The following is a 53658-nucleotide window of genomic DNA, read 5'->3' on the forward strand; positions in this document are numbered from 1 at the left end:
TATACTTCACCACACCGCGTTAGATCACCATCGCATCACCATCCGGTTTGGTAATTAAAACGATTAATTTATCTTACATATTTAATTTAGTTTAGTGCACATCGGTAATCAATACAAGGTTTTTCTTTGGCACATACAATACAAAGCCTTGTTCTACTTAATGTTTGTCATAGATGTGTTACCCTTAAGGCCTACGTGCATATCAGTGCGAGACACAATATAGTTTAGTAGATGTATTGATAGTACCGTCGCAATCAAACAAGCTAAGAAGAGTTTCAGAATATTTTTGCATATGGTACAACTATCGCGCATTATGTTAAAAGACTTGTTTACTAGGCTTCTATATTTAGCTTTTATTCGTAGCTCCAGGACCTAAACGAGGGCCAACCCCCCTCATTAGGGGCACTAGACTATCAACTGTGGACTTATTGAACTGTTCTTCCCTTATTCAGACTACCCCACAGTATTTAAGTGTAAAATACAGTAGCATTAGCTCTGTTCTGTTTCTATGGTGTGCACAACTACATTCATTAATTCATTTTATATAATTATTCATTAATTTCATGTAATTTATGAAATATTAACCAAAATTTAAATTTAAAGGATTGTCTTTTGTTTTAAAATTGAATTATTTAAAATAGAATAATCATTGTCAGTTAGTCGTAAATCTTAAAAGACGAACAAATTTTATAAATAAAATATTAAAAATTGACAAATATATTTTGATTATTTCCGTATAATATTTCATACATACTTCATACGTTCACACTTCATACGTTTTAAACACAATTTAAGCCAAAATAAATCCTATAATAATTTATGTCTCGTATTTTCATACAAAACAAACTTCTCCAACTCATTTTCTTTTATTGTAAAACGTATTAGGGGACCTACATCAATCTGACTGTCTCATACATCGTGGATGTATTGTATGAGTACATTAAAGGCAAAAGCACTCAAAGCCTAGATTTCCCAGTCCATTCAAATCGAAAAGCTTAAATAAATAATCAGGCAACTTTTCAATGTTAAAAATTCTCTCTTCCTCCCTATTATTTTTATCGCCCTAACTCGATAACGCTTTTATGTTACCCCTCGATGAAAACTGGCTAAGTGTGAGTCGGGCTCAAATAGTAAACCGTATTTTTAGAACCTTGTGAAAGATAATAGGTATGTTACTTGATTGACAAATCACTAAGACGACTAATATACTTTCTAAATATGATATTATTTTATCAAAGATAGGCGTCTAACCATTTTTATAAATACCTAAACGTAATTAGTTCCTAATTAAACTAAAATTAGTTATATTTAATATTATGCATTTGAAGAACTGTTATTTTTTTAACTTTGTGTCGTAATCTTAAACATTACACAATAACTTAAAACTTCTCCATAATTTCATAAAACTTTTTAATTTCCACTACAAAACATATCTAGTCCTAACATGTTCCGTTTTTCCAAATGTCTTAGGGAACACTAAAAAATGAAATAAAGAGTAAATTTAAACTTGAAATTGACTTTGACGGATGACATGTTGGAATTGGTGACCCTCGGCCGTCTTGTGCTTAAAAATTCAGGATGTATCAACACTCGGCTTTAAGATCGATTCACACTTCACTGCCAAGGATATGGGGTTCGCCAGGGTACGTATTTTGCACCGCTGTTTCTTCTTGTTGATTTTACTATACGTTATATGTGTTACTATGCAAATTTCACTTAGAAATATATAAATTAAGGTATTGTAGGATATTGTGTAATATTCAAAAGTATTTAAATCCTGAATTCAACAATGTAAAGTATTGTAGCTGTAGTAAAAAGTATTTTAATGTGATATTTGCACAGTCAAACGCTGATATAAGATTTCTATTAACTATTTCCTAAAAACTATCTCATTTCACCTACTTCAATATATAAATCGTGTATGTTAACATCACAAACAATATTTAATAATATTACTGAAATTATTAGAAATTGTTAAACTACATAATCAACATTAACATTAACAAATTATAATTTAGCGTTTGACCCACGTTTATTTTATCACTGGATTACATCAGTTTCATAATAATCCTACAAACATATCTACAATAAAATCTAATACCCGTGCGAAATACTCTTAACACAAAACAAATTTACAATGACCCCGTTATGTTACTGACTTTATATTAAAGTAATGAGGTATAGTAAAGGGAGCGAGCTCAAGTTATACTGGTTATGGACCCTAGGAAGGTTATTCTCCTGAGACAAATTATGAGTGGGTAAATCATCACACGAAACTATTTGATGAACTCCCACGCTTCTCTGCACTCAATGATTATCTTGTAACGGCTAGAATTAAATATATACTCATATGTATAAATATGTATTTACGAGTTTTGAAACAAAGATTGTACTACTGAATACCTAAGGAGTCACTGCGGTCCATGAACATACCATAATGAACCAAACTAGGATTAGTTATTGATTGGCGTCTCACTCAAAGTCGACTAGAGATGCGTTGCTATTCCTGAGAACTAAGTTACTCCAGAAACTAAGTTAGTCCCAACTGCCTCTACTTTATCATACCATATCGTTAAGTATTCGCCAACTAGCAATTTCATGCCGCCAAATTTTGCGCATGAAATTAAAAATCTAGAAACATTGCTCTAAACATCTCGACAATATTTCCCAATAAAGTCATCTCAATATTCATATCAATAAATCTCCCATTTAACACACATTAAACGGATCCCTCTAGTTTTTATTAACACGTAAAATCTCCCGCCTGCCCAATACAAAACAATAACAGTTTTTGTAACCCCTAACAAGTGCGTTCATAAACTTTCCGTACCCCACAAAGCTTTGGGTTTCAACCCCTGGGATTACGTTCTCATATTGATTCGATACACGAGCGAATCAAAACATATTGTATCACGAAATAAGCTTCAGAATCGAATAACGAAGTAACTGTACTTACTACTTTGTTCTGTCCAATAACGAAATTGTACACACGTTAGGATCGAGTAGAAATGGCCTTTAATTTTTGGTATCAGGATATAGTTTTGGTTGGATTGTATGAGCAGATGTTCTTTTCTAAAACTGAAACGTAGATTTGATTCACATAATCCGATTCGTTGGTTAGGGATGTGTCGACTCGATTTGATATCGAGTTGGCTGGATAAAATTGAGTAAATGTATGTTACAATTTATTCGTACTTCTCTTTTTCGTATTTTTCATTCATCTTATTTATCATTACTAAACTTATACAATACCGTAATAGCTATCGTAGTACCTACCTATTAAAAACGAAACAATACAAACAGTTTGAACGAAAGTAATATTAATCAATTTTATGACGTAGATACTTATTTTAATATCAGGTGATGAGAAAAAGATAAAATCGAATAAAACGACAGCCCAAAAATTAAAATATATTAGTGAGACTACCTCCAGTTTACTCGAGCTAAGCACAACTCGATTATTCGAGTAAATAACTCACGTAACATCTCTAACTGGTGCAAATTCGCACTTGACTGTTTTAGCTCAATGAGCAACATCTTGTTTGAAAGAGATAAATTAGAAGGGGTGACGCCTATTCGATATGGCGAGTTCCCTGTGGAATCAATTGTGATGTCTGTATTCCGTTTCTCACGCTCAGTTTCACAGCATTAGGAGGCAGTGTGATGGAAACTTGTGATGGTTTTGCCAATTGGTCACAGTTTTTATTGACCAATTGGGAATCATTTAATGATCTTATAAATAAGTATTCAAATGTATGTATACAGATAAATTAATTCAATCAATTAATGTGATTTTAGAATTGCTGTCATTTCATCCATTTATATGAAAATTAAAGTACTTAAAAATCTGTAAGTTTTTGAGGTAGTTGTAGACTCAGAGTAATAGTCAGATTAACACTGAGGAGAAATAAATCCGTCTTGGAATGTCTCATGCATAATGTTAGAGGAAGATAATAATTCCATTGGCATTATATCACCTTAAAATGACCAATTCGTGCCTTAACAGAATTAAACCTACACCTGAAGAGGTTAGAACCCTCTGTGGTTCGACTCCGGCAGCACCACCGCCATGCCAATTTCTGACTAATACCTAACTCTCTGACCTCTCTGACTCTTCTGACCTCAGGTAGGAATCTTACCTTATCTGGAGTCGATTGAGTTGTAGACACTTACTGAATGCCGGTGGACTGCATGCTCATTTGCTACTCCTATATTATAAAAAAGAAATCATTAAATATAGGCAATACCTATTAAGGATCAAGCTTCCGCCTTGATTTATTCAACATAATATCCCATATTCCCAACTAATAATCAAATAAAGAGTAGTTACTTACACAATCTATTGTATACTTACTGTATTATTTATGAAATAACAAAAGAAATATTACAGCAATAACAATCTTGATCACCGAACACAGTAAGTCCATAGCGAAATAGATTAATAATTAAATTCGCATCCCCTGCATCGGCAGCATCGGCACCAAACGATGATATCAGATGCGCGTATAATATTAAAGTATAATTGGATCACCCCTCTTCTTTTTATTGTTCTCTGTGCGGTATCACCCCATCGGTTGTCTAGGGTTGGCACGAATTGAAATTTCAGATGGGCCTTTTTTCAATGTTTCTTTGGGCAATTTAAATTATTTGTACGTTTATCGCAAATGATTATAGTCATTTCTGTGTCACTGTTTTAGCTAGAATTTTAAGTCCGGTAATTTCTGTTAGTAAAAAAGACGCTTTCTTCACACAAGGATTCCTTGTGTCGTGGGTGCTATGGACACACATACAAAGACAAATACAGAGTCACCCGGATCCAGAAACTGAAAACTTAATTAATTATTTACATATCTGTTTAGCTGTTGTTAATAAATAACATATTACAGTCGGCATAATACACACAAGATATAATTTTAATAAATTTAAAAAAATATTATCTATAAAACACAACGAAATCAATTAAACCATCTCTCACTATCGTTCAAAAAGTTTACAATCAAAATATTTCCAGACTTTATATATTTTTAAATGTCATCTTAAATCAAAATCCATGAATAACTTTATAATACATAAATATTAAAAAAAAACTAATAAATTTTTTTTTTGGGAAAATTGACAACCCTACGATAAATTTTTTAACACTGTCACAACCAGACACGACACTACAGGCAAGTGTTTTGTTTGTTTGGACAACAGATTGTTTTATTTGAAGTGCATTCGTTGTAGTTAACAGTTGTTTGTTCACTTGTACTCCTGCCCACTTTGCTTTGTTGGGGGTATTATAGGCCCATTCATAAATTTATAAGCCGTGAAATTGATATAATTTAAAATAATATATGAATAGGCTATAGCAAATATACGAAGTCAAGTAAAAATATAATACAGATTAGACAAAAATCCGACACCATTCTTTAGTCGAATATACATAGATGCGATATACTTTCTAGAAAGTTGATTATCATCAATCCATTACTGTCCCACTGCTGAACACGGGTCTCTGAATGATAAGGATTCGGCCATAGTCCACCGCGCTAGCCAAGTGCGTATTGGTAGACTTCACATGCCTTTGAGATTTTTTTTATAAATCTCTTAGTATGCAGGTTTCCTCAAGATGTTTTCCTTCACCGTTTAGCAAGTGATAATTAATTTCTAATACGCACATAACTTTGAAAAATCAGAGATGCCTGCCTAGGATTTGAACCTCGGACCGCTCGATTGAGAGGCGGCTAACCACGGCTATCACTGCCTTATCTACAAAGTTACAAATGCAGACATACAAAGTATATACAATTATGAAATCTAAAAAGAACATAGGTAGTAATAGTCTATGTGTATTAAAATGTGTCTTTCAATACGCTCTTGACCAGCGCGGTACTCGGACGAGGGTTTATCAGACCTCAAATCCTTCTTTCTATAAGGAGACCGGTGCCGAGCAGTGGGACAGTAATTGGTTAAAAATCATCAGGAGAAATACACAACTATAATTGTCAGACATTGTAATACGTAGACATACAAATTCATTTATATTTATGGATAAAAATAAACCTATCTTAATTCTGATTTAGAAATATACAATTAACTTATTGTTAATTAAACAGTATTGCTGTGTTCGTACGATTATCTTAATTTAATCACATAAGATTTATAGTAGTTTTCTATTAACTTTTACCGCACAATTACTTAACAATAAACCTAGTATTGTGAGGACTATCGCAAGCATCGATTATATGTAACTCGATTACAAACAAATAAATTTTATTACATCTCCAATGTATTTTGAGCTATATTTCTTTTGTACGATCAAACGTAAGTTTCAACTGCAGAGCTCAACTTAAAGTGGACACTTTTCTTAACCCACAAAAGCGCGTTAAAACTCAATATAGCAGGGTCCAATGGCGAACAAATAAAGAGCTTAGAAAAAATAGACGTGGCGTGTTGTTATGGAACAATAAAATCGGAGTTTCTTATAAAAACAAAGTACGCAAGTATAGTCCGCCGAAATGCGTCCCCATAGCAAATTGTATGACTACCCCTGCTCGCAACAACTTCACAGCGTACTAGAAGTTTGGCGAGGAATATACCTATAATACGATATAAAGTATACCTATTAAAAATGAGTTAAGCATTAAAAATCATTATTCAAACAATAATCAATCGTACATACTGTAGTTAATGCCATGAAGGTTCGGAGTTCGACTCCCGAACAGTCACCAGGACAAAAAATAAATAATTAATTCATATTTTTTGTACTAGAACTTGTATTTTTGCGTGTTTTATAATAAGTCTAAGTCTCGACACGACTATACCAAATTAATGTAAAAAACATGTGTAGTTAATAACAATAAAATACTTGAATCCTATAGTGCCACTTCTAACTGTACATTAGTCTTTGGCAAACCCCCCAATCGCTGCAATAAGTTAATTGTTTGCAGGCCGGGGTTATGCTCCGTTATGTCCGTTATATCGTTATTGGGATGTCGTTAAGGATGGTTTTGTTTTAGTGTCCCACTTATTATGATTATGGCGGGATGGGTTTGACATAAGCATTATGGGCAAAGCGTAACGAAACCTTTGTTCTTTTTTACACTTTTATCATTTTGGAATATTGATCGAAATAATTAAAATATTTATTTTATCGAGAAAAAGTAGGTAATAAAATCATTTAAAAATAGAACAAAGAAATGGAATTATCCCTTAAACTAAGATTCTTTGTTATTTTACCTTGTCAAAAGTAAAAATAAAAAACATACTAAGTAGTTATATAGGTACACATTATTATTGGTTATTTAAAATGCCTATATCAAAATTTACACATGCGATTTTATTGAAAAATAATGTCTCAGTGCCTCAATTGTTATAATAACAGTCACAACACACAAAGGTTTCCGGGTTCCATCCCTGGCTAAGCAAACACCTTAAAAAGAAGTAATAATAACCACATTTTAAAATTTGTTTTAACGTTATTTTCTAAGTTAATTTATAGTTAATTTTAATGGCTATCAGAAGAATGAAATCCAGGACTTCTTTTTAAAAAGGAGTGCATGGTCACTACATGAATCAACTCTTGTATTAATTTTTCTAGTCTTTCCTTCTTATTTATATCTGTGTTATATATATCTTTTAGAACCTTACGTCACTTTAGCTGTTCCTTCTCGTATTTCTTCTTTCTCTTGTGTGTGTGTCTTATGCTATTAGATATTTTATAATATTTTTTTTTCTCTTTTCTTTTATGTTTGTACCGCTTTTATTATTTTCTGCACAGCCCAAAGGTTGGCTGGGAGATAATGCTTTAATCATTAAGCCCGCCTTTTGTTCCATAATTATGTTTTGGTTCAATAAAATATAAAAAAAAATATATGTATTCTGGACACCAGTGACAATAAGCAGTACAAATACGTTATTGCGATATAATCGAGTTATTGCAGCGTGGGGTTCATAAGCGCACTTGTTTGACGAATTAAAAAGGGGCGCTTGTGGTTATGAGAGGGATGTTCTGCAATTTGATTAGGGGTGGATTGGTTCGCGTGACTTTGCTAGTAAATCTTCTATCAGCTCTTTGAACATAGGTCTCTTTTGTATCTAGTAATCTGATTGTTTCGACTCCTCTGTAATAAATTCGATAAAAAGTACCTGCATACAATGCTAGAATTAAAAGTTCATAGTAAACTACAAAAAAACTTCCTCTTCCTAGAACTAAATATGGGTCAAAAAAATAATGCCCAAAGGGGCCAAATTATACAATACTTTACCTAAATCCGTAAAAAACATAAAAATATAAATAAGTTTAAAAAGGAAGCAGTAGCGCACGTATAAAAATATTCAAATTTAATTTCAGTAACTCATTATGTATTGAATTGATTGTATGAAGGTGGTAGAATATGGTGGTGGTAGGTTCGACTCCGGCGGCACCACCGCCACAGCTATTTCTACCTAATAACAGCAGTGTTAGGCGCTGCTGTGTTCCGGTTTGAAGGGCGTGGTAAGGGAGATATACTTTTCCGAGGCGTTCCAGCTTAGTCCTCAGGGGTAGCGGCGCATCTGTGGCCGACCTCAGGTAGGAATATCTAATCCTATCTGGGGTTGATTATAGATGTCCATGGGCGGCAGTAGCCACTTACCATCAGGTGGACTGCATGCTCGTCTGCTACTCTTATATTAAGAAAAAAAAATTATAACTCTAGCACTTACTGAACTTATTTTACTGTATTAACCTAAGTTTTATTTTCATCATCATCATCAACCCATTACTGTCCCACAGCTGGGCTTCCTCTCAGAATGATAAGGATTAGGCCATATTCCACTGCGCTGGCCAAGTGCGTATAGGTAGACTCCTCAAGAAGATTTAAGATTTCTCAGGTATGCAGATTGCGGGTTTCCTATGCCGTTTAAGCAAATGATAATTAATTTCTAATACGCACATAACTTTGAAAAATCGGAGGCGCGTGCCTGGGATTTGAATCTCGGACCCCTTGATCATGAGGCCGAGTTTCATAACCACTAGGCTATCACTGTTTTAAATGCCCAATATGCTACAAAGCTTTAAATAATAAAGCTTCTTACACATTACATAATTCCCTTCATATTTACAGGAATCAATTATAACCGGATAATTTATGCAGTGAACAGCAAATATTAATTATTCAAACCGAGTAACGACAGTTAATTACCGTTTATCGTGAAATTAATATGAATACGAAAACGAACAATAATTGAAACGTGTGTCATATTATCTTTCGGTGAGGTATCATGACAGATCCACAATGGAAATAACTTATAAGTACATACATACGAATATTGTGTATATGTAAGGGTATACGATAATAAGGAACAGATAATAAATGTGTTTGCAATTATAGATCAGATATAAAGAATAATAATAATTACAGAAATACGGTAAAAACAAAAAACTCGCCTGCTTAAAAATGTATCCTTTTTATTTTTATAATATAGGAGTAGTAGACGAACATGCAGTCCACCTGATGGTAAGTGGCTACTGCTGCCTATGGACATCAGTAATCAACCCCAGATATGATTAAATATTCCTACCTGAGGTCGGCCACAGATGCGCCGCTACCCCTGAGGACTAAGCTGGAACGCCTCGGAATAGTATGTCTCCCTTACCACACCCTTCAAAACGGAACACAGCAACGCCTAAAACTGCTGCTATTAGGCAGAAATAGGTGTGGCGGTGGAGCCGCCGGAGACGACCCACAAAGGGTTCTACCACCTTAAAAAGCCTGTTACTCTCACAATTTAGAAGAATCCAACGACACCTCATATGCTAAAATTTGTCAATCCGTTTGAGCTGTAAGGCATGCCAAAAAATGAGACATACATACGTACAAACATACGATCGAAAACAGTAGCATATATTTGTATTTCTTGCATCTGCACGCAGCCTTTGTGGGAGGAAGAGTTGTACTCGTACACACTGCATGGTTTAAAATATATACCATCATATACATTGGTCGCGGATTGTTGCGAAGTAGTTTTAATCCTAACTTAGTACTTGACATTTAGGAACAATAAGTATGATACCACTTTTAAAAATCATCACCCCTGATGACATTGCCTTTCATATTTTCGTAACGCAATAAGAATTTCAACCCCGTCACTTGGGCAGCTTATAGCACTATGAATTTTTAAAACATCCAAGAAAGCTCTCGGAAGTCGGAACTAACCGAACGTGTCCCTCGGGGAAATCCATCATCGGATGTCCACATCCTTACATGGGTTGCCGGATATGTATGTAGATATGTATTTATATGTATGTGTTTCCGATATGTTATAATTTTTTACAATATAAGATTAGCGGACGAGCATGTAGTCCACCAGATGGTGAGTAGCTACTGCCGCCCATGTACATATGTTATCAACTCCAGATAAAATTAGATGCGCCGCTATGCCTGAGGACTAAGCTGGAATGCCTCAGATAAATATGTTTCCCTTCAAACCAGAACACAGCAGCGCGTAACACTGCTGTTATTAGGCTGGAATAGGTGTGGCGGTTGTGCCGCCGGAATCGAACCACAGAGGGTTCTACCACCTTGAAGATACTTTTACCTACATAGCCAATATCCCCAATACAAGCCATCTCTATCAGGGAGAATGAATGTAAAATACGTAGTATTATTTATTTTAATTAATAAAGATCAGAAATATAAAACTTAATTTAAAATTAATGTGAAACTGAAATATACTAAACATATAAACATAAAGCGAGACATACCTTTTTCTGTTTTGAACACATCTATTCAATCAACCACTGATGTATTCCAATTCGAAATTAGGGCATATAAGAACCATTAACATTTCTTGTTGCAACTGAATCCTTGGGGTACCATATCTGTAGTTGATCTGAGGTGAGGTTCGAATTCTTCTTAGAACAATTTGGGTGTATTACACAATATTAACAGATGGATAGCATGCTCATTTACTATTTTAAGTTCTTAAAAAAATGTTTTAAATTATACGAAAATAACAAAACAAACAAAATAAAAACACAGAACGAATAACAAAATAAAATAAATCAATAGTCATCCTTTCCAAAACAATCAAATTACAAAAGGCAATGAAATGAGCGTAACATTTTAACGGCACGCGCCAAAATTACGTTAATTACATTTGGGAGATCCGACACTGTTAGATGAATGAATGGGTGTATTCATCGGTCATTCTATGCTACGTCTAATCAAGAAATTAAATTAAAATAAAAAAAATAATCTATCTTCTTAATTTGAGAGGTAAGTCTTCAAAGTTTGATAGACGACGCCACGGCTACAGATAGGTGTAAAACAGTAATAATTATTACCTTATACGTAACAATTAAGTACCACAATAATAACTTAAAATAATAAAACCCCACTATTTCAAAATCACACCATAAACTAGAAAATTATTTTCTAAAATTACGTCACTTTCTAAATTTACACGAATCGAATGACACCTCATGTAATAAAATCCGTCAAGCTGTTTGGGCTGCAGACATACATACATACATACATACATACATACATAGGTACATATGTATGTATGTAGGTATGCTCGGAAATCATTACGTATCGTCCCCAGTCTGGGACAAATGAAATTGACTTTTTTATTACATGAGAATAGCAGAGAAGCATGTAGTTCACATGTATCTCCCTTACCACACCCTCCCGCTTAACACTGATATTCCGAGGTAGAAATAGTTGCGACATTAGTGCCGCCGGAGTCGAACTAGAAAGGGTTCTACCACCTTTGAACCTTTCTAACGTAGGTATAATAATCATTTTCATAGAATGTATGGCTGTACGTAATTTGATATTGTATATATGGACGTTATATTGTAATATTACGTACGAAAATAACTACCAAAGTTATTTGTATAGGGAATTGCATCTCAATTTGTGTTTCTTGAACTTGCGCCCACTGACGACTTCATTCACAAATTATTACTGGGAGATTGGCGATGCGTTTTATGTGAAACACGTTTTATTTTATGTCACACAAAATGATATCGGGGTATTCAATTGTCTGACGTTTTAATATATGACGTTTTTTTTATATTGCAATGCAAAATGAAAATTTTGTAGTTAGGTATAACCTTTTAAAACACTTCTATATTGATGGTTCTTAAACCTTTAAGATATCTTGTACCTACTTAACCGAATGAGTTGTAATGAAATTAATAAGGTGCAAATATTAAACTTGTAAGTACCTACTTAGGTTGTGTCTGTCAAGATTTACCTATATCAGTCTTTTTATATTAGTCTTAAAACACTCTCTATCGACGGGTCCAAGGTTTAAAACCGAAGTGAAGTTATGTGTGTATTAGAAATGAGTAATCATTTCTAATTTCGTATTATCCTAATCCTAATCCTAAGTTATTAATAAATTAATAGTTATAAGTTATTAATTAATTAATAATAATTAATTTCTAATACACACATAACTTCACTTCTTGGAAGTAATTCCAAGAAGAGAGATCTTAAAATAAAATTCACAGAGGCATATGAGTTCTACCAATTGGAATTTGGCCAGTGCGGTTCACTATGGCCTATAACTACGCCTCTTATTCCGAGAAGACACCCGTACCCACCAATGAAACTATAATAGGTTGACGACGACAACGGCAACACATCACTAGACTCAGACTCATTCATAGCAGTGAATATTTACTATTTGACCGACTACATAGTAATTACATCTCAGTCCCATGAAAACTCCTAATCCTTACTATTTACTATAATATTATAAATCCGAAAGTAACTCTGTCTGTCTGTCTGTCTGGTTGTCTCTTCTTTACGCCGAAACCACTGAACCGATTTTAATGAAATTTTGTACAAAGATATTCTGAGACCCGAGAAAGGACATAGGATAGTTTTTAACCCGGAAATCCCACGGGAACTAGGGATGGTGATCTAAGATCGATTAATCGGAGAATCGATCTTTTGGACCCAAAACATCGATTATTATAATCGATATTAGTAGGGATTGAATCGTCAACTATGCATTTGACCCAGTGATGATCTTTAGCAAAGTTAAGGTATGAATTTTCAGTTTTATGTATGTTAGTATGTTATATTATTTTCTTTTAAACGCGGGCGAAGCCGCGGGCAAAAACTAGTAATTCCCTAGAATTAACGCTTCCACACATGAAACTATGAAGGCAAGTACCTTTCCAATCAGTAGAGAATAAGACGCAACAACACAAAGTAGTTTCAAGTCTCAAGTAACAAAACATTCGAGGCGAGCACGGAAAGCGACAGGGTGTCCACCGCCGATCTTGACTACATAAACCAACTGTGTTCACACTTTATTTGTACGATAGCGCGCTGAACTTGCTACACTGATAACTTTATTCAGAGAGCATTGTTGTAAGGTGGGTACACACTACACAGATGAGAAAACATTGTCATTTCGGATCAATACATCAACGTTACGAAATTTTTCAATCAGATGACGTTTTTGAGGTTGCTACACTGATAACTTCATTCAGAGAGCATTGTTGTTGGGTTATGGATACAGTGATTAGAAAACATTTTCATCTTGATCTAACATACTATCTGCAAAATTTTTAAAGTAGCTACACTGATAACTTTATTCAGAGAGCATAGGTAAGGGGTCACTGCAACCCACGGACATGTGTTACCAACCCACATAGGATTAGATAGTCCTACTTGAAGTCGACCCCAGATGCGCCGCTATCCGTGAGGACTAAGCTGGAACGCCTCGAAAAAGTATATCTCCCTTGCCACACCCTTCAAACCAGAACACAGCAGCGCTTAACGCTGCTGTTATGAGGCAGAAATAGTTGTGGCAGTGGTGCCGCCGGAGTGAACCACAAAAGGTTCTACCACCTTCCATTAAATAATTTAAATAAATTTCATTAAATATTGTGTGTAGGTATCCTTAGGAACCAGCCTTCCTTGCAAAGATCGCGGCGTAGGCGGCAGCGATACGACACCGTGACGACTTATTCACGCGCGATCTGCTGTCCCCGATAACGGCGATAGCTCGCTCTTTGCATTGCTGGAATTCATACTCAATCGAGGTTAAGAAACAAAGTCAATGTCGGGGCATAGATAGGTGTAATTCTCGCAAATAATTGATATTTTTAGGGTTCCGTACTCGAGTAATAACATATAGCAGTATCAAGCTCAAGTAATACATCTAGCAATAGCAGTAATAAAATAGCAGTGATAGCCTAGTGGTTAGAAACTCGGCCTTTCGATCGAGGGGTCCAAGGTTCCCAAGCCCTCTGATCCCACCTCTGATTTTTCAAAATTATGTGCGTTTTATAAATATTACAAATTAATTATTGCTTGCTTAAACAGTAAAGGAAAACTTCGTGAAGAAACCTGCTTACCTCAGAGTGTTATAGAAAAAAATATCTCAAAGGTATGTGAAGTCTACCAGTACGCACTTGGCCAGGGCGGTGGACTATGGCCTAATCCTTCTCATTCTGAGAGGAGACCCGTGCCCAACAGTGGGACAATAATGGGTTGATGATGACTCGAGTAAAAACGGCACTTTATTACTAAGCCTCCGCTGTCTGTTCACCTTCCTGTGTCCACAGAGCTCTATTTCTTGAACCGTAATAGATTTTTCTTAAGCGTTATACTCTTGTTAGAGCGGTCATGATTATTATGTGATCCTAGTGCCACGCTGCCACTCGCTTCTTGTCGCCGCCTTCCTGGTGCATTCATTTAGTGGGGTATCCACTATATCTGGTGATCTGCCTCGAGTTCTTGAACACTCGATTACCTCTTATCTCTTGTACCTGTAATAGACACTTGAAAATTTTGCAAAGTATCGAAACACACATATTTAAAAAATATTTGCTGCACCTATTTCTAGTGTGAAGAAGTTCTGCGTTTTCCAGGAACAGTGTGGATGTCAACCGAAATCCAGACTGACCTACGTATATGTAAAAATAATGGCATTTAAAAAAAATGAAAAATAGAATAATTATTTTTAAAATTAAAAAAGACAAACCCGCTGAGTTTCTTACCGGATCTTCTCAGTAGAGGTCGCGTTCCGATCCGGTAGTAGTTTAAGAAAATATTGTAACTGACAATTTGTAAGTGCCGCCGTTGGCCTATACAAAATAAATATATTTCATTTCATTTCATTTCATATAAGAAACATCTTAGTTCTCAAAAGTGATAATGCATCTGTACTCGGCTTCAGGAAGAATCTATTCTATATGGAGTTGATTACAGATGTCCATGGGCTTCAGTGGATACTGGACCGCATGCTCGTTTGCTACTCCAATCTTATAAAATATATAAATTGCATATTTGTTTGCTATATCTTTATTAAAAATATATAAGTACCTATAAATTATAATACTTTCTACACTCACAGGCCCATATTAGGATTCCCTGTGTCATGTGTGCCATGAACACATATAAAATGGATATACAACACCCAGATCCAGAACAAAAATCTAAATTCAACATTCAGATTGGCCTGGCCAGGGATCGAACCCGGAACCGTCTGTGCGACAGTCCGACAAGGTAACCGTTCCGCTCTTATATAAGTAGTAGATATCATTCCTAACATAGAAAGGCCAAACAGTCAAACACAATGCCACAATATGCCAATCCCTTTAATCCGAGCAAAAAAGGGCTTGGACCTTCAAAACTTATATCCCAAACATTAAGCATTCGTTTCGTTTTATCTGACTTGTCAAATAAAGCTTTTTACCAAATATAACTCAAGATTCGTTATCAAATGCATTCGAGCATTGTGCTTTATCAAAGTATTAATTTTTTTGATGTTATGTTTCTTGTTAAGGAAGGTACAAAGGTATACAAGTATTTTCGCGTCCCGAATATTATTTGGCCTTAATATAAATCTATAAATTCTACTGTTTCGAACTTAATCGTGGTGTAATTCTGTATTTTAGTTGGTTCATTGATTTTAAGATTGTTACATTTCGATCCAAATGGTGCTTTAGTGGAATTTTGATATACCTTTTAAATAGTTTTAATCATAATTACACCTTGAATACTTCTGTATTTTAGTGGGTACATTGATTTTAATATTATTGCATTACGGTCGAAATGGGACTTGAGTGAAATTGTGACAGTTGTGGTTTACGACAGTTTCTGGGCGCAAGTGGAACACCAGCGCAAACCATTTTTGTAAAGGCTTTTGGTTTAAAATCGCCTTACGGTATAAGTAGTGCTTGAGTGGAACGGTGACAGTTGCTGCACCTGCAATTGTCAACAGCATAAGACTGAAGTTGCAGTTTGCGATACCTTCTGGATCTAAGTGGAATAACAGCGCAAAAATCTTACCGTAAGTATTTACTTATAGCTTTAATATTACCTACCTACCCTTTTTTTTTTTTTTTTTTTTGTTGACCAGGGGGAAACCTTCAAAAGGTACCCGACGTCATGGGAGTGACGCCGGGTTATGTGGGATTTTTACCACACTAAAACCCCCCCGGTGGCCGTCCTCAGCGTTTGGTGGAGAACTCCGGGATCTCCAACGGAACACAACCGGAGTCCTCCTAACGCGATGCCCTTTTATCGGGCTCTGCCCTAGGGGGAGCAATTTACGCTCCTCTCACATCCCCTGGTGATTACAGCGATATGCGACCACACAAACCGCTGTCCTTCCCGGGGTCGCTTGCTGGACGGTTTGAGCTCCCACTCTTGCCGCCCGCAACCCCGGAAGCCCCTTTTAGTCGCCTCTTAATTAATATTGAAATCATTTTCCGAGGTACTGAATTGTACTGTATTACCTAATTATATAATACCAAAGATCACCTATCTATGTACTTTCCTAATATTTTCTATGGGACAACTAAGGAGAGAAAATGAAGTTCATTCAGATATCGATGTAATATTGAACAAGTATTGTATACTATTATGTACATATTTCAATAAAGCATCTTTCTGCCTCTAAATTGTGTAAAAGGCTTTTATTATTTAATAATCGGAATTTGGAAACGTGATTTTTAGCTATGAAACGCTATTCCGATGTATATAAGTCGGAATTAGATTATATGAGCACATTAATCCGCGGCATAACCACAAAATACTATACAGGGTGTTTAAAGTTTTAAGAGGTCTTTAAGAACGTTTCCATTGTTTGTATCAGTAATTCGCTTAATCCTAATTAATGAATAATTAACATTGTTATACGATTTTAATAGTTATTTAAATAAGAACTAGAACATATTACGACGTTTTGATTCGATTAAATTACTCAAAATAAAGTAATTCTACAAACCGCATGATGATATTCCATATAATTATCATGGTGTATCATAATAAACCCTAGTATAAAGTACACAGAGATACAAATACAAAGATACAAAGAGAATGTCCAAAATTGTATTGAAGATACACGAATTGACTAAAGGTTTTAAGAAATTAACAGGAAATACATAATTTAAGTTAACCATTCAAGAAACTATATTCTAATAAAGTTTTATTTCGGCAGTTTCACTTTAATCCTAGCTAAGAACACTTTTTATAAAACTATTCTTTAAATAATAAAAAAACTAAATCAAAATTGAAACTAAAATCAATAAATAATATTTATTTTTACACACCATGTAGCAGTAGAAAGAGATAGAACATCTCTTTCACTCCTTTATTTTGTATACTCGGAATTAGGAACCAAATACATCGGAATAAGGATTTTTACATCGGAATTAGGTTTTTCTGACTTGTTTCATATTTAATTAAAAAACACATTTAAATCAATATTTTATCGTAAAATGTCGAATCTATTTCAAAAGTACAGATAATAAAGCTTCTGATAAAATTACCAAATTAATTATTAAGCCGTAGTAAATGCTTAATATTTGACGCTCTTTCTAGTTTTGGTGAAAATACCGCGGAAATAGGTGACTTTACCTTAGGTGTCCAAAATGTAAACAAAGAAATGTCATTGTCAAAATTCGATGACAGGTATTGCAAACCTTAACAAATTAACAAGAAACGAAAACTTTCACAAAATTCAACATAAAACAAAAACTTAATAACTGCACACAATTTAAAAAAACGCGCTATGACAACTAGAAAAAAATCCAGTTCGATCACGATCACGAAAATGAATAATATCAACTACGAAACTTAAAAATGGCGGCACACAAAATGTTTTGGATGCCGATTGTGTGACCATTATCACAATTTAATTTTCTCTCATAAATCTTGTTTTTTATTATTATTACTGTATGAAATGAAATTGAGTTAATATAAATATTGTAAAATGTGAATTGATTTTAATTTATTTAGATTATTATTTTATTATCGATGTATTAATTTAATATTGTCAAAAATAAGAAATTTGACACATATTTTCTTGATAGGTCAACACCTTTGTTTACATTTTGGACACTGTCTGAGTGTCAGGCCCCAGTGGTGAGCTGGGCGTCCTGGCTTTTAATATAAACTCGCCAAATATGGTTTGAACTGTTTATTCTAATAAGGGAACGACCGGCGTGTGCACTTCGAGTGGGTTCGCGGACGAGTAGTCTGGACGCGAGGAAGGGGTGCGGGTCCCCCGCCAGCCGCCGACGGTCGCCTGTACTGCGCGAAGTGCGTTACGCAGTAACATACTCCCCGGGTTGAAGGGATGGCTTCAAGAAGATGAAGAAACAGGAAGAGGGCATATATTGTTGTATGCCCGTGTAATGGTGCCCTTCTTCGTCAGGATCTCTGCAACTCTAACACGGCCGTCAGATCCGGGCTTGATGGCGACGACTCTACCCAGCAGCCACAGGAGAGGAGGAAGATTGCCGTCTCTTACTAAGACCAAGGCGCCTATCTTGAGGTCATGTCCAGTCGTCTGCCATTTGGTTCTCTGCTGTAGAAGAGAAATGAATTCATTTGAGAATCGCTGCCAAAAATGCTGCCGCAGCTTCTCGATGCGATCGAAGCGTGGTAGCCGCTGAATGTTGACATCAGCCACTAGAGGACGTGGGACGGTCATAAGAGGTCGTCCGAGGAGGAAATGTGCAGGGGAAAGATATGATAGATCAGAAGGATCTGTGGATAAAGGCGTTAAGGGTCTGGAATTTAAAATAGCCTCTATCTGAATCAGGCAGGTCGACAGCTCTTCATAAGTTAAATGAGTGAGGCTCAAGACTTTGTATAATAAATGTTTTATGGATTTAACAGCTGCCTCCCAAATGCCACCAAAATGTGGGGTATAAGCTGGTATAAATTTAAATTCTATGCCTTCATTACATAAATCAGAAGCTATACTATCTGATGATGCTAATAATAAGCGGGAAAGCTCATTGAAAGCTCCCACGAATGTTGTGCCGTTGTCGGAGTACACCCGCTGTGGTTTACCGCGACGACTGATAAACCTGTTGAAGGCAGCGAGGAACGCCTCCTTAGTGAGGTCGGACACCAACTCCAAATGGACGGCTCTGACTGCAAGACACACAAAAACACAAATATAAGATTTTATTAGCTTACAACCTCTACCCCCACGATCGGCTATCAGCACTGGCCCGGCGTAATCAAGACCTGTGTTCAAAAAAGGAAACTCTAAATGAGTTCTATCATTGGGTAAGTTGCCCATAATAACCTGGACAGGCTGAGCTTTGAAACGAGTGCAACGAACACAGTTACGCACTATCTGCTTAGATAGGTTTTTGCCTGCTAGAGGCCAATAAGTAAGCCTAATGTTCGCCAAAAGCAATTGAGGTCCTGCATGGAAAAGTGTTTTGTGTTCTTTTTCAAATATGATTTTTGTTAAATGATGTTTGCTACACAATAAAATAGGGTGCTTAACGTCATAGGTATAATTCGAGTTTTCAAGACGTCCACCGACGCGAATTAAGTTCTCATAATTAATGAAAGGTGAAAGACTAACCAATCGATTATTTTTATGTAAAGTTTGATTAGCTTTAAGACATTGATATTCCTCAGGGAACATTTCCTGCTGAGAAATCTGTAATATAAGATTCTGTGATGATTTTAATTCTGAATGTGTTAAGTAAGATGTATATTTTTTATTATGTTTTTTACAGTTATTTATAAATCTATGTATATACGCTACGATTCTGATTAATTTTGTAAATAAAGATGATTTATGAATTAACTTAGAAATTAAATTATGATTATTATTATTTACTTCCAATTTATTATTATATTTAATAGTTGTATGTAAAGATGTTTCTGGTAGTGAATGAGGTTGTATATTCGGTGGATTGGGAAAGTTTATTTCCCTTGTTTTAATAAAATCAGGGCCCGACCACCAAAGAGTGGATGTGCTGATGCAATCAGCCTTCACCCCCCGAGAAGTGAGATCAGCCGGGTTGCACTTGGAAGGAACGTAGCTCCACGTCTGATGGGCGGTTGTTTCTTGTATCTCACTTACTCTATTGCGAACAAATTGGTTAAGTTGACTGGGTGATGTGGAAAGCCAACCCAAGACGATAGTTGAATCACACCAAAAGTAGCAGTTATTAAGCAATAGGGTAAGTGACTGACGTACCTTTAGAAACAGCCTAGTTCCCAGTAAAGCACCACATAGCTCTAACCGTGGTATGGTCGTGGGCTTTATAGGGGCAACCCTATTTTTAGAGGCTACAAGGCGAACGGTTACCGTTCCATCGACTGCAACTGTTCTCACATAAATACACGCGCCATAAGCGCGCTCTGAAGCGTCTGTGAAGGTATGAAGTTCTATTAAAGAGGGGTTACTGGAAGAGACCCAGCGAGGAATGCGAATAGAATTTAGAACTGAAAGTGAATTTAAGAAATCTAAAAACTGTGTTTTTATTTCTGCTGGTACATCTTCATCCCAGTTGCATTTAAGAATCCAAAGCTGTTGCAACATGAGCTTGGCTTGGACTATACATGGGCCAACAAGACCAAGGGGGTCAAAGACCTGGCTTACTAAAGATAAAATATTACGTTTTGTAATTTTAGATATGGGTTTTATTTGCATTGAAAAGAATAAATGATCTACGTTACAGTCCCAGTATAAACCAAGCGTTTTACATGGAGAGGTGTCGTTTAAATTTAATGTTTTATTTTTTATGTCTACATCACTATTACTTATTAAATTTAATATTTTTTGATTGTTGGATTGCCATTTACGAAGATTGAAATTTGCGGACTTCAAAGTATTACGTACGCCATGACATAATGCTACGACTGACTCTATAGAATCGCCTCCACACAAATAATCGTCAACGTAAAAATCACGCTTAATGGACTCACTAACCTTAGGGTCTGAACAATGATCTGCAAGCGATACTAAACATTTTGTGGCTAAATATGGGGCTGATGCAGTACCATACGTAACTGTATTAAGTCTATATGTTTTTAAAGGATCTGAGGGATCAAACCTGAAGACTATTTGCTGCAGTGAGCGTTGAGAAGGCTCCACCAAAATTGCACGATACATTTTTTCAATGTCACCGGTTACAACATACCTATGTTGTCTGAATCGTAAAAGTATTGTTAATAAATCCTCTTGTACGGTAGGGCCTACCATCTGAATGTCATTGAAGGACTTGCCCGAGGTGCTTAAGGCTGATGCATCGTATACTACACGCAGTTTTGTGCTCGAGCTGGACTCACGTATTACCCCGTGATGAGGCAAATAATAATTAAATTTAAAATGATCTGATTTTGTGTTTACTGTCATATGATTAAGTTCAATGTATTCACGCATAAATTGTAAATATTTATTTTTAAATGAAGTGTCGCGCTCAAATCTGCGTTCTAAAGAAAGAAATCGACGCTTAGCCATTGCATATGACTCACCTAAGTATTCGGGCGAGTCTTTCAATGGAATGGTGACAATGAATCGACCGCTGTTATCACGGCGTGTTGTCTCTTGGAAAAGCTTTTCACAGGCTTGCTCTTCTGAAGAAAAACATTTACCAGAAGACACGGAATCGAGTTCCCAAAAACGACTTAATTGATCAGATTCTTCATTGGTTAAAAAATGACAAACTGTAGGTTGTTTAACAGGAAGAGACTGGTATACACAGCCCGAAACAAGCCAACCTAATTTTGAATTCTGTAATCTAGGATTATTTTTGCCTAAATTAATTGTATCGGAACCTAAGACGTCCCAGAATACTTCAGCTCCTACAAGTATGTCAATAGCTGAAGGTATGTTAAATGTAGGGTCTGCTAGCTGAAGACCTGACGGAATAGATAAATGTTTCATATCTATGTAAGAGCCAGGCAGCGATTGTGTAATTTTTTGTAAGACAAAACAGTTTACGTTCGCCCGATAACCTCCACAATAAGACTGCAAAATAAGGCTACAGGTTTCTGAGGTATTCGAAACATGACCGTTAATACCTGAGACAGTGGAGCTCGTGCTACGTTTTACCAGACCAAGCTTCCCACAGAGTTCCTGGGTGACGAAGTTGGAAGTGCTGCCGTTGTCCAACAGAAGTCTGGCAGTATGAAGTTGTCCGGCAACGTCGGCCACCTTTACCAATGCTGTGGATAGCAATACATGGCCCTGATTATTATTTGAATAAGAAGATGTAATGTCAGATGACAATGCTATATTGTTCCCTGTTTGATCTGAATATGACTCCTTATGTAAGAGGGAATTATGCTTAATGGAACAATATTTGCAATGCGATAACTTGCAATGCTTATTTATGTGACCTGGGCGCAGGCAGTTCATACAAACATTACTTTCTGACGCTTTTTTAATACGTGTATCAATATCAAGGTTTCTGAATGATTGACAACTAAATAAATAATGATCTTGAGAACACATAGGACATTTTATATTATTAGGTTTAGGTTTTGTAATATAGTTTTTATTATTATAATTTTTTGATTTATTTTCGTATGTGTTAGCGTTAGGATTGTAAATATGTTTATTATTTTTATTGTCATTTAGTGTGTCTAATAAGTCTGCTCTGTTGGTTAAAAAACGTAAATATTGTTCTAGGTTAGGATATGAAGTAAGATTATTTTTATACTCTTCCCATTGACGGTTAGTAACTGTATCTAATTTTTTAGACATGATGTAAATAATTAAGGTATCCCAGTGTTCTATGGGCTGGCCAAGAGTGCCAAGGGCCCTTAAATTTTTATTTGTTACATCTATCATATTACGTAATGAGGCACTGGATTCTTTATGGATGAATTCAAAATTAAATAAGGCCTGTACGTGATTATTTATAAGAAGTCTTTGATTATCGTACCTTTCTGACAACAATTGCCAAGCAATGGCATAATTACTGGCCTGGAACTCGATGCTTTTTATAACTAGGGATGCGCTGTCGGTTAAAGCCGCGCGAAGATAGTGAAACTTATTGATGTCTTGTATACTTTCATTATTATGAATAAGGGAAATATACGTATCTCTAAATTCAAGCCAGTGCTGATAGTCGCCGTTAAAATGTGGCAGGTCGATCTTTGGCAGACGCACGAAGTCATGCTTGCAGGCAGAGCCGTGGTTAGCGCCGCCGTCGACGGACGAGGCGGACACCGACGAGGGAGCGCGCCCGGGTGCGAGAAGCGCCCGCGCACGGGACACTTGCGCGAAGTATTGCTGCTCAAAATGCTCCCTATCTTTATACATTTCCTCTGCATCCTCCGACAACAGCTCCAACTCCGTCTGCAATGCGTCAAAATCACGATACATTGTTTCCATTACGCTAAGTCGGCATTCTAATTCTGCTAGCTGGAAATTATCTAAATCTGACGCAGGCAATAATTTTATAAAATTTGTGAATTGGGTCAACTTAGCTTTGAAGCTTCCACGTTTCTTTATGAGCTCTTTAAAAGGCATAATGAATGATGGGAAATTAATTAAATGCGTAACCCGTAAGTAAATAATATGCAGGCAAACCCGTAGGTAAAATGCGTATAGCTTTAAGTGCGATTAACTATGAGTTGTGCTAAGCAACAGCAAATATATGAAATGAGTGAATAGATAAGATAGAAAATAGGCTATTTATGAAGAGATCAACATGCCTGATCCGTATAGCACTACTGTAAATTCCTGGAATGAAGCACAAGAAGACAGGAAAATAAGGAAAAAAGGAACGGACTCACTCAATTATTAAAGACCCCCGGGTTCAACGTCCTCTAAGTGACCGCTGAATGTTCTCGACGATCGAAGGCGGGCGATGTTAAATCCACGGGCGGTCGTGCACGGCGAAGCGGACGTTCCCTGGCCACTGGTGACGGCTTCGAAGGACCACTGTCTGAGTGTCAGGCCCCAGTGGTGAGCTGGGCGTCCTGGCTTTTAATATAAACTCGCCAAATATGGTTTGAACTGTTTATTCTAATAAGGGAACGACCGGCGTGTGCACTTCGAGTGGGTTCGCGGACGAGTAGTCTGGACGCGAGGAAGGGGTGCGGGTCCCCCGCCAGCCGCCGACGGTCGCCTGTACTGCGCGAAGTGCGTTACGCAGTAACAGACACCTAATTATGAATCGGACTATACCTACTAAGTAACTTGTAGGTACGGTTCTTGTTACGGTACAAATGATGCTTAAGTGAAATAGCTGTAGTGTACGATATCATTTGGAACTAAGTGGAACCAACACAAAAATGTTTTTTTAATTACCTTTGGTTTTAAGGTTATGAACTCAATAGTTCTTGAGTGAACCTTGGCGCTTTAAACAAGTGTTAAAATTTAACATATGCTATTTAATAGCATAGAACTTTTTTCACAACTTACCTACCTACTAAGTACTTGTTACTGTTGTTGTTACGATATGAATGGTGCTTAAGTGAAATAGCTGTAGTTTACGATATCATATGGAACTAAGTGGAACCACAACAAAATCTTTTTTTCTTACCTTTGGTTTTAAGGTTACGATCTAAATAGTGCTTAAGTGGAACCTTCCCGGTAAACAAGTGTTAAATAGCATAGAACTTTTTGCACAACTCACTAACTAACGTGTAACTGTTATTATCTTGTATACCTACTAATAGATAACGCGTAAATAGTCACTAAGCGTCGAAGAACTCAGTAATAAAATGTGTGAGTAACACCCAGTTCACGTCAGTTACTTAATTGTTCCTATTTCATTATTAATATGCTTTCGAGGTTTATCTATAAACTGTAGTTACCAATACCTACGTATTAATATTTAAAATTATGTAAAGTAGTTTGCATGTTTAATTTATAAGTTTGTATGTTTAATTTATAAGAGCAAGGTGTAATATGAAAAACTTTTAATTTTTATAAATGGACATCATTGATGGTAAATCATTATCAGTTTTCGTAAAAAAATCGAAGCATTTGATAAAAGGCATTGTGTCTTAAATTTGGCAATGGTTACGCTTATGGAAATTTGTAATCAAACCTAGATAGAATAAGAGTGCTAGAGTACAGATAGAAAACAAATTCACTAATGTCCTTGTGAAGTAACAACTTACTTCACAAGGGCATTAGTGAATTCATCGTCACAAATAGGGGTGGTTTTGTTAGTTGTAACACCCCTACTTCTAGCATGAAGTAGTTCTTAAATTTCTGTAGAAAGGTTTGAATGCCGACTGCCTTACATACACAATCTTACCCTCAGGAGAGTCAATACATTTGTGATCTGCTTTAGAACCTTTGTTCTATATGAACTTGTTATATTTGAAGGTGGTAGAACCCTTTGTGGTTCGACTCCGGCGGCACCACCGCCACACTTATTTCTACCTAATAACAGAAGTGTTAGGCGCTGCTGTGTTTCGGTTTGAAGGGTGTGATAAGGGAGACAGACTTTTCCGAGGCGTTCCAGCTTAGTCCTCAGGGGTAGCGGCGCGTCTGTGGCCGACCGCAGGTAGGAATATCTAATCCTATCTGGGGTTGATTACAGATGTCCATGGGCGGCGGTAGCCACTTACCATCAGGTGGACTGCATGCTCGTCTGCTACTCTTATATTATAAAAAAAAATAAAAAAAATATATGGAGATGATTACAATGTCCTTGGGTAGTGTGACTATTTACCATCAGGGGATTACTACCATCTCTTAAAACAATATTATTTTAATCATACTTTTACTTTTTTGCAGGAAAATTATCTTTTTATGCAAAATATGACAATTTACATAAAACCAACTGTTTTATACAATGGATAAGCGAAAAATTAATAAGGTTTTAAGTTTGTTCAACTGTGTATGACTAAATATTTTACTGTTTTAAGGAGGAAATAAAACTTTCCTGAACTATGATGGTTTTTAAAACATGGTGGTAGGCCCCCAGGTGTCCTACAGTTTGCTTTGCTATTTACTCGTAAAAATATATATTAAGGTTAAAGTATACAAAAATAATTCCCTCATTATCATAAATAGTACATATTTCGTATATAATATCCTAGATGATGCCCTTTCCACTTCCCTAAAGAACCGCGCAGGTCGAAACACATTCATTAATACTGTTATCGGGCTTTCATTAAAATGCCTTCGTCTTGTAAGCGCACGCGCATGGGACACGAAAGTGCGGGATCCATTCACTTTTGCTGTGACTTTGCTTGTGGTTTTTCGAATTTTTACAAATTCAGTAATTAATAATTTGAAAAATATTCCAAAATGAATTTTATAACATTACATTATCATGACGTTCGAAATTACATGGTATCTTCATTTAACTAACGCAACATATTATTATTACATATTACGTAACGTAACATAACGCAATGTAATCAATGTTACGTTACGCTTTGTTACGTTGCGCAAGCAATTAATTATCTTTTAAACATAATTTATTTCATTTATTTGCCATAAAGGTCATGTAAGATCACGTAAGTTAACTTAAATACATTATACAAATACAAATAATTTTACAAAATTATGTTTTAAATTATATTTTTAATACATTGTTGCATTATGGCATTTATTATTTTTAATCTAAACAAAAAATCATACCAGCAAATAAATCATTTTTTAAATCTAATTAACATCAACAAAATAAATAAAATAAATATTCAATAACTAATTAAATAGGAAAAGGAAGGAAACGTGCAGCAAGGAAACGCCGCCAGCGTTTTGGGAACCATGCCTCACACGGAAATTTTAGATGGCTTATTTTATTTATAATTTTCTTGTATATTTTGTAAATAAGTCCTTTTTTAGTTTATAGTTTATTTTATTACTTAAAATTTCATATATTTAGTAATTATAATTGTAATTAACACAGATATAATATTTAACATCGAATAAAGTTTACGTGTAACCATTAAATAGGCATAATAAATTATTGAAAACAAACAATATATCATAGATTGATAGATCAATCAATAAATTATCACAATAATAACAACCAAACAAACAAACAAACATTTAAGCCACAGCTACGTCCTCCATACCTGTTTTCCATAATAAAGTTTGAACAGAACATAATATTAAATAGCTTTTAACATTCCGTCGCCTATCTTAACGTCGCCGAGACATTTATATTTAGCCCAATACGCGTCCAATGTTTACCTTTTTGACTCTTTATCACTGGTACTTTTTAAGGTTTGTGATTTCTTGGGGTCTCCGTAATATATTGCCATGTTTGAAATGTTTGGGGTACCGTATTAGTGTTTAAGGAGTGTTTGTTGCGTAGTATTTTTTCTGACATGGTATTTTGAGCATGGTTCATTTTTTCGCAGTGTTCTTTTTGCGCAGTGTTATTTTTGTGCAGCGTTCTTTTTGCTTAGTGTTCTTCTTGTTTAGTGTTTTTTTCACAGTTGAGTGTTTCTTTTAAGTGTTTCTTTTCACGTCATATGATGTAATTTTGCGTAATGTTATACTCACTTCAGCGTGTTCTTTTTAAATTATGTTCTATCTATTATTTTAAAGAAGATCTTAAAGAAGAATTGTTTCTAATTTAACAAAATATTTAAGTTTAACCAGAAGTAATACCAGGTACTTTTTTAAACAACAAATATTTTGACGTCAAATATATTTTTTTACATTTTTTTAAGTTTTTTGCTTAATGCGGAACCATCACAAGAAAAATCATTTCAACCATCTTCTTAAAGGGATAGTGAGGAGTGAGTGATTTGTGTTTATTTGCCTCACGTATTGAATGCTTTAAAACCTTTTAAGTTCCAGCACTGAGCCGATAAGAATGTTATAAACTTGTAATTAATTGGACGTATTAAAACAGCTTTTAATTTTTTTAGTTGCCCACGTTTTGTCTCGCCATTTTTAATTAGTTTAAAAAATGAGTTTATGTTAAATTTGGTATTTGCATGCTTTTTGATAGTGTGGTAATTGAATGAACTGAATGAATGATGTTCACATTTAACCATAAATATCTAAGATTGATTGTTTTTATGATCCTGTATAAAAATATCATAAGTAATTGTCGGATAAGTTTTCGTAATAAATAGATTTCAGTACCTACCTATTTATTACGAAAATATGTATGAAATGTATGTATAATCAATTTTCACATAAACTTAGACGTTGAAAAATTTATTTAAAATGAACATTTTATGTGATTTCCATATTTTAAAAAAAGTCACATTTATGTTCTTTTTTTACTTATAGCATTTTTTTCTGATGTATTCAGATCGATATATTCTTCAAAATTGTGAATATATCGAGTATTATTTTGTCACCTGAACACTCAATTATTATTATATAATGTGCCTGACGGGGAATCAAACCTGCAACCTCTGGCAATTAACATTTCATTGTAGTCCATATTTCGATATATGTACCTACCTAATCTAATAAAGAAAAACCTGCATACATTTTCCCAGATGCCTCTACCGTTAAATATAGGGGAAATAGCATAATATACTTAGCGCTGATACAACGCACGGCGCAGTAGACACGCCAACAAATAAGATAACAATACGCCGTTCGCAACCTCCTCACGTTTGTGATACGGTTTTGGGACGGAGCTATCGTACTGCTCTCTACACGTCTTGATACTTGACTCCATGTACACTCAAATAGCGTATCTTATTTTGATTTTAAGTTTAGTTAAAAATAGTTTTATTCTGCTTTTATTTTGAGTACCACAACATAAGTCCAATGTGCGAAACCTGTGAGAAAATTTTGTTACACAAATTTATTTTACAATGACATTTTATTAATAGATGAATTGCACTGATATAGGGTAAATAGTATAATATACTTAGCGCTGATACAACGCACGGCGCTGTAGACACGCCAACAAATAAGATAACAATACGCCGTTCGCAACCTCCTCACGTTTGCGATACGGTTTTGGGACGGAGCTATCGTACTGCTCTCTACACGTCTTGATACTTGAGTTCTTAAGTATAAATAATATGCTGAAAAAACCGTACCTCTTTTGATTTTAAATCGAATTAGAATCAGTTTTATTCTGTTTTTTATTTTGAGGACGAAAACATTAAATTCACCACGTCCAAAGTGACGATACCTTCGTGAGGAAACCTTTATTCTACTCTTTCATTTTACAATACTGATTAATAAATAAATATGTTAGATTTACAAGGCAGCTCGTTGTTCAATATCACTGGTTTAGGGAAAATAGCATAATATACTTAGCGCTGATACAACGCACGGCGCAGTAGACACGCCAACAAATAAGATACTCGTAACAATACGCCGTTCGCAACCTCCTCACGTTTGTGGTACGGTTTTGGAACGGAGCTATCGTACTAACTTCTTGGTCTTGATACTTAAAATTATTTTATACCAACAGTATTTAACTCATGCGGCTTTTCAGAGGCTCATCTTCGCGAACAATTAATACAAGCATAAGAATAGCAATAGGAATTTTGAAGGTGGTAGAGAACCCTTTGTGATCGACTCCGACGGCATCACGACGACACACTAAAACGCGCAATGTTACTGTGTTACGCTTTGATAGGTGGTAAGAATGACATACCCATGCTAGTCGTTCCAAGCATTTTTACTATCTCATGTAGAAATCTATTTTTTTCTAGGGTTGATTATACACATCTTTTTTTATATATATTTGAGCCTAACGATAAAGCAGACGTGCTTCCTGACATTTGCAGCACCACAGGAGTCCCCAATGCATCGCCGGCTTTGAAGGAGAGCTCTTTTGCACCTTTTTTGAAGAGCCCCATGTCATAGCGCTCTTGGAATACCTCAGTAGGAAGTTCATTCCACATCTTACACGTTCTATCTATCTACGGGCGGCAGTAGCCACTTACCATAGAAAAACCTTCTCATAGTTAACACATATTAAAACAAATACACACTTACAAGTACCAATCCCTTTCAATCCACGCACACCAAAATGGATGATCTCATAAAAATTATATCCGAGGCGGTGTATTTAGATGGGAGCGTCATATTGAGTGCTTTTAGCGTGTAGCGTTATTGTTACCTGCATTGTTACATTACTGTATTAAATGTATTATGGAATAGCTGTAGCTTATTGGTTAAGACTGGCTTGTGCCAAGAATTGTTACGTTTTGTAAAAGCTATGAAAGTCGTGTGTAGTCTTGTGGGATAGTGTTAGAGTCAATTTTATCGAATGCTTTACGAATTTTGAAAGATGTGAAGGTTTGAAGGTCCCCGTTGTGGTTCGACTCCGGCAGCACCACCGCCATACCTATTTCTACCTAATAACAGCAGTGTTAGGCTCTGCTGTGTTATAGTTTGAAGGATGTGGTAAGGAATACATACTTTCCGAAGCGTTCCAGCTTAGTCCTCAAGGGTAGGCACATCTGTAGCCGACCTCAGGTAGGAACCTAATCCTATCTGGGATTGATTACAGATGTACATGAGCGGCAGTGTGCACTTACCATGAGATGGACTGCATGCTCTGTAACTCCTGTCATAAGGTTCGGTCCCGCAATCCAACGGCTAACTTATTTTTACCTTCAAATAGCAGTTAAGCAAAGATCAGTTTTAAAAAAGTTTAAGGCGCCGCTGCAAAATATATGCATAAATACCTATGGGTAAAGTAAAGCTTCTGAAGTCCCAAGTACTACAAGGTTTTCGCCCTTTAAGTAACATAACATTGAGCTTATATAATGAATTTCTTTTCGTACTAAGGTTTTGACACATTTTGAAAACTTGAAAAAGGGAGGTCCTTACTAAAGAAATTACCTTTTTTTTGTTTACGAGGGGGATACCTTCAAAAGGTACCCGACGACGTGGGAGCGACGCCGGGTTGTATGGGATTTTTACCGCACTAAAATCCCCCCGATGGTCGTCCTCAACGCTTGTTGGAGAACTCCGGGATCTCCGAGGGAACACAACCGGAGTCCTCCAAGCGCGATGCCCGGATCGGGCTCTGCTCTAGGGGAGCGTTCGTTCCTTCCACAACATCTGGTGATTACGACCACACATGCCGCCGTCCTTCCCGGGGTAGTGGACGGTTACTAAAGAAATTACCTACGAATTCTTGAACTTTCTACGATGTCATAATATATTTAACAAATATTCTTGAATCATAGAATACGATATTCATACCATACCACGTTATTTTCATATAAAAACACATCTTTCGTATTTACGACAAGAAAATATTGAAGTGACTGATCAATAAGCATTCCTATTGATATTCACCGCGGTACCGCCGTGCAATATTGATGAGCAGTAGCTGTGATTCGTTGCTACGTGTGTGGGCTGCCTGCACCGGTCATCCTGTATCACTGTGTAAACTACCTTATTTTTGATGTTATTGGATTGTAGGATTATTTAATAAGTGGTTCATAAATAAAATATTAGCTACACAATTACGTTTCGGTTAATCCAATGGGTTACGTAACAATATAGAGAAAGAAAGATATAAGAAACATATTTCATATTATTTAAGGTAACTAATCCTAGCTCCAAATGTAGCTATAGCTTAAAATAATAGCTCGTACAGATGGATAAATAAAATAAAAAGAAACAATATTATTTATTTAAAATAACCAATTTAGATAGATATTAATAGCCTGTAATAATTAAGAGTATAATTACTAAATTATAAATGATATGATACATACCTACATCTATGTATTCGTATGAATAAGGATAACTTCTAAAAAATATATACTGATGGATTTATTTAACTATAGGCACCAGTCTTTAACGATCACGAAAGTAATTTCTGCCACCTATGGACATATTACCTTTACAATATTATGTTACGACAGATACTGCTTAAAATATATCTTTAGACAGTAATTGTATTAAACTAAAAGGTAGGTATGACAGACAGATTTAAAAATGGACGCTCAAAGGTAATAAAAATCCAATTCCCAGTCGAAGGTCTCATTAAATGACTACTTGAACAAATTACAGAGGAACGTTACAAAAATAAAATATGGCGGAGAAATTTTAAAATGGACGCAGCAAAATCAAAAGTCATTAATGTCGAATAAGTTAAAAAGTTAAGCGACGGGAATAATAAATCATTTTTTATTTCATCTCGCAACGAATTTTTCAGTCTTTTTTCATCAATTTAACTGAACAAAAAGTGGCACTCAATTGTGAGCTTTACGTATGTTTTTTTACGTGACGTTTAATAATTTCGACCAATCAGCGGCCGTGTTTGGGGTCCGCGCGCCGCCCTCCTGCTTTTTGATTGGCCGGCGCGTAAACCAGATTGTGCGATGGCGGGAAACGGATTTAAGTTTAGGGCATCTCATTCTTACGGTTGCGGGATGTGTCTTAGTGGCATCGATGTCGATAGATTCGATAATTTGTTTTATAAATACGAGATGTTGTCGGAAAAATGCTAACGATGTTATGTTTAGACGCTAGAGCCTATTTCAGTTCTTTTTGGAGTCGATAGCTTACAGCTGTTTATGGTTTTTGTTATACTTATGACTTTTTTTATAGGCAATATAGGAGTAGCAGACGAGCATGCAGTCCACCTGATGGTAAGTGGCTACTGCCGCTTACTTAGATATTCCTACCTGAGGTCGGCCACGGATGCGCGCTGTAATCAAAACCAGATAGGATTAGATATTCCTACCTGAGGTTGGTCACAGATGCACAGCTACCCCTGAGGACTAAGCTGGAACGCCTCGGAAAAGTATGTCTCACTTCCACACCCTTCAAAACGGAACACAGCAGCGCCTAACACTGCTGTTATTGCTGTTGCTGCTGCGGCAGAAATAGGTGTGGCGGTGGTGCCACCGGAGTCGAATCACAAAGGGTTCTATCATCCTTACCTACCTTATACTACCTTGGAATTGTAGTGCAGATTTGGTTAGGTGTTATTATTTGTAGATAGTTAATACCTAACACTATGTATTTCGACTATAGTAGGTATCTGGATAGATATAGCTAATATATTATTTTCTATAGCGTAGCGCCTACCTACGTAACGCCTACGGTAGTAGATAGATTAAATCAAAAAAGATTTGGTTTAAATGGCCACTGTCACCCATTAAAACAATAATCAGACAGAATTGGAATACTACCTGACTTCCGTCAAGGCCTTACTTAATTAAGCCTCGATCAGTGAGTCCCTTATGACTCTTTTCAAGGCAGAAAACAAGAGCGTTTTACAATTCTGTTGCCAGGCAAAAATAAGTTTAATCCTGGTGCCCTTGGAACTACTCTCGAAAATTTCTACTGGCGTTAATCTTATTATAATTAAACAGATGCCATTTCAATTTAAATTTGACTCATCGACAAATACGATACTTGTACGATATGTTCGATACTTCTTAAAAATTCTATCGACAATGAAATTATCGATTGTGGCCCATCCCTACCATGCCTTAATTGAGTCTGGCCGAAGTTTGCAGAACAATATTGAGTGTAGACGTCCGCTGGGCTCAGTTTCCGCTACACAATAGACTGTTCAATGAATTTGGTTTGACAACCTTTGGTATCAAAGTATGTATTAAACCGCTCAGTAAGTAGCCATGTTATACGATATGATATTTGATTAACTTGATGAGTATTTTAGAGTGGTTTTACTACTTTTTAAACGATGTCCCATTAGGTACGTTACCTAAGATATCTGGTATATATTTTTTTCTATACAAAGTAGCCTCCGAATACGTAATTAGTTCCCCGCATTCTCATTTCGTGTAAGAATTACCTAATTAGGTACACGTTACAAAAATACACGTTGTATTTTGTATTGTTTTTATTTATTTGTATACCTACCAAGAATGGTCTACGGTTATTTGAAAATGAACGTAGGTATATTAAAATACTTATGAAGTGAAAATATGTGAAAAATAATGAGAATTATTTTGTAGCGACAATCGTAAAAACATGCATCCTATCCTAAAAACATACATAAAAAATTCAATTTTCCTAAAGGTAATTTATTAAAATCACTGCTTTTTCAAGACAATTAAATATTAATGATTTGACGACTACAGTTTTAGCTAAGCATTTATTCCCCGCTTAATCATTTCAAAAACAGAAAATAATTCCCAAGCAGTAATTGCGAGTAGCATTACACACGAACACCTACGCATTGCCTAAATACAAACGACACGATAATGGTGCCGGCCATCGTTTACCAATACCATTCTTCAAAGTTAATACCCACGTAAATGCCTCCATATTATATCCTGAAGCTTAATATAAGTGGGGTTACCATCGGTTTTGATATTGGTGAACAATATCAGCCGGCTGTCCCACTGTTTTTTCTATAATATGGGAGTAGCAGACGGATGGTAAGTGGCTACTGCCGCCCTTGCACATCTGTAATCCATCCCAGATAGGATTAGATATTCCTAAATGGAATCAGCCAGGTGCGCCGCTACCCATAAGGACTAAGCTGGAACGCCTCGGAAAAGTATGTCTCCCTAACTACACCTTTCAAACCAGAACACAGCAGCGCTCAACTGCTGTGACTAGGAGGCAGAAATAGGTGTGGCGGTGGTGCCGCCTTAATCGAAGCACAAAGGGTTATACCACCTGTAACACTACACTACAAACAACACTAGATCCCGCTGTTGAGCTACTTTCAGAATGACGATTGAAGCCATAGTCTGCCCAGCTGGGTACGTGAAGATTGGTAAAATTCACACATTCTTTAAGATTAAAAAAAGGCATCTAGCTTTTCTCGCGATCCTTGCCTTAAGTATTAAAACCAATAATAATTTGAAAGAGTTTGAAAAGTCAGATTCGTGTGTGAAATTCAACCGAAAAACCTCCAAGTATCAACTTTAAATTAATGCATGGGTTTTCACAAAGTAAAGCTCATGACTATAACATGACGATCAGCTCTAGTTAGAACCCTATACCACATAAAGTTGATTACAGATGTCCATGGACCGAAATTACCATTTATTTATTTACCGGTGTAAATTACTTCAATCATAAAATAAATGTAAAATTAACTTATTGTTATTTAAAGTTTAGTCCGCGTAAAACTGCTAGTCCGCTATGAATATAGAAATGAATCGTTTCGCCATAGCAAATTATATGAAACCTGCTCGCAACAACTTCAGTGCCCTAACCATGAGTTTTTACGTTTTGACAAATATGTCTGTTTTGGTATTTGTTTACGTATTTGCCCATATATTTCCAATCTGCGCTATCCCCTATCCCCTAGCGGATTGTGTCAGAACTAGGAAATCATATGACCAATACGTAAACAAATACCAAAACAGTCATATTTGTCAAAACGTAAAAACTCATGGTAAGGGTACTGAGCGGACTAGCAGTTTGGCGCGGACTATAACAAACTACTTAGTTCAGAGTTCCTAAATATCCTAGTTTTACATTTACATGGTAACCCTAGGCATAACTATAATGACACTCGTTACAAATGATAGATGAAGCACAAATTACCACAAATATATACCTCCATATTGGAAAACGGTTTATATCAACACCAAAGAAAATACAATCTTATAACTTGTATATAAAGTTGACTTTATGTTGCCATTCAATGTACTAAGTACTTAAGTCTTCTTGTACGTTCCGATTGTGTAAAACCTACTTTATTGGAGAACCTTAAGGTTATATTTGCAATGTAAGGAGTGTACAAGTTTCTAACAACGTGCAATTTGGACCATGTTCATGAAACACGTATGTAGTTATTTGAAATTATTGCTCTTTAATAGTCATGTACTTGTAATGCGATAAGGTAGAAGATTGAAAGATGATTATTTTACAAACCTATAACACTCAAGGCTTTGAATAATTTTAGTAGGTTTCTTAAGTAATTACAACAATATCTTATATATAAAATTCTCGTGTCACAATGTTAGTTACCATACTCCTCCGAAACGACTTTACCGATTTTCACCAAATTTTTTATGCATATTCAGTAGGTCTGAGAATCGGCTACTATCTTTTTTTCATACCCCTAAGTGATAAGGGTTGTTCACCCTTAACATTTTTTTATTTATATGGCAACACAACGTTTGCCGGGTCAGCTAGCTTCACTAGCTTAGTATAGGTTTCTCTTTAATTTTGTCTTTATTTAATTATATCAATACAGTGAAGTAAGTGAAGTTATCTAAATTATTAATTTATATACCTACATTCACCTAAGTTATAAATATTTTCTTAATCCGGAAGATGACAAGAATTATTGAGATGACAATAATTTTCCCAGAAATTGTTAAAGAAATTGATACGTATTTTGTCAGACATTATTTACAATTGTGTTGTACTTGAAGTGACATCTAGCGGTGAGTAGTCGTACTATGTATAAGAACAGTATGCTACAAATGCAAGTTAATTTGCTACTCACCGCTAGATGGCACTTTATACAAAATTTATTAGTAACTATTTAAATTGTAACTAGATGGCGCTATTTTCATCGAATAACTTTGCATAAAATTATAAATTAATAATTATGAAAAATAATTTAGTGAAATGTAAATATTTAATTTTTCATAAAAACTAAAAAGCTTTGCATGAGTTAGTATTTTTCAGCTGTCATTATGATAAATTATATATGTTCATCACATATTTTAACCATATTTGTTATTTTAATTTCAATTTTTAGGTAGGTATATATGTACCCTATGTATCTATATTGTATATTATATATTATTTTTCTAAAGGAATAGAAAACAAACGCATATGTCTATAGGGTATCCGTTTATTTCATTTAAATTACAACGTAAATATACAATTGTCATCAAACAACACACAGTTTATTTTATTATTCTATTTAAATAAGATTTTCATTTTCAAAAATATACAATTTTAATATAGTTTGTACGTTACTTATTTCTTTTTTTTTTTATAGAAAATTAATATTAAAATAATTTTAAATATTTTGTGATGTAAATAATATTTATGGTGCCTTAATTAATGCATAATTCCAGCCAATTACGCATTAATTGCCTTAAAATTATAATTGTTTATATAACGTGATTTTTAGGCACAAATTTTGTGAATGAATACAGGGTTCAATAACATATTAATTAATTTATCTATTTTAACCATGTTAGGTAAGGTTAGGTTAGTTATCCCAGGATAGCCTATCTTAGCCCTATTTCATGTAGCAAATACATATTTAGTTCCAATAATTTATAAAACGAGCAATTTCTACCAAAAAAAATCTCATATTTTATCTCCATTTACAAATACAAAAAATAATTAAATGGACATTTTTGAGTCTTTATAATACGTATCTTATTTTACAATAAATAATTTATTTCTTATACAATAATAATCTCAGAATCTTTGGCATAGACGTCTGGCGGCCATTTTGTTTATTGAAAAGCATCGAAGAGCGCGTCTTGATTGTGCTCCAACTTGTATCTCTTGGGCTGGTCGGTCTCCTCGTCAGAATAGTCGCAGGGCACGAATAACTGTAAAATATTAAAAGTATTGAGTTGCTTTCCTTAAGTTTAGACTACAAAAATAGTGGAGCTGCAGCTTCTAATGATTTCAAAATGTATTAGTATCTCATACAATTTATTTAAACCTTGGAACCATGAAGCTCACGTTGCAGAATTATGGATCATACGTTTTATACAGATAGTCATTACATATAAGAATTGACATTATATAAAACTCCTGTACCTATGTTGATTTGGGATGATATGTATATATCTAAACAATATAAGATATACCGACAACAATTTATTAAAGTTTATAAATTAAAATAATGTACAATTACAAGTATTAACAATTTACAAGTATAGCTATATTAAACTTTCATACATATAGCTGCAATGGGTCAATTTTCAGTACGTAATAGTTCATGAACAAACCCTTTCATTATAAGGCTTCCCTTCCAGCAAGTACTTCAGCTTATGCATCTGGCACGGGCTGAGAATCTTCTCAATGTTACCGGCTAGGTCCTCTCGCTTGTGCCCATCCCGCTTCCCATTAGTCCAGCCCCGGGAGTATTGGAACGTTTGCGCTGCCACCGATGTGAGTGCCACGAAGATTAGAAGGAGGGTTACATTCGCCATCATTGTGCGTCTGGAAGTAAGGAGGGTAGTTAGAAAACGTCGCTTCATGTTCATATTCGACTGGTTTTTACCAGCTTCGCTCGCATTAAGAGGGTACAAAATCTCACGACAATCGGTTTTGTATGGTTATGTAGTTAACGGGTGTTAGGAGTTAAAGTTAGCAAACAAACGAAGAAATAAAAATCACATTTATTTATTTATTTATGACTGAAGTATCAAACGAGCATGCAGTACACCTGATAGCTATATGGATAGAACAGGGGTGCCTGAAGCGGATCACAGTTGCGTCCTGCACGTGAGGACTGATGGTCACCCCATATCAGGTAGCCTGCACAACTTCCCTTGGACATTTACTTGCACTTAACTTGACAAGAAAATAAAGCTCTTTTACACCGTACCTATAGTCATATCATAGTAGCTGATATTGAAAAAATAAATCAAGTATTTTCAAATATTCCTTGAGACAATATAGGGTTGTTGCGAATATCAGTATCAGCATCAGCATCCGCTGATTATCAGCTTTCTTTTACATATCAGCATCAGCATCCGCATCCGCAACAAAAGATGCTGATATTTAATGCTGATATTGAAATTGTAACGTGTTCGTTGAAGGCGGGACCGAGCTTAAATCACGTGGAGTTTTAGCCAATCACAGAAGTTTATAAACACAAGTTGTCATCAAACAATCATTCGATTGTTTTGACAACGTAATTTGGTCAGACATCAATAACTTTCGATCATAGTTCAATCAATCAATAACAGAAATATGTATTCAATTCATAATGCCACATCCAGTGAAAAATAAATGCCGACTTCTGTGTCACTGCCGAGTGGAGGGTAGCTGAAGTGGATGTTGGTTTGGTTCTGAAGTCGGTGCTAAATATATTTCGTTGGATAACGGCGTAAACAGCGTGTTTAATATGAGCGCCGGCTTCGGAGATATGTGCTGAGCCAAAATTTGTTTCAGTTGATTTTTGCTTTGTAGTGACATGGAAGTCAATTGTATTTTTTAATTAATTTTTTTTTCACCTTTTTTAGTGATGACATACTAAAAATCTTACAAATGCACTAGTCGCCCTTACGATTTTTGAAAGTTCCCCTCGATTTCGCTGGATCATCATCATCAGACCCTTATTTTCTTATAATGGAACTACTTTGGAAATATCTTTTTTTCCAACAAAATAAAAATCATCCAGTTCGGTTCATAAACGACGAAGTTATCCGCGAACAAACATGAAAAGACATATATACGGTAGAATTAAGCAACCGCCTCATTTTGTGAAGTTGGTTAAAAAAGACTATTCTCGTAAGGGACGTACAAATACCTCAGTATAAAATATATTTATATTTAGTATTTTTAAATATCAGCATCAGCATCAGCATCAGCTGATCTAGTAAAAACCTGCATCAGCAACAACCCTGAGACAATATTCCATATTGTTATAAAAAAATTAAAATAACATCATCACTTTTATTAAAAACCAGTGTTCATCTCAGTTCAATTATGTGAAGCTTTTATACATATTCATACAGCGTAAAACCTTAAAGGCTTCCAGTTTAAAAACGCATTTGTTACTATAGTTTTCATAAGCGAAAGAAACCGAGTGAAAAATATGTAGATCTAGTGCATTATGTACACAAGAATGGCGTTAACTCGTGCATCAAATTATCCTATGCTAAGGTCAGTTTATAGAGACGACGATTTTCAGTCCTCTTCTTTTCTTATTAGTCGATTCTCCATGACTGAGGATCGTGAGCGTCAAGAACAGCCTTGTCTATGATAGTCTTCCGATTCTATGCTATCTCTACGGAATGGTAGTCTACCATTCCATGGAATTAGAATTTCAGTAGGAACATATTGATAATTCGACCCTGGAGGTATCATCGTCTAATAAATCTGCCTAATAAATGGAGTATTAAGCGCTGCTGTGTTCTGGTGTGAAGGTTGTAGTAAAAGAGACATACTCTTCCTAAGCGTTTCCACTTAGTCCTTGGAGGTAACAGGCAACTTCAGGTAGGAATTTAATCTTATCTGGGATCAATCCCGCCGCTCAATGACATCTATATCAATTACAAATATCATTAAGTGGCAGTGACCACCTAATATCAAGTGGACCACTCTGAAGGAGGTAGAACCCTTTGTGGTTCGACTCTGGCGGCACCACCGCCACACCTATTTCTACCTAATGACAACAGTGTTAAGCGCTGTTGTGTTCTGGTTTGAAGGCCACACCCTTCAACTCAACCACTATCGGGGGTTGATTACAGATGTCCATGGGCGGCAGTAGCCACTTACCATCAGGTGAACTGTATGCTCGTCTGCTACTCCTATATTATAAAAAAAACATATTCTCGTTTTGTGATTTGACATCACTAGACATGCAAAAATAAAAACAAAATTGTCGTATTCCATTTTGGAACGGATAAGTCCCAAATCCGTCGGTGTCTAAGTTGAAAATTGAAACTCCTTTGCACTCCCCCACATAAAAAGGCAACCTTTTTAAGGGGTAAGTTCATACACTAACGACAGTAAACAGTGTAGGTGACGATATTCGTTTACACGGGAATTATTTGCAAATATTTTTTAAGATCACAAAGAGATGAGAGGTATATTGTATGCGTTATGTAATAAGTCAAAACAATGTAGCTTATGATAATATATATTTTTTATATGTAACAGGAGATTAAAGCACTGTAGTTTCGGTAAAATATAGTGGTCTTTTAGGAGAGTTATTTTAATTTGAAAGGTGGTAGAACCAAAGCATTTCGATCAGGTTGGTACCACCGCCACGTCTAATTCTAGCGCGAAGCAGTTCTTGTATTTCAGTAAAAGGGTTTAAATGCTGGTTGAAATGCATGAGGCCATTATCTTAGTCATCTTCATGTTTCATGAAAAACCACTGTACTATATTAAATTTAACGACTCGCGTGGCGGAGTGGTCACCATACCGGTGTGACGTGCAAAGGGTACCGGATTCGATACCCGCCCAGACAGATATTTAAATGATGAATTTAGATATATGTTCTGGGTCTTGCTGTTTGGTATTCCTCTTTGTATACAGCTATAAGTATTTAAATATGTTACCACACATAAAAATAGGAAATATTTTGATTTATTCTACCTTGAACAGAAAAATGAAATTTGAGTTGTGCGGTTATTCTCGCAAAGCAGCGATATGTCCATGGCAGTAATCACATACTATAAGATGGCCTGAATGTTTTTTTACTTTGAAAGTATTTTATCGATTATTCACAAGACTTCCACTTCTGGACGCAACTTTTTGCAATAAGTTAACGAAACCCATCCCATAAAAAGCCCTTTTTGAGGGTACCAAGGTAACGTTTTTACATCCCACGCTAAACTTTTAAAATTAAATTCATCCAGTTTTCGGCAATGCTTTATTTTGGTGGCAGGTTTTTTTTTGCGTAACTTCTGTAGCCAACAAACATGCAATCTACGTGAGAGTAAGTCACTGTTACCGTTTAAATTTGTACATAATTCAACCAAAGTCCAAATAAAGAACAATGTCTCTGAAGACTAAGTTGAAATGCTTCGAGTAAGTGTGTGAACTTAAAAAAAATAAATTAGGTTTTTTTAATTATAAAGGAGTCCACCTGACTGTGGCTACTGCCGCCCATGGTCATCCGTCATCAACTCCAGATAGGATAATATATTCCTACCTGAGGTCAGTCACAGATGCGCCGCTACCCCTGAGGACTAAGCTGGAACGCTTCGGAAAAGTATGTCTCCCTTACCACACCCTTCGAAACGGAACACAGCAGCGCTCAACACTAATGTTATGAGGCAGAAATAGGTGTGGCGGTGGTGCCGCCGGAGTCGAATCACAAAGGGTTCTATCACCTTCAAAGTGTGTTCTAGAGTATTCAGGAAGTTAAATAGTCTACGTCAACCATAACTAATTTAAGTCCTCCTATATTTAGTAGTCATAAAGTAGCATTCTTTAATTATAAAAGAAATTCAGTACCATTACGTCTATTTGTATCGTATTTTAAAACCTACAAATTGTTCCATCATTTAGCGCTCAAGTAACCGTCTTCCCTATAATTACTGCAATTAGAACACTGCAAGAGCGCTTCGTAATGACAGACCTGTAAAAATATCTGCACAGTTCATTTTGTTAGATGAAATGAGTGTGCAGCCCACTTATAAGGCCTCAAATAGCTGTCCTAACTGAAGTGTAGCCACCCATATTAAAAAGTCCTAACAGAGTAGTTCATACTGCTAAACCAAATGAGTGTCCTTTTTTAAGTCCTATCTGAGTTCTGCCCATCCAATCCCAAATATGTCCTGACCAGTGTACATAGTTCAGGTTGTTTAGCAATTGAGTGTGATTTATTTAAGGCTCCAAATAGCATTTGAGACCAGACTAGACCTCACATAGGACCTGAAGTCTGGTCATCCAATCTAAAATGGGTTTGGAGGTATCAAAGTACACATTAATATTCTTAAAGCAAATGAGTGTCTTCTTTAAGGCCACAAATAGCTTTTAAGTCCTACCTGAGATTTGCCCATCCGATCACAAAAAGGACTGGAATCACACCAGAGATTTGTCACTGATTTGATGCTGCCTCTAAAGACTAAGTTAGGATGTCTTATAGTACCAACGCGTGTGCAAGTCACTTTTTGCTAATGTCACAAGGAAAAGCCTAATAAAATAATGTCCGTACGCCTAAGACTCGTGTTAAAATGCTTCATATTAATGTCACCTATCCACACCCTTCAAACTAGAAGTCGTAAAATACTCTTGGCATTTAACCACTTTCACTCAAAAACGTCTGTAGTCAACCCCAGATAAGATCAGAGTCCTATCTGCGGCCAGCCTTAGATAAGTAGCAACTTATGAGGTCTGACTTGGAATGCATCGGGTAAGTATGTCTCCCTTACCGCACCCTTCAAACCAGAACACAGCAGCGCTTAACACCGCTGTTATTAGGCAGAATTAGGTGTGGTGGTGGAGCCGCCGGAATCGAACTGAACTGAAATTAACGGTAATACCTACGCACGGTAATACGCCATTTGTTTGTTATAAAGAAAAATAACAATTTTTTAACATTTGCAAACTTATGTACAGTTTTCGTCACACGTCTGAAACAAAAAATAGCGGATAGTTCTAGATAAAACTACAATAGTTTAGGACCGTTTATCGAGTTACTAGTTGAGACCGATCGTGGGACTTGTATGCTAAATAGTTACCCTTTTATATTTGGCTAACTTGTAGTTACTTGCCTTATAACTTCAATGTCAAGCGCTACTGTTTTCTAGTAGTTTCTGTTTTGAAGTATGTATTGTAGTTTGAAGGGTAAGGAAGATATATTTATACAAGCGTTTCAACTTAGTCTTCAGAATTAGTAACTTTTTTGGGTGTGGTAAAAGAGATACTTTACGAGGCGTTCCAGCTTAGTCCTTAAGGTTAGTTACGCATTTTTGACTGGCCCCAGCTAGGACTCTAATGTTATTTGGTTGTCGATTATAGATATCTACTTACCAGTAATTACCAGTAATGATAGAAATTACCACTTACAATCAAATGGACTGCATGCTCGTTTGCTTCTTCTCTAATATTTAAAAAATTGGGCTATCTCCATTTTATTGGGGTTGTAGTTGGACTACAACGCATTTTCCTTGTAAAGTAGGGTAACATTGACGTATTCTACTTAGAACGACAAAAGGAATTAGTTAAGACTAACGCCCATTATTAATAACCAATATCTCCCATGTTTTGCCTAGCAAAGATATAAATTTGACAATGTACCACGCAGTACGTTTCGGAATCGATCTCCGGTCAGGTAGACATCTAAATAATAAATTTAAGTTTATTATTAGGGTCTACGTATTCGTGTTTGTGTTTTAAGACACTCACATAGTAAATATTTTTTGGATGGGAGAATTATTCAATAAGTGAAATTTTGAAAGCCAAGTAAGAAATATTGAGAATACTTCATAGTTAGCCTCATTCTAAAATTCCTGTATCACAAAAGTTATAGACATACACAACAATATACAAAAACTTCAGTCTCATAACAGACCTAAGATTATTCAATTAGCTTCAGTCGTAATCGAACCCGGCTATATTTAAGAAGATGAATAATTTATAGAGGACCTATTGTGGCACATGTAAATATACACATTTTCCAAAGATATTCGTAATTAGTCTGGAACATTTTCGACCACGTTGCCCCAATATGACATGGGGATTACGGTTAAATAAAACCATAAATAATTAAATCTTAACTTAATAAATACAACTGGTATACTGCAACATACATAAGTTCTATTTGACGGGAAGCGGCAAATAAACCTGATGGTAAAAGGCTACTGTAATCAGCTCCAGATAAGATACGTTTTCTATCTAAGATCGACCACAGATTCGTTGCTACTCTGAGGACAAGCTAAAATGCGTCGTTTGTCTGCCTTACCATATGCCCTACCACAGTAGCGCCTAACACTGCTGTTATAAGGAAGAAATAGGTGTGACGATCGTTACCAAATTTCCTGTAAGTTCGTCTATCTCTTGTATTGTACACTAGCTGTTACCCGTGATTTGCCTACATCATAAAATGAAATACAACGGATTATACTTTAGTTACTATAATTATAAATAAAATAAAATCTATAAACCTAGTTAAGCTAGATATTTATTATAAAAACTGCTTAAATATAAAGCCTATATCTAACGACATCACATTTGTTAAAATTCGTCAAACCGTTTGGGCTGTAGGCTGTGCCAAAAATGACATATCTATACTAACTCTTGGAAAACATTACCCTCCACCTCCTTATTGGTAAAAAATATATTTTTTATTTTTAAAATAGGAGTAGCAGACGAGCATGCAGTCCACCTGATGGTAAGTGGCTACTGCCGCCCATGAACATCTGTGACAACCCCATATAGGATTAGATATTCCTACCTGAGGTCGGCCAAAAATGCGCCACTACCCCTAAGGACTAAGCTGGAACGCCTCGGAAAGATATGTCTCCCTTACCACACCCTTCAAACCAGAACACAGCAGCGCTTAACACTGCTGTTTTGCGGCAGATATGGGTGTGGCGGTGGTGCCGCCGGAGTCGAACCACAAAAGGTTCTACCAGCTTAAATTTAAATTTAGGTCAATAAGTCGCACTTACCTAAGCTTATGGTGAAGACTGGACTTCCTCAACACTATTCGTGGCCGTCTGTTCCTTCTGCAGACACTTGACTATGCTCTGTCAAGTTAACTTACTCCTTTTATACCCGTCCGGGCGCACCACAATGTGCGCAGAACTATTAAATTGGTGCGGATTTTTGATTTTCAACGCCTACGTTAAGTTATTAGTATTACTAAATGTAAGCACTAAGTAAGACTTAGACTTATGGGTTAGCAAAAACAAGAGCAGAAGGTGAAGATTCGAATCTCGGTGATCAGATATATAAAAGTTAAACTTTTATGATGTGTGATAGTCTAATGGCCCAGTGGGAAACAGTGATAGGCTGGGGCTAAGGGCATGAAACTAGGCCTCTCAATAAAAGGGCCGATGTTCGAATCCCAAGGAACTCTGATTTTTGCATATAACGTGTGTATTTGAAATTAATTATCTCTTGGCTCTGGCCTGAGTTGTAAAAAGAAGTTCTAATAGTTATGTGAAGCTGGCCAGGACGACCTATGAGATAAACACAGGAGAACCGTACGCAGCTGTGAGACTGTAATGGATAAAAGACAAAGATAATATGAAAGTACTATTTAATAAAACTTTCAGTTAATTCAAAAAACAAAACTTAGACAAAAATGTAATTCTAGTTTCACATAAAATTGACAACTATTTAATGTGTACTTTCATTTTTACACCTCATTTGATATTTCATGACACCATTATAGAACGGACCGGGGGTGGAAATTTCTCACCCCTTCAGTGTAACTATAGGTTAAACCGAATTTAATTTATAATTGTATTCAATGATCGAATTTTCATTAGATGTAAAGCTAGTAATAATCTTTCATTCGAATATGAATATGGATTAAACAATTTATTGTATTATTATAATATTATTAATCGGAATGTTACATTCAATAAAATTATTGTCTCTTCCGATAAATTTTAATGATTGACATGTTTATTAAACTGTTTTGATTTTGTTTTATTAAATGAAACCAATTAGGTAATTAAAAGTAAGTATTTAATGATACCTGTTAAAATTAACGTAAATAAATTAGGATGAATAGGAAAATACATTTTCTTTTTCGATAAATTCAGTTGAATACAATGTTAAGTCAATATATTAGTTCAATAATAAAGATAGTTCCATGATGATTCCGTTTAATATAAATGTATTAAGGTAAATATATATAACTTTAAGTCGTACTTTCGAGTTTACAACTTATATTAATATATGTAAAAGGAATATGTATCCTGTCCTCTGTTTTAACTGATCCGACGTACATTACGACGCACTTGCCCATTTTTTACTTGACTGTGCAGTGTATGTCGTCTCAGTTTTGTATGGGAACGTATGTCACATTTTTAGCATACCCTTCAGCTCTCACGTCTTGACGGGTTTTAACATATGAGGTTTTATTCCTCTAAATTGTGGGAGTAATATAGGCTATAATTTTCTTACACTAAAACATTAGATAAGTATAGATATCTCACCGCCTTGTAATTGACGGAAGCCATTAAATGGCTTAAACGGCTGACAGTTTTGTCATGGATGTCATGGTGTAATTTACGCCGACATGCGCAGTTAAGTGGTGTAAAAACACGAAATCGAAGAAAAAGTGCGGAGAACTATTGTTTCATACGTAAATGATCTAAAAACTACATTTTTAAATTTTTTTCAAACACGCAAATAGATGACAGTGACAATTTCAACTGTCAAAACTGGTTACATTATCTTATTATGAGTGAGTAATCTTTACTAATCTATGCAATAAAGTTAAAAAGGTCTTTGTAGTTCCTTCAAAGGAACAACACAGAAGAAGCCAGTGTAACATTGACAATAATATCACTTATATTATGACTCAACATACCAACCTTGGTTTTATTTAAATGAATGGCTGATAATTAAAAATGCATTAACGAGGGTTTACGCATCTTGCTTAGTTAGCGCATTTTACGTGACTGTCCTGTAACCTCTTATTATTTTTATTTATATCAAATACTCGTAATATATAAAAAAAATCTAACTGACCCGGCGAACGTTGTATTGCCATATAAATAAAAAAATGTTAAGGGTGGCCAACCCTTATCACTTAGGGGTATGAAAAATAGATAGTAGCCGATTCTCAGACCTACTGAATATGCGTATAAAATTTAGTGAAAATCGGTAAACCCGTTTCGGAGGAGTACGGTAACTAACATTGTGACACGAGAATTTTATATATAAGATATCCGAAAGTAATTATGACTAAGTTTAATAGCGAAAGAAAATATTGTTATTGTTTGGCGGGTCTGCTACTCGTATCAGGGTCTAAGGCCATAGTTTACCGCAGTAACCAAGAAAAGTGTTACTTTTTTAATAGAGGTGGTAAGAGCACTCCATTTGATAGTTAGCACAGCAGCGCTTAACACTGCTGTTATAAGGAAGAAATAGTGGTGGAGCCGCAATAGTCGAAACACAAAGGGTAGCTACTCCGGTTGCGTTCCTTTGGAGATCCCGGAGTCCTCTACGCAGCGCTGAGGACGGCCACCGGAGGGGTTTTAGTGCGGTAAGAATCCCACATAACCCCGTGCCGCTCCCACGGCATAGGGTACCTTTAGAATGATTCCCCCTCGTAAACTAAAAAAAAGGTATATAAAAGCCTAGTGTCTATTGAAAGGAGAGACGGCACTCCCCTTGACAAGGATGGAACACATAAATGGTTAAAGGCACAATCTTGACCACATTTTTGTCCCTGTAGTTCCGACACTAGAATAGGGCTACGGTATCCCCTGCCTGTCGTAAGAGGCGACTAAAAGGGGGCTTCCGGGTTTGCGGGCGGCAAGAGTGAGAGCTCGAACCGTCCAATATGCTACCCCGGGAAGGACGGAGTAGCTACCTGTGGTCGCAAACCGTCGTAATCATCAGATGTTGCGGGAGGAGCGAATGCCCAGGGCAGAACCCGATCCGGGCATCGCGCTTGGAGGACTCCAGTTGTGTTCCATCGGAGATCCCGGAGTTCTCCAACAAGCACTGAGGACGCCCACGGGGGGGTTTTAGTTTTTTTCACTATATGCATTTCAAGAAAATCATTTATTTTTCGCTGATTTATACACATTTGAGATTTTTTATGGTGACTATTGAGCTTGCAGCCTCTCAGGTCGGGGCCCCCATGAGATCGGGGGTCCATGGCATTTAACAAGTCCTGCCACCCTATAACTACACCACTGACTGCCTAGTTGATACTTCTACACTGAAATAGCTGGTTTCTTCGTTACCATTAGTAGAATAAATCAAAAATACGCCAATTCTATTTATATCGTAATCATTCTATTTCAAACTTTGTAAAGTAAACAATTTGAAAGAAAGTTAAAGTAAATAGTACTAACATCTAAGGAAGTAAAATGGAAGTTTCCTCAATGCATTTCTAAATTTGTCAATTAATTTCCAGCATCAGCCAACGATATTATTGAAGCCTTATTCCTAAATTGCACTTTCAAAGCAATTAGCAAGACAAAAACTTTTACACAAATACATATACGAGTATGTAAAATGCAAACGCAATCTTGAATCTCGATATTAGCCAATAGATATTTATTTTTATTTTTGAAGTACTTAGCACTTGAAGTTCACGTAATAAGTCACTACTACCTATGGACATCTCTATCTAACCCTTTGTGGTTTGACTCCGGCGGCACCACCGCCACACCTATTTCTGCCTAATAACAGCAGTGTTAGGCGCTGTTATGTTCCGTTTTGAAGGATGTGGTAAGGGAGGCATACTTTTCCGAGGCGTTCCAGCTTAGTCCTCAGGGGTAGCAGCGCATCTGTGGCCGACCTCAGGTAGGGATATCTAATCCTATCTGGGGTTGATTACATATGTCCATAGGTGGCAGTAGCCACTTACCATCAGGCGGACTGCATGATCGTCTGCTACTCCTATATTATAAAAAAGGTCCTACCTGAAATCAGCCGATGCCTTGTTGGCCCTAAGAACTAAGCTGGTAAGCCTTGTGAAACCCTTCGATGTTAGACTCGGAAGGCACCAATGTCACCCCTATTTCTGCCTAATAACCGTGCGTCTTAGGCTAAAGAGAAACATACTTAACCGAGGCGTTCCAACTTAGTCCTCCGGGGTAGCGACACATCTGACGCCGATCTCAGATAAGACCAATTCCATCTGGGGTTAATTAATGATTTCCGGAAGTGGCAGTTACAATTACTATAATGACCCTTTACTGCTTCTATATAAGAAAAATACATAACATGAACAATAAAGTTGGTATACCAGTAAATAAACATGTTTTGTTGATTTAGTGTTATAGTCAAGTAATTGGACCTCAGATCATTATGTCATAATAATCACAGCTGAAGTACTGAAATTGTAATTACAAAGCAATGAAATAATTAGGGCAACAAAGATATACAAGCTCTGTACTAGATATGTCACTACAATAACGGTATTATTGACAGATGACTATTAATGACCCACCTAGGCGAATAATCATTATACCTTTTTGCTATTAAGAAGGTGCCGGGTTCGATACTCGGATGGGGAAAGATCTACGTAAATGATGGTTTAAGATTTATATCTTGGGTTAAAGTGTTTGTGTGTCTATAGTTAGTACTGGGGGGGTTACTACCATCCTTTAACACAATATTATTTTAATTATATTTTTACTTTTTTTGCAGGAAATTTATCTTTTAAAGCAAAATATGACAATTTCAGTTCGGTTTATGCAATGTATAAGCGAAAAATTAATAAGGGTTTAAGTTCGTTCAACTGTGTATGACGGAATATTTTACTGTTTTAAGGAGGAAATAAAACTTTCCTGAACTATGATGGTTTTTAAATGATAGTGGTAGGCCCCCTGGCCCATTTCTGGTTGCATGTTTCTTCTCCAAATCAGCCACGAAACTCCGTAGCTGAGCAACTTTTGACAGTTGCATTAACCACTACTCAATTGCTAAGGTAAGTTTGAAGGTGGTTGAACTCTGTGTAGTTTGACTCCGGCAGCACCACCGCCACACCAATTTCTGTTTAACAACAGCAGTGTTAAGCGCTGCTGGGTTCTGGTTTAAAGGGTACGGTAAAGGAGAAATACTTTTCCGAGGCATTCCAGTATAGTCCTCAGGGGTAGCGGAACATCTGTGGGCGACCTCAGGTAGGAATGTAATCTTATCTGAGTTTGATTTGGTGTCCTTGGGTGGCAGTAGCCACTTACCATCAGGTGGACTGCATGCTCCTCTTATACCTATTATAAAAAAGTTCTTCAAGATATTGAAATTTAAAAAACCTTAAGAAATATTAAGTGAAAAGTTTATTCCATTTAAAGTAGATCCGTATAATTAGACGACATAATGTTCCGTTGATATCATTTGATCTATCGAGGCTTCTAATCAAGCCTGTATTGAAAGTCTATGGTGGTTATAATTAATGAGTAGTGGGTGGCAAGATGAGGTAATTATAACATTACGATACTTCGAAATATTCGCAAATTTCATTAAAATCCTTTAGCACTTGTAGCACGTGGAGGACACAGAAAATTAAGTTTACAAACACTCAATCTTTAACTAGTTAATAGGTAGGTACATACTTAAATAGCTAAAAGCAGTGGTAGTCTAATGATTAAGAAACTTGGCCATTTTCAAAGGTTTTAATCCCAGGAACGCACCTCTGATTTTACAAAGTTATGTAAGTACATATTAAAAAATAATTATTACTTGCTTAGGTATACGACGACTACCAATGTGAGAAAACATGCGCGCCTGAGCGTTCCTAAAGAGTTCTTAAGGTTATTTAGTGAAGTCTATCAGTTCGCACTTGGCCAATGTGGAGGACTTTGGCTTAAAAACCTCTCTCACTCAGGTGACACGTGCCCAGCAGTGGGGCTGGGGCAATAATATAACGACAACGACCTAAATATACGATTTCATCATTATTAACAACCCACTGCTGGGCATTACAGTCCCACTGCTGGGCACGGGTCTCCTGTCAGAATGAGGATTAAACCATAGTCCACCGCGCTGGCCAAGTGCGAATTGGTAGATACCTTTTTTTTTAAGATTTCTGAGGTATGCAGGTTTCCTCACGATGTTTTCCTTCACCGTTTTAAGCAAGTGACAATTAATTTATAATACGCACATACTTTGAAAAATCAGAGGTGCGTGCCCCAAGCACGAACCTCGGACTTCTCGTTCAAGAGGCCGAGTTTCTTAACCACTCGGCTATCACTGCTTTTTTATGAAAAAAATACAGATTTCATTAAATTTTATTATATAAAATATGGGCACTTACTCGGAATCTATTTAGAACAAGAGCATTAAGTGCAGACGAGATGCTATCTTAATCTCCGAGGTAAGGATGAGAGCATCAAAGACACGTGTATGTGTACGCATACTGACACATACATAATGCACATGCTACGAACTTCGTAGCATACAACATGTATGTTTGGGTCATGGACATTTTTATGAAATAGAAATACCAAAGGGACATGTCTTCTGGCAAGTAGGTACCTACTGTACCTATTTGTCCCTGTAGTTCCGGGACCAGAATAGTGCTACGGTATCCCCTGCCTGTCGTAAGAGGCGACTAAAAGGGGCTTCCGGGGTTGCGGGTGGTAAGAGCGAGAGCTCGAACCACCCGGCCAGCGAACTCGGCAAGGACGGTGGTATGTGTGGTCGCATACCGTCATGCACACCAGACGGTGTGGCGAGCGTCAAGCTCACCTGAGCGGAGCCCGACGGGGCAACGCGCTTAGAGGACTCCGGTTGCGTTCCTTTGCAGATTCCGGAGTTCTCTACGCAGCGCCGAAGACGGCCAACGGTGGTGTTTTATTGCAGTTAAGAATACTACATAACCCCGTTACACTCCCACGGCATAGGGTACCTTTTGACCCCCCCAACGGGTTGCCACCTTGTCGTGGTGGGGGGGCTTGTGTGTTCTAATGATCCCCGAGGCTATACGGCAGAGTTACTCATACCGGAAGGCGAAGGGTGAAGGACCAGACTAAGAGCGACCCAGGGGAGCTCACCCCTTCAAAGACGCAAATATGGATAAGGCCAATTGTGAATGTAGTCCCCAGGTGGGTACCCGCAAGGGAGAATCCCACCCCTCTGCTACGGCGGAGGGCAGCCCCTCGTACTCTGGGGGGGGGGGCAGCAATTGCCTCGTAGGTCGGCAATCCGTCGACCTTCGTGAACACGACCACAGCAAACGTTTAACGGACACCGAGACCCTTAGTGAGATGGATAAAATGGCCGCTGTACAAACGGTGGCGAGGAAGGCTCGGCCGGTTAGGAGGAAGGCAGTAGCCCCTCCTAAATCAGCTATGTCGTCCGACGCTGATGAGCTATCAGACTGCTCTATAATGTCGATTGTGTCGGGACAGTCAGCAGCCACGTCGGTGAGCACCGCACGAAAGAGGGCGCTGCCAACATGCACTAGCGAAGGCGACCGGCCCAAGAAGAAGCCTGTAAAGCCCCGTTCAGGCAAAGATGACGACTTCTTGGATCCTCTAGTTCCAGTTGCGAAAACTAGGTCGAAGGCCTCCCTCCCTAGTACTGAAGAACTGAGCCGGGAAATGGTTGAACAGCACACGGACGACCTAGGTTCTCGAATAATAGAGAACCTAGAGATCATAGAAAAGGTCGCGGACAAGTCCCGCAACCTAAAAGGCGACATGGTGCGCGCCATCCGTGTCGCTGTGCGCAACATTCAGGCAGCGTCAACCGAGGTTGTGCAGCGGGCTGCCACTGCACACCTTGAAAAAGAGAATGCAACGCTGCGCTCCCAGCTAGCTAGCCTGAATGGGAGGGTGGAGACCCTAACGGCAGAGCTGAACCGGCTACGCAAAAACCAGGAGCCGCCCCGAGTTGATGCGAGGAGGGCCGGGATCGGAGAGGATGCTCTCATGGACAAGATTGGGTCCATGATTGACCAAAAACTAGCGTCCTTTAGGGATGAACTGTTCCCAGGCAGAGCTATCAGGCCTCCCCTAGGACAGAAAACCATGCCCGTTGCAGGGCACGTAGAGTCGGCCACAATTTTGATGCCGCCACCGGCCGCGTCGACCTTGACTGAACCTACCTGGTCCAAAGTTGTGGGGCGGAAGGCTAGAGCCAAGGCACGCGTCCCTCCGCAGGTGGAGACCGTTCGGAGGCAATCGCCAAGCCGTGAGTGCTTGAAAAGGGCCACTCACCGGCAACCTCCAGCGTTGGCCGTTAAGGCGCAGGAACCAGCTCGGACAGGGACTAAAAGGAAGGCGGCCAAAAAGCAGAGGATCCCGAGACTGCCAAAATCAGCGGCAGTC

The 53658-nt window shown here is 36.7% G+C and overlaps 2 protein-coding genes and 1 non-coding gene across 4 annotated transcripts; 1 reads left to right on the forward strand and 2 right to left on the reverse strand.

Moving 5' to 3' along the window:
• Positions 1 to 18353: 18353 nt before the first annotated feature.
• On the reverse strand, positions 18354 to 24276 carry LOC140746672 (uncharacterized). Of its 2 annotated transcripts, XM_073078778.1 has the most exons (3): positions 23153 to 24276; positions 22287 to 22430; positions 18354 to 19388 (listed from the first exon to the last, which is right to left on the reverse strand). In XM_073078778.1, exons 1-3 carry the CDS (start codon positions 23181 to 23183, stop codon positions 18589 to 18591), a joined length of 975 nt encoding a protein of 324 aa, XP_072934879.1. In that variant the 5' UTR covers positions 23184 to 24276; the 3' UTR covers positions 18354 to 18588. The 2 variants fall into 2 exon arrangements, with proteins under 2 accessions (XP_072934879.1, XP_072934876.1); XM_073078775.1 differs by having other exon boundaries at positions 18357 to 19388; positions 22287 to 24276.
• Positions 24277 to 37398: 13122 nt separating this feature from the next.
• On the reverse strand, positions 37399 to 38213 carry Crz (corazonin). Its single transcript, XM_073076752.1, has 2 exons — positions 38007 to 38213; positions 37399 to 37601 (listed from the first exon to the last, which is right to left on the reverse strand). Exons 1-2 carry the CDS (start codon positions 38211 to 38213, stop codon positions 37503 to 37505), a joined length of 306 nt encoding a protein of 101 aa, XP_072932853.1. The 3' UTR covers positions 37399 to 37502.
• Positions 38214 to 48009: 9796 nt separating this feature from the next.
• Positions 48010 to 48096, forward strand: LOC140747793 (U6atac minor spliceosomal RNA). The gene has a single exon (XR_012102906.1). It is a non-coding gene; the product is annotated as a U6atac minor spliceosomal RNA (small nuclear RNA).
• Positions 48097 to 53658: the final 5562 nt, after the last annotated feature.

This window comes from Epargyreus clarus, unplaced genomic scaffold (genome assembly GCF_041222505.1).
Source record: "Epargyreus clarus isolate Ecla_fem2 unplaced genomic scaffold, WU_Ecla_fem_2.2 ptg000002l, whole genome shotgun sequence".
In the NCBI taxonomy this organism is placed as follows: Eukaryota; Metazoa; Arthropoda; class Insecta; order Lepidoptera; family Hesperiidae; genus Epargyreus; species Epargyreus clarus.

Coding starts and splice junctions, on each gene's coding strand:
- LOC140746672 (XM_073078775.1), bottom strand. CDS start 23,742: ATGCCTTTTAAAGAGCTCATAAAGAAACGTGGAAGCTTCAAAGCTAAG. Junction 19,389..22,286: donor CACGAGCTCCACTGTCTCAG/GTATTAACGGTC, acceptor TGTGTCTTGCAG/TCAGAGCCGTCCATTTGGAG.
- Crz (XM_073076752.1), bottom strand. CDS start 38,213: ATGATGGCGAATGTAACCCTCCTTCTAATCTTCGTGGCACTCACATCG. Junction 37,602..38,006: donor GGAAGCCTTATAATGAAAGG/GTTTGTTCATGA, acceptor AATATTTTACAG/TTATTCGTGCCCTGCGACTA.